At 36.5% G+C, this 72,089-nt stretch overlaps 1 protein-coding gene and 1 long non-coding RNA gene across 4 annotated transcripts; both read right to left on the bottom strand.

The window, feature by feature from the left end:
- Positions 1-27,572: 27,572 nt before the first annotated feature.
- LOC129870475 (uncharacterized) lies at positions 27,573-35,269 on the bottom strand. Of its 2 annotated transcripts, none has more exons than XM_055945278.1 (15): positions 35,177-35,269; positions 34,356-34,776; positions 34,029-34,122; positions 32,897-33,083; positions 32,553-32,808; positions 31,916-32,131; positions 31,744-31,830; positions 31,524-31,658; positions 30,480-30,599; positions 30,076-30,323; positions 29,854-29,934; positions 29,394-29,625; positions 29,025-29,123; positions 28,748-28,933; positions 27,573-28,185 (listed from the first exon to the last, which is right to left on the bottom strand). In XM_055945278.1, exons 1-15 carry the CDS (start codon positions 35,236-35,238, stop codon positions 28,084-28,086), a joined length of 2,526 nt encoding a protein of 841 aa, XP_055801253.1. In that variant the 5' UTR covers positions 35,239-35,269; the 3' UTR covers positions 27,573-28,083. The 2 variants fall into 2 exon arrangements, with proteins under 2 accessions (XP_055801253.1, XP_055801254.1); XM_055945279.1 differs by having other exon boundaries at positions 34,993-35,217.
- Positions 35,270-44,616: 9,347 nt separating this feature from the next.
- On the bottom strand, positions 44,617-46,627 carry LOC129871288 (uncharacterized). 2 transcript variants are annotated; one of them, XR_008762229.1, is made up of 2 exons: positions 46,611-46,627; positions 44,617-44,991 (listed from the first exon to the last, which is right to left on the bottom strand). It is a non-coding gene; the product is annotated as an uncharacterized LOC129871288 (long non-coding RNA). The 2 variants fall into 2 exon arrangements; XR_008762228.1 differs by lacking the exon at positions 46,611-46,627 and adding an exon at positions 45,096-45,303.
- Between the last annotated feature and the right edge of the window lie 25,462 nt (positions 46,628-72,089).

Raw genomic sequence — 72,089 nt, 5'->3', positions numbered from 1 at the left:
TTGGTAGCCTTCCTTAAATATATGTGGAGTGCATCACATTGAGAAGGACTCTACTAGACTCGACTTTATAGACATCCTAGGACTTTTGAACTCTGAGCTCTGATACTAAATTTGTCACGCCCTGAGACTACACCCTAGGTGTGTTCGACACTTAGAAACCATTGCTAGTTCCTAAGTTTGAGACCTAGGAAATTTGGAAACTTTTAAAAAGAGGAACAAAGAATGAAACTACATAAAATTGGCACCAGGTGTCGACCATAGAGGTCCATCACGGGCAATGGTACAAACCAAGCTCCATGGTGAGCCACCATGGTGGAGATTTAGAGGCTCAGACCTATAGGAAAGGGACCACGGACCGTGATGAGCACCATGGTTGTGAATCCCTCCATGGTGACCCCTCCCCAAACCCCTCAAGAAACTTCCCAAGGCAAGGACAATAGTCGACCAACATGGATCGTGGAACCTTCCACGGACCGTGGTGTGCTCCCATGGTGGTCATTTTGTATACCTCCTATAGGACCTGTACCACGGCCACGTTTCATGGGCCGTGATGTTCTTCACAGACCATAAAGGTCTCCATGAATAAAGTTCAGAGACTTACCCTACAAACTTCCAAAAATAATTAAAGTTTAGAGACTTACCCTGCAAACTTCCAAAACTAATTTCCCAAGTCCTTTACCACGGGATCCCACCATGGGCCATGGTGAGCACCACGGATCATGAAAGTTCCCCGTGAAGCCAGTTTCAGCCAGTTTTTAAAATGGATATTTAGGTTTTTTCCTGCGTTTTAATTTAAAATAAGGTCTTTTTGAAGGCAGAATTCGCCCATATAAAGACCTAAAACCCTCATTTCTTCAAACCAATATCCTAAACAAAAATCCCTCTCTCTCAAGGTCTCCTCCATTTTCAAGAAAGGTTCTAGGGTTTCACTCCAAGAAGAACAAGCCACCATTTCTTTTTAAGTTTTGCATTAAGGGTTTTATTCCCCTCTAATCTATGGGTTCTTCCACCCATGGATTCTAAATATGTTTCCAACGTAATATTTCAATTTTAAATGATAAAATCATATGGGTATTTACATGATGATTCTAAATGCATAGATTATTGTCTATTTAAACTTTACTTACATATGTTGATATATGTTGACTCTCAATTTCATGAAATGAATGATTTATCAAAGTTCTTATATGAAGGCATCAAAGTAGCTTTAAAGTATTTTGGTAAGTTGTTTTAAGATATTTCAATTGATGCATTTTCATCACTCTCATTTATGCTAGAATTGTTTTAAAATGTATTTGAAGATTGAATGAAGTTAGACCACCTATTTTCATTTTGTTGAAATAAAGTTGAAATGAAAGATTTGACTCCAAATGAAGGTTTTATGAAAGTAAATATTTATGAATAAAGGAAGTCTTATGAAACGAAAGACTAATTTAAAGATCATGAAGGGCTTCTTAGACAAAGGATGTATTCTATATGGAAGGGAAATTCTCACATATTTCAATCAAATGAAAGGTTTTAATGAGATATTCTACCGAATAACGATTTGCTGTCTAAAGTTATATAAATGTTTGTGTTATTATGATCTTTAAATGTTATTCTGTGGGATTGACCTAGCACCTAATGTAGCATATAGATAGGAAATCGACCTAAGGGTTCCTTATGTAAAGTCTTATGTTTCATTAATTATGTGCCAACGTAGGGGCCCCTGTAGGCTAATTAGGCTAATGTATCCATAATTAGTCCTTAAAGTTAAAGTTAAACAAATGATTAAAGTTGACAGAGTTTTTCCTAGCAAGTAGTCTCCCTATGCCAATGTAGGGGGTTATATTGGACTCCATGTAATATCTCGCATGGTCTTAAATGTTGTTTATGGTAATCTTCCCATAAAATAAATTTTTCAAATGCTATGCATATGATTTATTACTCATCCATTGCATTATGTTCCATATTACTTAAATGTTCTCATGTTTCCTAATGTCCATGCATGACTACATACTTAGTTTATTCAAAGTACTAATGCATACTCTTTTGTCTACATGATATCACCATGTAGGGACCGGCATTGCTCCACACTCCCCTCCACTTGTCTAGTTGATTACGTTGAAGGCTACAAAGTTGGTGAGTTCCCATGATTCGGGAATAACATCCCCTTTCCTTTTCTTGCTTATGACTTGTATGGACTTATGGTCATCTTTTGGTACTTTGACATTACATTTGAGGGTGAGCAAGAGACATGTCTTGGCCATCGTCAAGTCTAAAAAAAATAGAGGTATTGTTGGACGAATAGACAATATGTGATATTTAAGTTTCATTTTTTATTTCTATCTCAAATGCTTATTTCCCTATAGTCCCATTATCCCTTTTCTTCTCTTGCTTATTGAATGTCCTTACTTATAAAAACCTAAATGAATGCTAAGATGCTTGGTCCTTTTATTCCAACATACCGCATACAATAGAGTCGTGTTCATGGTTGTGAAGCATGCTACAACTATGAATAGGAAATAATGGGACATTTAGGAAAGTTTTCACTTCTTTCTAATTAGGAAAGGGTTAACCCATGTGGAATTTAATAATATCATCACATTATTTGCTCAAGCCGTATCCAACCAAGGGAATCAAGGTGTTCTTCCTCCTTCTCAAGTGCAAAATCTGGCTTATAGCATTTGGGATTTCAAAAGGATGAAGCTTGATTTTGATGGTTCTAAATATATAAGGACCCTATGGAGTTCATTGATAGAATAACCAGATTGTGGCTATCATGGGTGTGCCTCAAAATGAGAAGGTCGAGCTAGTGTCCTATCAACTCAAAGGTGTGGCAAGAATTTGGTGTGAATAATGGATTGTTGAGAGGGATGAAGAAATAGGGATGATAGAATAGAAAGACTTCAAAAGTGCCTTCCTAGACCACTTCTTCCCTTTGGAGCTAAGGTAGGCCAAGATCTAAGAGTTCATCAACCTTCGTTAAGGGAGTATGAGCGTGAGAGAGTATATCCTAAAGTTTACTAAATTGTCTAAGTATACTCCTTTCATGGTCTCTAACCCAAGGGTAAGGATGAGCAAGTTCATTTTCGGTGTCTCAAGCTTGATGTCCAAAGAATGCAAAATGGCCATGTTGGTCAAAGAGATGGACATCTACCGACTAATGACATATGCAGAACAAATTGTAGAAGAGAAGTTCAGGGAGAGTTCAAGAGGGTTTCAGAAGTCTAGTGTGGATGGTGGAGGGGTATTAGTGGAACCTTAGAGGAGGGTTACTAGTTTTCCAATTTCTGTCTTGCATAAATTTGTTCCTTATGATCTCATAGAGCATGACATGATGGACTTTGATGTTATTCTTGGGATGGATTTGGTTACATGCATCCTATGCCTCTATGGATTGTAGGACTCATCAATTCAAGTTTTAATTCTCAAATGAGTCTATTCTTGAATGGAAGGGTCATGATTCGATAGTGAATGGTAAGTTCATTTCTTGGCTTAAGGATCGAAAGTTGATTTCTAAGGGTTGCATTTACCATATTATGAGGGTCAGGGATGTCGAAGCCAAAGGCCCTTCCATTGAGTCTTTTCTCAATGTCTTTCTCAATGACCTTCCCGGTATCCCTCCCGAAAGAAATGTTGATTTTGGTATCAATTTCCTCCCCGATACTCAACCTATCTCTATTTCTCCCAGAACGATGGAACTAAAGGATTTGAAGGAATAATTGGAATACTTGATAGAAAAAAGGTTCATAAGGCCAAGTATTTCACCATGGGGTGCTCCCGTGTTATTTGTAAGAAAGAAGGATGGGTCGCTTCGGATGTGCATAGATTACTGTCAATTGAACAAGGTGACTATTAAAAACAAGTACCCAATTCTTAGGATAGATCATTTGTTTGATCAATTGCAAGGGGCAAGTCATTTCTCCAAGATAAATCTTCAGTCCGATTATCACTAACTAAGGGTGAGGGAGTGTGACATTCCCAAGACGCCATTTCGAATAAGGTATGGTAACTTTTAGTTTGTAGTGATGTCTTTTTGGTTGACGAATGCATCGGCGGTGTTCATGGACTTAATGAATAGGGTGTTAAAACCCTACCTTAATACTGTCTTTGTGTTCTTCATTGATGACATCTTGATTTACTCTTGAGGTGAGAAAGAACATAAGAATCATTTGAGGGTTGTGCTCCGAACCTTAAGGGATAAACAATTATTTGCAAAATTTAGCAAATGTGAGTTTTGGTTGAAAGAGGTTGAGTTTCCTGACCACATAGTGTCCTGTGATGGAATCAAGGTTGACCCTAAGAAAATGGAGGCGGTCAAGAATTGGCCTAGACCATTGTCTCCTTCGGACATAAGAAGTTGTTTGGGTCTAGCCGGGTATTATAGAAAATTTATTGAAGGGTTCTCTTCCATCTCATCTCGTATGATGAAGTTGACTAAAAAGAAGGCAAAGTTCATATGGGCGGATGAGTGTGAAAAGAGTTTCAAAACCTTGAAGGATCGACTTAACTCCGCTTCTATTTTGACTTTACTAGAAGGCTTAGATGGGTTTATAGTCTATTGCGATGTTCAAATATTGGTTTGGGTTGTGTCTTGATACAAAATGGCAAAGTTATAGCCTATGCTTCTAGACAATTGAAAGTGCATGAGTGTAACTACCCTACCCATGATCTTGAATTAGCGGCCTTTGTATTTTCTATAAATATTTGGGTACATTATCTCTATGGAGTACATATGGATGTGTTCACTGACCAAAAAAGTCTACAATATGTGTTCACTCAAAAGGACTCAATCTAAGGCAAAGAAGGTGGCTAGAACTCATTAAAGATTATGTCATGAGTGTGCATTATCAGTTGGGTAAAGTCAATTGGTTGTCGATGCACTTAGTAGAGTGTCTATGGGGAGTGTAGCCTATATTGATGAAGGAAAGAGAAAGTTGGTGAGGGAGGTTCACCAGTTGGCTAGATTAGGGGTAAAATTGAGTAGTACCGATTATGGTGGTATGGTTGTTCATAATGGGTCCGAATCATCTTAGGTGGTAGATGTTAAGTAAAAAAAGACCTTGACTCAACATTAGTGGAGTTAAAGAAGTTGGTAAAGGAAAATAAGATAGAGGTCTCACAATGGGTAGATGGGGTAATACCACTACTAAGGTCGGTTATATATTCCGGATGTTGATGGCCTAAGGAGTTTTATTTTGAATAATACTCATAATTCTTCATACCAACAAATGAAGGCCGAACATTAAAGACCGGGAGGCCTAGCCCAAGATATTGAAATCCACACTTAGAAGTGGAAAGACATGAATATGGATTTTGTAGTGGCTTTACCTCAAACTCGGAAGCATCATGATTTGATTTGGGTGATTGTTTATAGAATGACTAACTCAGCTTACTTCCTACCAGTCAAGACATCCTATAGTGTCGAAGACTATGCTAAGTTGTATATTCGGGAGTTGGTGAGGTTGCATGGTGTGCTATTGTCAATTATTTCGGATCGTGGTACCCAATTCACTTCTCACTTTTGGAAATCATTTCAAAGGGGTCTTGGTCCTAAAGTAAAGTTAAGCACTGCATTCCATCCTCAAACCGATGGGTAAGCCGAAAAGACAATTCAAACACTAGAGGAATGTTAAAGGCTTGTGTGTTAGAGTTCAAAGGGAGTTAGGATGATCATCTACCGCTCATTGAGTTTACCTATAATAATAGCTACCACTTAAGTATTGAGATGGCACTATTTAAGGATTTGTATGGGAGGTGATGTAGGTCTCTGGTTGGTTGGTTCGAAGTAGGTGAGATGAGCTTGTTGGGCCTCAATTTGGTGCTTGATGCTTTGGAGAAGGTTAGAGTCATTAAAGAAAGATTGAAGATGGTTCAAAGTCATCAAAAGTCCTATTATGATACTAGGAGAATGGATCTTGAGTTTAATGTGGATAATTGGGTATATTTAAAGATTTCAACCATGAAGGGTATGGTTTGGTTCGATAAGAAAGGGAAATTGGTCCTAGGTATGTGAGGACTTATAGAATCTTAAAACGTGTAGGCAAGGTGTCTTACAAGTTGGAGTTGCCTTTGGAAATGCCTATGGTTCATTCAGTGTTTCATGTGTCAATGTTAAGAAAATGTGTGGGTGATCAAAATTCCATTGTGCCTCTAGAAGAAGAGAATGTTGAAGAAAACTTGACTTATGAATAGGTCCCGGTTGAAATTTTAGACTAACAAGTTGAGATATTAAGGAACAAAGAAGTTGCATCAATTAAAGTCCTTTAGAAGAATCAACAAGTTAAAAGTGCTACATGGAAAGAGAAAGCAGATATGATGAAATGATACCCTCATCTCTTTCATTATACTCAAGCCTAAGGTAATAAGTTATTCATGCTCAAATGTTTAAGACTCCTATGTTTCAGTTTTTCTAAGTCTTCATAGGCATGCACTCATGTTCATGAAGTTGAATTTTAAAGTCATGTTTATTTTTAAGCTTAAAGATCTCATGTTTTATGCATTTCAAGTGTCATTTAATTCATGTCAGGTTGCTAGTCCCTGTACCATGTCCCATTTCTATGCTAATGATTCTTATTCGAGGATGAATGTATGAAAGAGAGAGATATTGTGAGACCCCAAAAATTTGGAAAGTTCTAAAATGAGGAACAAAAAATAAAAATGTAGAAAACTAGCACCAGGTGTCGACTGCGGAGGTCCATCACGGGCCATGGTATGAACCACGCTCCATGGTGAGCCACTGTGGTGGTGATTTAGAGGCTCAAGCCTGCAGGGAAAGAGGGGGACCACGGACCGTAGTGAGCACCACAGGCCGTGAAGCCCTCCATGGTGACCCCTCTCTGAAGCACTCAAGAAACTTCCCAAGGCAAGGGCCACAGACAACCACCACGGATCGTGGAGCATTCCAAAGACCATGGTGTGTTCCCATGGTGGTCACTCTACAGGTCTCCTGTAAAACTTGCACCACATCCATGTTTCACGGGCTGTGATGTCTTTATGGACCGTGAAGGTCTCCGTTAAGAAAGTTCAGAGACTCACCCAACAAACTTCCAAAAATAATTAACCAAGTCCTTTACCACAAGACCCCACCAAAGGCTGTGGTGAGCACCACGGACCGTGAAAGCTCCCCGTGAAGCTAGCTTTGGACAATTTTTAAAAGGGACATTTAGGTCTTTTCCTGCGTTTTAATTCAAAATAAGGTCATTTTGAGGGAAGAATTCACCCATCTAAAGACCCTAAACCCTCCCAAAGCCCTTATTTCTTCATACCAACTTCCCAAAGAAAAATCCCTCTTTCTCAAGGTCTCCTCTATCTTCAAGAAAGGTTCTAGAGTTTCACTCCAAGAAGATCAAGCCTCCATTTCTTTTTAAGTTTTGCATTAAGGGTTTTATTCCCCAATGGATGTGAGTCTCATCCATGGGTTATTCCACTCATGGAGCTCAAATATTTTCCCAACCTAATATTTCAATTTTAAATGATGAAATCTTATGGGTTTTTACATGATGATTCTGAATGCATAGATTATTGTCTATTTGAACTTTACTTACATATGTTGATATATATTGACTCTCAAGTTCAGGAAATGAATGATTTATCAAATTTCTTATATGAAGGCATGAAAGTAGCTTTAAAGTATTTTAGTGGGTTGTTTTCAGATATTTCAATTGATGCATTTCCATCACTCTCATGCATTCTAGTATTGTTTTAAAATGTATTTGAAGATTGAATGAAGTGAACCCACCTAGTTTCATTTTGTTGAAATGAAGCTGAAATGAAAGCTTTGACTACAAATGAAGATTTTATAAAACCAAATATTTATGATTAAAGGGAGTCTTATAAAATGATAGAATGATTTAAAGATGATGAAAGGCTTCTTAGATAAAGAATGAACAATTCTCACATATTTGAATCAAATGAAAGGTTTTAATGAGCTATTCTACCGAATGATGATTTGATGTCCAAAGTTATGTGAATGCTTATGTTATTATGATCTTTAAATGTTATTCTGTGGGATTGGTCTAGCACTAAATGTAGCATGTAGATGGGGACTCGACCTAAGGTTTCCTTAAGTAAAGTCCCATATTGCATTAACTATGTGCCAACATAAGGGACCTTGTAGGCTAATTAGGCTAGTGGATCCACAATTAGCCCTTAAAGTTAAAGTTAAAGAAATGATTAAAGTTGATAGAGTTCTATCTGGAAAGTAGTCTCCTTGTGCCAACGTAGGGTGTTATGTTGGATTCCATGCAATAGCTCTTAAATGTCGGTTACAGTCATCTTCCCACAAAATGAATGTTTCAAATGCTATGTATATGATTGATTACTCATGCATTGCATTATGTTCCATACTACTTTAATTTTATCATGTTTCTTAATGTCCATGCATGCCTACATACTTAGCACATTCAAAGTACTAATGCACACTCTTTTGCCTACATGATATCACTAAGTAGGGACTAGTGTAGATCCACACTCTCCTACACGTGGCTAGTTTATTACATTGAAGGCTACATAGTTGGGGAGTTCCCACAATTCGGGAACAACATTCCCTTTCCTTTTCTGGATTATGACTTGTGTAGACTTATGCTCAGCTTTTGGTACTTTGACATTACATTTGAGGGTGAGCTAGGGACATGTCATAGCCCCCGTCAAGTCTAAAGAAAATAGAGGTATTGTTGGATGAATAGACAATGTGTGATGTTTAAGTTTTGATTTTTGATTTCTATCTCAAATGCTTATTTCGCCTTAGTCCCATTATCCCTTTTCTTTCGCTTGCTTATTGAATGTCCTTACCTATGAAAAGCTAAATGAATGCTAAGAGGCTTAGGTGAGGTACCTCTGGGTGTCTCATTCGCCCTGTCACGTCTAGGTCCTAGGCTTAGATCGTGATACCAAGAGAACCTTTGGCCTAGCTAACTCACTAAGAGGAAGACTTACTCATAAGAAGCATACTCAGATGGGCATAATAAGTGTAAATAAACTCAACTATCCAAGTTTAAAATGCAATTTTTAATATATATATATATATATATATATATATATAAATGAAATTGAATACGTCAAACTTTGTCTGACTATTCTATAAAGCCTTTAAAACTGACTCTGAAATAGGTATCGGTACAGGCCCACGGCTACCTCAAAACTAATAAGAAAAGGCTAAAAAGTAAAGGTTCAGGAGCGCTTGTGAATGCAAAGAGGTATCACCACAATGCTGAATGGAAGTATGATCTTCAACAGTATGCTTGTTGAGGATCTCAATCACCTGTGCGTGCATCATAAAATAATGCAGTGCCAAATGGAGTCAGTACATGGAATGTAAAATATGTAAGATAGCTGAAAAGAAACTTACTCACAGATGCTCAACTCAGGATACTCAAGGTACATACTCATCATATTCACTCAACTCAATAACGCATGCCATATAAAAAATATAGACAATGCTTTAAAAGATATGAATTCATAAATACAACTTAGTGTGAAATTAATATAATACTACTCTTGGGAGTTTCTCTTAACTGACAACTATCACTTATGAGCTACGTGATGATACAATGAACTGTTGTCGTTGTCACAAGCTTCCAATACCTTGCCAGGATAAGGGACGCAAACTCATCTCTGCATCCAATAAAAATTCCTCTTTTTTGGGATTATGAGGAGTTATCCGAATTAATGTTACAACCCTATCCTACGCTGGTTATATATTATATGGGATTAGAGTTGTTCTTTACCCTTATCCAAATCGGTGCTCAATACTACTCTCAAAATATAATTTACTATGCTCATAACTCAAATGAGTGCAGTTACTCAATTTACTCATTTAGTCTCTTTTGGACTTAGCTAAAAACTCAAATCTTCTCTACTCATCTCTTTTCTTTAAAATATATGTAACATCATCTCAATGAATGCATTTAAAATCATAATTTAACTCCTTAACTCAATCTCATAAATAGATGTTTAAATGTATTTGTACTCATGCTCAAAATAGATATAAAGAGACTTTTCAACTCAACTCATGATCAAAATGAAAATTAAGAGACTTCTCGAACTCAACTCATGCTCAAACTCTTTCTCAATTAAATGGTAAAAATAATCATTCTTTAACTCAAAATAATACCCGGACTAGGGCCTAGCTGTAACACGGTAATAAGAATCTCGAGGTACCCCAATCAAGCCTCTTAGCATATCATTCATGAGAATACATAAGGTAAATAGATCAAATAAATCTTAAATGAAGATATGGAAGCATACTCTCAATAAAAGAGGCATAAGCTCAAAATGAGCAAAAGCTAGAACATAGACTCCATGAATATCTAACATGCCTCTACTAACTCGATGTGGGCATAAGACAAGCTCCTATCTCACTCGTGACAACAAAAAAGTAATGAAGTAGTTAAAATACAACATGAAAACAAAATGTCACATCCTCGAAACATGAGGAATCACCACCAAAGAAAAACTATAACAAGTTCTATCCACGAACGTGTAAGACCCCAGAAATGTGAAAGGTCCTAAACCAAACATCAAGCTATGAATTTTTTAGAAAGAGCAGAAAATTGGCACCAGGGGATGACCACAGAAGCCATCATAGGCCATGGTAAGCACCACAGACTGTGGTGAGCAGCCGTGGTAAAGATTCAGAGACACAGACTTGCAGGGGATGAACCACGATGGAGGTCCACGGACCGTGGTGAGCACCATATATTGTGAAGCCATCTGTGGTGACCCCTCCCCAAGACTCTCAAGAATTTTCCCAAGGCAAGGTCCACAGACGACCACCAAGGATCGTGGAACCCTCCATGGACCGTGGTGTATCCCTGTGGTTGTCACTCTGTAGGCTTCCTGCAAGACGTGCACCATGACCACTTTTCATGGACCTTCAGGTCCTTCACGGGTCGTGAAGGTATTACATGGTGAATTCCCATATCACGGGACCTCACCACGGGCCGTAGTGAGTACCAATGACCGTGAAGAGTCCCCATGAAGTCCTTTCCAACTAGCTTTCAAAATGAGAATTTTAGTCTTTTTTTGTGTTTTATTTTGAAATGGTGTCATTTTGGAGGATGAGTTCTTCTATCTAAAGACCCTAAAACCTCTAAAACACTCATTCTCCATACTTAGACTCAATATACAAAATTCTCCTCCTCTCAAGCTCTCCCAAGAACTTCAAGGCAAAGCTAGAGTTTCTATTCAAGGCAATTCAAGTCTCCCTTCCTCTTCAAGTTTTCGTAGGGATTTTGTGTCCCCAAGGTATTTAAGTTTCCATCCATGGGTACTTACACCCATGGAGCCCAAAATTTCTTCTCAACTTGATATTTCAATTCTAATGATGAAACTTTATGGGCTTTTATATAATGACACTAAATGCATAGATTATTATGTATTTTAGGTTTATTCACATATATTGATGTATATTGACTCTTAATTTTATCAAATGAATGATTTTCTAATGTGCCTATATGAATGCTTGAAAAGGGTTTTAAGGCATATATGGTGGGTTATTTTAAGAGGTGTATTTTGATGCATTTCTGTCACTCTTATGCATGCTTGCATTGTCTAAATGGATTTGAAGGTTGAATGTAATGAACCCACCTAGTTTTCCTCATGATTTAAGTAAAGTTGAAAATAAAGTTTTGGGACTCCAAATGAATGATATGAGGCAAATGTTTATAAAAAGGGATTCTTATGAAATTATTGATTGATGAAAGGGCTTCTTAGCCAAAGTAAGTCTTAATGTGAAAGGACAATTCTCGCATTGAATCAAATGAAAGGTTTTAATGAGCTATTCCACCGAATGTTGATTTAATGTCGAAGTTATATAAATGCTTATGTTGGTATGATGTTTAAACGATATTCCGTGGGATTGACCTAGCACCGAATGTAGCATGTAGATGGAAACTCGACCAAAGGAATACTTATGTAAAGTCTCATATTGCATTAACTATGTGCCACCATAGGGGCCATTGTCAGTTATTTTAGGCTAGTGGATCCACAAATAGCCCTTAAAGTTAAAGTTAAAGAATGAAGGAAATATTTAATGGAGTATGGCCTGGTAAGGTAACCTCCCATGTCTCAATGTAGGATTAATCAGTCTGCCCCGATGCAGTATTTATCAGATTTCATGTAATAGCTTCCATGGTCTTAAATATCGGTTATGGTCACTTCCCCACAAAATAAAATTTTTAAAGTTTCATATGATGTTTCTCATGCATGCATTCACTTATGCATATTGTTTATATATGACTAGATGCTCTTCATTTTAGCATGCTCACACACTTAGTACATTCAAAGTACTAACGCATACTTTTTCCTATATGATATCATCATGTAGGAACCAGCGTCATTCCACACTCTCTTCCCCATGGCTAAGTTGATCGTTGAAGGCTACCACTTTTGGTGAGTTCCTATGTTCCGGGAACAACACTCCTAACCTATCTAGCTTTTATGTTTAGACTTTTAATATACATTTTGGTGTTTTGGCCTAATCTTGAAGGTGAGCTAGGGAGATGTCTTAGCCCCCAGTAAGTCTTAATGTAGAAGGTATTGTTGGACATAGTAAAGGATGATATGTTGAATTTGACTCTTATTGAATGTAAAATCCCTTAGTCTCGATTTCCCCTATGTTTTGGCTTGTTATAGTTTATCATTACCAATGAAATGCTCAATGAATGCTAAGAGGCTTGGATGGGGTACCTTTGAGTGCTTTATTCATCGTGTCATGTCTAGGCTAGGTTTGGGTCATGACAAACTTGGTATCATAGCCCAAGGTTTTGAAATGGTCCTTGGAGTCCAACATACCGCATCAAATAGGGTCTTGTTTATGGTTGAGAAGTGTGCCACAACTATGAATAGGAGACTATGGGACGTTTAGAAAAGGTTTCACTTCTTTCAAATTCATGTTATGCCTTAGAGTGTCCTAAGTCTTCCTCTAACTAACGACCCATTTTTTGTTCTCTATATAATGCCTCAAGGAAGAGCACCCCCAAGAGCAAGGGTCGATGATGAGGACCAAGCTCCTTCGGTTCTCGATGCCCCACATCATGAGGAAGGTATAACCCATGCCGAGTTGCACAATATCATTACATTATTAAGTCAAGTCATAGCCAACCCAGGGAATAAAAGTGTTCCTCCTCCTTAAATGTAAAATCCGTCCTTTAGGATTTTGTATTTCCAAAGAATGAATCTTTCCAAGCTTGATGGTTCCAAGAGAGATAAGGAACCAATGGAGTTCATTGATGAGATATACCAGGTTGTGGGTATCATAGGTGTGACACCGAATGAGAAGGTTGATCTAGTGGCTTATAAACTCAAAGGTATGTCTCGAGTGTGGTACAAACAATGGTTTATTGAGAAGGATGAAGAAATGGGGACGATAGGACTGGAAGAGTTCAAAAGTGCCTTCCTAGACTGCCTATTTCCATTGAAGCTAAGGGAGGCCAAAATCTAAGAGTTCATCATCCTTTGTCAGGAGAGTATGAGTGTGAGAGAGTATTCCCTCAAATTCACTAAGTTGTCTAAGTATACTCCCTTCATGGTCTTCGACCACCGAAAAAGGATGAGCAAGTTTATTTCCGATGTCTCAAGCTTGGAGTCCAAGAAGTGCAAAACGGCCATATTGGTCAAGGAGATGGATATCTCCCAGTTAATGACTTATGCAAAACAAATCAAAGAACATAAGTTGAGGAAGAAGTCTATAGGGTTCAATAAAGCTAGAGTGGATGGTGGAGGGTTCAACCCTCAGAGGTCCGGTTATGGTAAAAATGGCAAAGGCTAAGGTGAGCAGCGATTTGTAGGACAAAGGTCCACCAATACTCCTCCTCCAAATTTCAACAAGGACAAGGTTCCTAATCAAATAGTCCAAATAGATAATGTTGGTTCCTAAGTTGTTCCCCCATGTAATAAGTGTGGGAGGACCCACAAGGGGGAGTGCTTGGCGGGCTCAAATGTGTGCTTCTAATGCGGCAAACCGAGTCATCATGCTAAGGATGGTAGAGGTGGTGGTGGTGGTAGGCCTCAAGGCAAAGTTGCTCATGGAAAACAAGTTCACAGAGGTGGTCAACGCACAAACCGCTTCTATGCCTTGCATGGGAGACAAGAGGTTGAGGAAGCCCCAAATGTAGTTACCGGTATGTTAAAGATATTTACTTTTGATGTATATGCATTATTGGATCCAGGTGCAAACTTTTCATTTGTTACTCCATTCTTAACTAATAGGCTTTATATATTTGCCAAAATGTTAGTAGAGCCTTATTTGGTGTTTACTCCCATTGGTGAGTCGGTTGTGGCTATAAAGGTCTATAAGGGTTGTCATGTGTCCATCCTACATAAAGTTGTTCCTTGTGATCTCATAGAGCTTGTCATTGTAGATTTCGATGTTATACTTGGGATGGATTGGTTATATTCATCTTATGCTTCCATCGATTATAGGACTCATCAAGTTTTGAATTTCCTAATGAGTTCGTTCTTGAATGGGAGGGTCATGATTCGGTAATGAAGGGTAAGTTCATTTCTTGTCTTAAGGCTCAGAAATTGATTTCTAAGGGTTGGATCTATCATATAATGAGGGTTAGGGATGTCGACTCTGAAAGTCCTACTATTGAGTTGGTCCCCATAGTCAATGAGTTCCCTGATGTCTTTCCCGATGACCTTCCCGGTATTCCTCCCAAAAGGGAAGTCAATTTTGGTATAGATCTCCTCCCTGATACCCAATCTATCTATATTCCTCCTTATGAAATGGCTTCGGTGGAATTGAAGGAGTTGAAGGAACAATTAAGGAATTGTTAGAAAAGGGGTTCATAAGACCAAGTCTTTTTCCATGGGGTGCTCTCGAGCTATTTGTAAGAAAAAAGAATGGGTCGCTTCGAATATGCATAGACTATCAGCAATTGAATAAGGTGACTATTAAGAAGAAGTACTCAATCGCTAGGATAGATGATTTATTTGATCAATTGCTTGGGGCAAGTCACTTCTCTAAGATAGACCTTCGGTCCAGCTATCACCAACTAAGGGTGAGGGAGTACGACATTCCCAAGACGGCTATTCGAACAAGGTATGGACACTTGAGTTTGTAGTGATAAGTTTTGGATTGACGAATGCACCAGCGGTGTTTATGGACCTAATGAATCCCTACCTTGGTGCTTTTATTGTGGTCTTCATTAATGATATTTTAATCTAATCTCGGGGTGAGGAAGAACATAAGAATCACTTAAGGGTTGTGCTCCAAACATTGAAGGATAGGCAATTATTTGAAAAATTTAGAAAGTGTGAATTTTGGTTGAAGGAGGTGGCATTTCTGGGTCATATAGTGTCTGGTGATGGGACCAAGATTGACCCTAGAAGACGAAGGAGTTCAAGAATTTGCCTGGACCATTGTCTCCTTCGAACTTTAGGAGCTTCTTGGGTCTAGACGGATTTTATAGAAGGTTTGTTGAAGGATTTTCTACCATCTCATCTCCTATGACAAAATTGACCAAAAAGAATGCAAAGTTCATATGGACGGACAAATGTGAAAAGAGTTTCCAAACTTTGAAAGATTGACTTACCTCCGCTCCTATTTTGACTCTACCGAAAGAATTGGAAGGGTTTGTGGTTTATTGCGATTCTTCAAAAATTGGTTTGGGTTGTGTCTTGATGCAAAACGGTAAAGTTATAGTATATGCTTCTAGGAAATTGAAATTGAATGAGCATAACTAGCCTACCCATGATCTTGAGTTGGCGGACGTTGTTTTTGCTTTGAAAATTTGGCGACACTACCTCTATAGAGTACATGTCGATATGTATACCAATCATAAAAGTCTCCAATATGTGTTCCTCAATCTAAGACAAGGGAGGTGTCTAGAACTCCTCAAAGATTATAACAGGAGTGTGTATTATCATCCGGGTAAAGCAAATGTGGTTGCCAATGCACTTAGTAGAGTGTCTATGGGAAGTGTGGCTCATTTAGATGAAGGCAAGAGAGTGTTGTTGAAAGATGTTCAATGGTTGGCTAAATTAGGGGTGAAGTTGAGAGGCACCGATGGTGGTGGTATGGTTTTTCATAATGGGTCTGAATCCTCTTTGGTGGTAGACGTCAAATCAAAACAAAACCTTGACCTAAAAATTGTTGAACTAAAGAGGTTGGTGAAGGAAAACAAGGTAGAGGTATTTTTACAAGGGGGAGATGGGGTACTATATTACCAAGGTCGGTTATGTGTTCCGAATGTGGATGTACTAAGGAGTTTGATCTTGATGGAGACTCATAATTCTTTATACTCTATTCATCCTGGTTTAATGAAAATGTACCGAAACTTAAAGGAGTTCTACTGGTGGGATGGCATGAAAAAGGACATAGCAAGATTCGTGTTCGAATGTTTGAATTGCCAACAAGTGAAGACCGAACATCAAAGGCTAGGTGGCCTATCCTAATACATTGAAATCCCTACTTGGAAATGGAAAGATATGAATATAAATTTTGTAGTGGGTTTACCTCACACTCGGAAGAGTCATGATTCGATTTGGGTAATTGTTGATAAAATGACTAAGTAAACTCACTTTCTACTGGTTATGACCTCTTATAGTGCTGAAGATTATGCTAAGTTGTATATTCAAGAGTTGGTAAGGTTGCACGGTGTGCCGTTGTCAATTATTTTGTATCGTAGTACCCAATTCACTTCTCACTTTTGGAGGTCATTTCAAAGGGGACTCGGTACTAGGGTAAAGTTAAGCACCATATTCCATCCCCAAACTGATGGGCAAGCCGAAAGGATGATTCAAACAATAGAGGATATGTTAAGGGCTTGTGTGTTAGAGTTTATAGGGAGTTGGGATGATCATCTATTGTTCATCGAGTTTGCCTATAATAATAGCTACCACTCAAGCATTAAGATGGCATCGTTTGAGGCTTTGTATGGGAGATGATGTAGATCTCCGGTTGGTTGGTTTGAGATAGGTAAGATGACTTTGTTGGGACCTGATTTGGTACGTTATGCTTTTGAAAAGGTGAAGATCATTAGAAAAAGGTTGAAGATGGCTCAAAGTCGTGAAAGGTCATATTCCGATACTAGGAGAAAGGAACTTGAGTTTAATGTGGATGATTGGGTGTATTTGAAGGTTTCACCCATGAAGGGTGTGTTTCGATTTGGTAAGAAAGGAAAATTGAGCCCTAGGTATATAGGACCTTATATAATCTTAAAGAAGGTTGGAAAAGTTGCTTACAAGTTGGAATTACCTTCGGAAATGGCCATGGTTCATACGGTGTTCCATGTGTCTATGTTGAGGAAATGTGTGGGAGATCCTAGTTACATAGTGCCCTTAGAGATAGTGAACGTTGAAGAGAATTTTACCTATGAAGAGATTCTGGTTGAAATTCTAGACTGACAAGTAAAAAGATTAAGGAACAAAGAATTTGCATCTGTTAAAGTCTTTTGGAGGAATCAACAAGTTGAAAGTGCTACAAAGGAAGCAGAAGCGGATATGATGAAATGTTAACCTCATCTTTTTCATTCTACTCAAGCCTAAGGTAATAAGTCATTCATTCTCAAGTATTTAAAACTCTTATGTTTCCGTTTTCCAAGACTTCATATGCATGCATGTTCATGAAGTTGAATTTTAAAGTTATGTTTTATGCTAAAGTTTAAAGATCTCATGTTTGATGCATTTCAAAGGTCATTATAAACATGTTGGGTTTCTAGTCCTCATGCCATGTCCTCTTCTATGTTAATGATTCTTATTCGAGGACGAATGTCCCTAAGGGGGAGATATTGTAAGACCCAGAAATATGGAAGGTCCTACACCAAAGATCAAGAGATGAATTTTTTAGAAAGTGCAGAAAATTGGCACCAGGGGCTGACCCCAGAAGCCATCACGGGCCGTGGTAAGCACCAAGGACCATGGTGAGCAAGCGTGGTAGAGATTCAGGGACTCATACTTGCAGGGAAAGAACCAGGATGGAGGACCACGGACCGTGATGAGAACCACAGACCGTGAATCCCTCCGGGGTGATCCCTCCCCAAGACCCTCAGGAATTTTCCAAAGGCAAGGTCCATGGATGACCACCACGGATCGTGGAACCCTCCATGAACCATGGTGTGACTCCATGGTGGTCACTCTTCAAGCTTCCTACAGGACCTGCACCACGACCACCTTTCATGACCCGTCGAGTCCTTCACGGACCGTGAAGGTGTTCCGTGGTGAAACTTTAGAGACTTTTCCTACAGGGTTTTCAAAAATATTTTCCAAGTCCCTTATCACGAGACCTTACCATGGGCCATGGTGAGAATCACATACCGTGAAGGGTCCTAGTAAAGTCCTTTCCGATCAGATTTTAAAAGGGGCATTTTAGTCTTTTTCTATATTTTATTCTGAAATGGTGTCATTTTGAAGGCTGAATTATTCTATCTAAAGATTATAAAAACTCTAAAACCCTCATTTTTCATACTTAGACTCAATATACTAAATTCCCCTCCTCTCAAGCTCTCTCAAGAACTTCAAGGCAAAGCTAGAGTTTCTATTCAAGGCATTTCAAGTTTCCTTTCCTTTTCAAGTTTTCGTAGGGATTTTGTGTCCCCAAGGTATGTGAGTTTCCATCCATGTGTCCTTCCACCCATAGATCCCAAATGTTCTTCTCAACTTGATATTTCAATTCTAAGGACGAAACTTCATGGGCTTTTATATAATGACTCTAAATGCATAAATTATGATGTATTTTAGGTTTATTCATATATATTGATGTAGATTGACTCTTAATTTCATCAAATGAATGATTTTCTAATGTGCCTATATGAATTCTTGAAAAGGGTTTTAAGGCATATATTGTGGGTTGTTTTCAGAGGTGTATTTTGATGCATTTTCGTCACTCTCATGCACGCTTCCATTGTCTAAATGGATTTGAAGGTTGAATGGAATGAACCCACCTAGTTTTCCTCATGATTTAAGTAAAGTTGAAAATGAAGTTTTGGGACTCCAAATGAATGATATGAGGCAAATGTTTATAAAAAATAATTCTTATGAAATGATTGATTGATGAAAGGGCTTTTTAGCCAAAGTAAGATTCCAATGTGAAAGGACAATTCTCACATTGAATCAAATGAAATGTCTTAATGAACTATTCCACCGAATGATGATTTAATGTCAAAGTTATATAAATTCTAATGAAATTATGATGTTTAAACGATATTATATGGGATTGACCTATCACCGAATGTAGCATATAGATGGGGACTCAACTGAATAGGTCCTTAAGTAAAGTATCATGTTGCATTAACTATGTGCCACAATAGGGGCCCTTGTCGGCTTTTTTAGGCTAGTGGATCCACAAATAGCCTTTAAAGTTAAAGTTAAAGAATGAAGGAAAGATTTAATGGAGTGTGCCCTTGAAAGGGAACCTCCCCTGTCTCGATGCAGGAGTCATAGGCCTCCCCCGATGCACGAGTCATCGGATTTCATATAATACCTCGTATGGTCTTAAATGTCAGTTTTGGTCACTTCCCCACAAAATAATTTTTTTAAAGTTTCATATAATGTTTCTCATGCATGTATTCACTTATGCATATTGTTTATATATGACTAGATGCTCTTCATTTTAGCATTCTCATATACTTAGTACATTCAAAGTACTAACGCATATTTTTGCTTGATATCACCATGTAGGAACCGGCGTCGCTTCACACTCTCCTCCCCGTGGCTAAATTGATCGTCGAAGGCTACCACTTTTGGTGAGTTCCCATGTTCTGGGAACAACACTCCTAACCTATCTAACTTATGTTATGTTTAGAATTTTAAGATACATTTTGGTGTTTTGACCTAATCTTGAGGGTGAGCTAGGGACATGTCTTAGCCCACGCTAAGTCTTAATGTAGAAGGTATTGTTGGACATAGTAAAGGATGGTATGTTTGACTCTTGTTGAATGTAAAATCCCTTAGACCCGATTTCCCCTATGTTTTGGATTGTTGTTGTTTATCATTACCAATGAAATGCTTGATGAATGCTAACAGGCTTAGGTGGGGTACCTCTGGGTGCTTTATTCGTCGTATCACGTCTAGGCCCTAGGTTTGGGTCATGACAGAATGGGAGGAGGATGAACGTGATAGTCGGACCCAATATTATGATACAATGTAGGTAAAAAGTATGATTTAGTATATGGAATTTACTAAGTATGTGAGAAGATGCATGAACAATAAACATAGGACATAATCAATATGAATCATGGATGCAAGACCAATATTAGAACCTTGAAAACAGTTAAAACATTTATGTCATTAGTCAATGCATCAAAATCTCATAATCATCATAAGAACTCATAACTTTACTTTAATTGGTGTGGGATAGGACATTTAACTAACATATAACATCATGCGAGCTAATACATGGAATCTGATGACTTCCACATCGAGACGGGGGAGGCTACCTTGACAGGCCATTAGTACCACTTTTAACTTTGCTATGCGGATTCACTAGCTTCTCCATATTGGCATCTTTGAACCTACGTAGGCAATGTAGTTTGGGACTAAAGGTTGCTACTAGAATTCTCATGGGTAGCTACAATGGTATACCGGGGCCGAACCCCACCTTAAAGTCCTCTTGGTGCTTAGTCACTATCCCAACAGAACTTTCATGAAAACATACTTTTTAATATCTTTAGGAAAGAGAATAATAGATATCAATCCATCGTTTTAAAATATAACATAACAGTAGCTCATCTATCAACTTCATCATAAATATGTGAGGAATTTGCCATCACAACCTTTAACTTTTTTAATTTAATTGTACAAGAATTGTCCTTATTGAACTATAACTTTTGCATATTGCATCATTGAAACATCATTCATAACATGTTGCTTAAAAGAATCTTTGAAACATCATTGATAAAACTTTCATAGAAATAACTTGAAAATCATGATCATAACTCATAAATCATGCTTGAAACTAACATATAGCATATGTCTTTGAAATTCATCTTAAAAACGAGCAATGTAATGTGAATTATGCATAATTAGGCTAATAGCATTGAAATATATCATAATTAAGAAGACACAATGCAAATCATGAAATTAGGAATTTTAGAAGAAGGAATCATAAGAGAATTTGAGAAGAAATCTTTGGGATTCCATGGGTGAAAGGGCCCAAGGATGAATTCTCACATACCTTGGTAATTCAAATCTCTAAGCGTAAGATTCTAGTAATGCAGACTTTATCTTGACCTCGGAACCTTAACTTGACTTGAGGGAGAATAAAGATCTTTGGAGAGAAATTCTTAGAGAGATGATTTTTGTGGTAGGTATTTGAAAGAGAATGAAAGGTTAAAGAAGGTTTTGGGTATTTATAGGTTATGCGGAAGGGCCTTAAAATGTCCAAATATTATTATAAAAGAGTGGGTAAAGACTAAAACATACCTAAGTAAATAACTGAACCGACCCCTGGACGGAGGAGCCACCACGGACAGTGAACCCCACTACGACCCGTAGTGGGGGTGGAGGTGGTGAAGGCTCAATTCTAGGATGGGGTGACTTCCACGGAGGCCACTACGGACCGTGGTGCCCAAAAAGGTCGTGCTCCCTCCCTTGGCCCTTACCCATGTTCAAATATCACACCCGGCTGGACCACAGATCCCTTTCACGGTCAGTGAAGGGCAATTGTGAACAGATCCTAACAGGACTTCACTAAAATGGCTATAACTTTTTACTCTGAACTCCAAATGAAGAAAAGTCGGTGGCATTGGAAAGAAAACTCAGATATCTGTAATTTGACACCGTGGTCTATATAATTCTTTATATTTTAGGAGATATGTTCGATTGAAGTTTATCCATGTAAAATCTTATATCGAAACTCAAACGGTAACGAAGCTTTCATCTTAACTTTGTGCTAAAGTATTCTTGTGACCTTAAAACATCTTCAAATTGATTTCCACACTAAAGAATTGACTCTAACACGTATGCACAATTAAGAATCACCACGTTCGACCTATAGGTATAAGTAGAATGGTTCGAGTTATAGCTTCGAAATTTTTAGGGTGTTACGAATAATTTATGTGAAACTCAACACTAGTTCATGCGAATGCAACCATGAAAAATAATTTCAAGAATTCAACTCATGCGAAACTCAACTAGGGTTCATGTGAATGAAACTCATGAACAATAATTTCAAGTCACACTTCATTAAGAACATAGTAAAACTAGGTGGGTCCTATTCAATTCAACTTTCAAATCGTTAAAATCAATGCTAGCATGCATGAGAGTATTGGAATGCACCAATTAAAACATATTTAAGACAATCCACCAATTCACTTTAAAACCCTTTCATGCCTTCATATAAGGACCTTTGATACATCAACAATTTTATGCAATTAAGAGACAATATAAGCTAAGATAGGTAAATAAACTATAAATACTCAATATTCTATACATTTGGAATCATAATATGAAAACCCATAAAATTCACCATTTGAAATTGAACTACTAAGTTAGAAAATACTTGGCCTCCATGGGTGAAAGAACCCATGAATAAAGACACACATACCTTGGGAAATAAAGCCCTAATGAAAACTTGAAAATGGAGACTTGAAGACCTTGGGATGAAACCCTGGCTTTAGAAGATGAAACCCTTGAGAGAAACATTCTTGCCTTAGGGAAAAGTTAGAGTGAAAGAGAATGGGGGATTTGGGAAGGCTTAGGGTCCTTAGATAGGGTAGATTTCAGTCTCAAAATGACCACACTTCGATAATAAAACATGGAAAAAGAACTAAATACCCCTCTTTAAAAATCTAGCTGGAAGACCCTATGAACCATCCTTTCGATTCGTAGAAGGGTTGACGAGATGTAGAAATGACTCATCCTGCAAGGTTTGGGAAAACCCTAAGAACTGCCCCTCGGTACTTTTACTATGACTTGTCTCTACAAGTCGTAGACTCTTCTACGATTCGTAGAAGGGACTCGTCATGCAGGGTCTAAGAAACCCTGAGGACTGAGTAACTGAACTTTCTCTAAGAGTCACTTCTACGAATAGTAATACTTCCTATGAGTAATAACTTGGTTCGTAGATTAACTTCCTCCATTATTCAAACTACCAACCTCAAAATTACCTCTATGAATCAGTCCTACGACTCGTAGAAGCACCTACGACTCATAGGTTGAGTCGTAGAGGCTAATGCAGCCCATTTTCTTGAAATTCTTTCTTCTTTTTGACTTTCGTAGGGTCTTACATTAATGGACTTTCTGGAAATTGCAAAGGGGGTCTACAACCATATTTCTACGGGTCATAGACCCTAAGACGGATCGTCGAAGGCTACGCATGGAACTTGACTGGGAAAAGGCTTAGGGTCTACAGACCCCTTTCTAAAGTTCATGCTATTTCTTATGGGTCATAAAACACACTCGTGGAAACTTGTGCACATTCCAGTATACTGGAATGTAACACCCAAGTCTACGATTGATTCCTATAGGTCGTAGGACATATTAGGGTTTGTAACTATAGTTCATAGGGACTCACCTTGAGACTAAAAATCTTCTTAATTGATTAGGGGTCCTATGAGTTATCCCTATGACTTGTAAGAACTCCTATGGGCGGGAGACCCTCGTGGCCCACTGACAGTCCACTTCTTAGCTTTTTTCTCTTGGCTCTCAAACTAGATCTAGGCTAGAACAGTGTGGGGTGTTACACCTCGAGAAGTATGACACCCATCCCAACACATTAAATACACAACATACAAGCTATTGGAAGGGAAAAAATAAGAAATAAACATGAAAGCAAGAAAATGACCATGACGGTCATCACAAGAATGATTTTTGTGGTTATTGTCCTTCCAAGATCATAATTTCTTGGATATATTAAGAAATTAAGGTATATAAGGCTATCATAATGAGGAACACAGTTCTTTCTCATGTCCTACATCTATAGTTTCAATTAGTAAGATCAAAGCTAGATCTTTACCTCAAAGTCTATGATTTTGAATTCTCTATATTTTAAATTATTTATTGTTGATCATATTATTGAAAGTATTGTACTTTAGATCATTGATGATCTTTGATTTATGGTTCATTCTTATTCTACCACATGGACCCTTCTTAGTCAAAGTTATTTGAAAACCTTGTCATAGTATTTCATATGAATTATTTTCATAAGTAAAGAATATTACGAGTTTTAAAGAAGTATTTCAAGGAAGAGATTGAAAGTATATTTATCCTCAAGGGCATATTTATGAATGAAAGCATAGTCGGTTTGTAAAGAAAATATATTCTCTTGAAGTTTCTGTATTTCACAGATTATGTTTTAAAGAAAGTCCAGTCACTTGAAAGATTCCTCACAAAAGTTTATAAATTTTCTTATGAACATAGATATGATTTTCGAAGAAAGTTATATTTTATCATGAAAACTCAAAATATTAGTATGTTTTAGCTAGTTGTGAACTTAGACTCACCAGTATTACATTTTTACAGATTTTGAGCAAAGACTCACAATTTGATTTCAGTTACAATTATCATGATATATTGTGAGCAAATAGTAATACAGCTTTGGAAGAACTATTTAGCACCGAGTGTATGTGGGTTCCAAATAACCCAGGTTACAAAACTACGTTGCCACCGTAGGATAATGGTCTTTCTCCAGTTGAGGTTGAAACCTTTAGCCCAAAGGGATCAGTTATTGCATCCACATGAGACATGTTCTATACCCTTGGCAAGGTATAGGGCACCCTCTCAATTGGGGTTGTATGTTGAACTCCATATTTTTCACATGGCTTAATGTCAATTAGAGAAATTCTCCAAGAAAATTAAAGTTATATTATTTTTCAGTATGTGCTATTATTACATATTTCCAGTTGTAAAATGTTGTTGTAAAAGTACACATGCATGCTTTACTACTTAGTTGACTTTCTTATAGTCCATCTTCAGAGTTATTCATTCAGTTTAGTATGTTCAGTTTTAGCCAGTTGTTTCATTCAACTATTTTGTATATTGTACATTCCATGTACTTAAGTCATTCGTCACTGTATCATTTTATGAAGCAGATTCAGATATTCTGGATCGACAATAGATGCAACACTAGTATTTCACTCTCATACAGCTTTGGTGAGACCTCCTTGCTTTTGGAGGGATCCAGTCTATCTAGAGTATAGTAGTTAGTATATGTTGTTAGCATAGTATTCAAGTAGCTTAGGGTCTTGTCTCAATAACCTATCTTCAATATATTAGAGGCTTCATAGATGATTCAATCAAGTTATAACTTTCAGCATTGTTTTACAAACATATATATTATTCAGGATTCAAATTTGTAGATAAAGTTGAGTTTGTTTTTTTGAATTTATTGCGTGTTCATCTTTTAAAATGCTTCCACATATGTGTTATAGCATTCAATATAGTAATAAACTAGGCCAAGAATTTGCTTGTGGCCAGCAATGATATTGAGTGCCAACCATGCCCTAAATGTAGGCTCAGGGTGTGACATGATCCTTATTCAGATTGTTCGGTACTCATTTGCACTACAACATTGCCTATAATCCCCTAAGTGAAGGGAAAACTAAGAGGGTGAATAGGAGTCTAGGGAACTACCTAAGGTACATGATTGTTAATAGGCAGGCCTGCACAGTAGAAGCAAGGGTTATCTATATTTACATGGTAATACAACAAAAATTTCCACACTAGTGTGAAATGCACCCTTTTGAGGATGTATATGGTTGTTCTCAACCTCACATGTCCTTAAGGCCCTTTCTTGAAACCATGGATTCAAGTACTGAGGATATTGTTATGAGAAGACAAGAGCTACACCAACTCTTATAAGATAACTTGAGAGAGGCTTCAAAGAGGATAAAATTATATGTTGATAAGAAGAGGACTGTTGGAGAATTTTAAGTTGGATACATGGTGTATCTCAAACTTCAACCTTATAGATAGACTTTTATTGCCTCCCAAAGTTGAGCTCTAAATACTATGGTCCCTTTAAAGTGTTTGCTGGAATTGGAAATGCGGCCTAACGATTGGACTTACCTGTTCAAACTAAGGTGCACCCTATGTTCCATGTCTCCCTATTAAAGAAGAAGTGGACTGCATGGTAGTTTTCCAAACTATGTTGCCTAGCAGCGGTGATGTCAGCCAATTTCAAGTCAAACAAATAGTTATCCTATAATGACAGATGGTGGGAAAGAACAATGCAGTGGTGTCAAAGTGTTGATACAATGGTCTAACCTTTCTCCTGAAGATGCTACTTGGGAGGACTACAACTTCATCAAGGCCAAATTTCTAGAGTTCAACTCTTAATCCAGGTCAATGATATTTTCAAGGAGGAAGGAATGGTGTGCCTTGAATTAATTAGTTAATTGATGTAGGAAGTGAGATTCGAAGTCAAATAAAGGAAAGAGAGAAGAATAACTAATGTCGATCAACAATCGATATCACAAATAATTGAATGAGTTAGGGTTGTGATATTGCTACAACGACCGAAGGTGGTTACTAAATTTGTAATTACCAACACTAACATGTGAGACAAGAAAAAATTGAATGTATATCTTTCTCACCTCTATTTGCTCTCTTCTTCTTTTTCTCCCTATTCTAAATTTCTCTTGTTGTGTACTACAGGTCTAACTCATCAATGGAGGCTCAGTAGTTTATATCAAATATGTTTCTTAGTTTTCCATGTAATAGGATTTTCATTACTTAATACAAATCGAGAAAATGTCCCAAAAAAATTGAGTCAATTAATTCAGTTTTTATTTTAATTGTTACTCAATCAGATCTTGACAGAATCCCGATATTGGAATATGGGTTTGGGAAGGTAATAAAATATCCAACTATCTAAGCCATGTTTATAGTAGTAATACTTGTTTTAGAAATTTAATGTTACTCTGTGATTCACTGTCTTCCTTTCTCAATGTTATGTACCCTAGACTTGTCAAAAGTGTGTACTATTAGTTAAATATAATAAAACTCCTAATTACCAAAAGAATGATGGGTTTTTCCTCTATTTTAATTTTGAATAGTCAAATTATTATCTCCACATGAATAGACAAAGTTGTCCCTCTAGTCCAAGTGAGTGAATGAGATAAAACTCAAGGAAGGTTACTAATTTGAATCCCAAAATCGTGGAATTTCAATCCAACACTTTTAGATAGGAATGTCAAATGAACGATCTTAAATGAAATTGAACAAGTTAAAATGGACTGAATTAACAAATATGTTGGGCTAAAATCAACCCAAAAATTACTTGAACAGAAATAAGTGAGGCTAAAATGGACTGAAAAAAGAAATTTGTCATGACCCACCGAATTTGATCCAATTTTTTTCAAATTTTCCACCTTTCTCTACCCCACCTCTTACTCAGATCTGCCCCTCCTCTACCATCCATCATGACTTAAGCCTTCAAATCTAACTCACAATCACGAATCCCGCTTGATCCAACCCTAGTCCGAACTCAAGACCTTATCATGGCCCAATACTGACTCAAAACCCAAGATGCAAGTCTCAACCCTCAACTTCATCCCAACACTTGTAACACTAGACTCGAGACTTGACCGTAACTCGAGATCTAAGACCTAGCCATGTCTAGGGACCCAAGACCATAGACCCAACCCCGACTCAAAACCAGACCCAACAGTCCTACCTTTGGATTTAACTAACATTAGCTCTTTGTTGAATCTAAATAAATTGAAGATAGGATAATATTTGAAAATTTACAAGGTACAAGGTTCATTTACACAAACACCACTTGAAATTTATTGGATACAGAACCAATCTTCTACTTCTTTGACAACATAATGACCTAAAAATTTCACATCAATCTCATCATACAACTTCCATTTACTAACTATTTTCTCCTTTGTGAATCGATCAGATATATGACTTCCCTATAAACATGAAACAAAGGGTAAGACATGTACCCTAATTTTGATCTTGTACAAAATATAGTTCCTAGAGAAGCTAACTCATTTACATGTATAAAATATGGCCTGAATAAGAACAACAGAACACATGCTTTTGCCTTAAGTTGTCCCTCCACAGAAAATACTGACGCAAAATTGGTATACTGACCAAAATTTTTGCCTTACTGCAGCTGCATACACTCTCAATTTCCAATGCATTTAATCAACAGCAAAACCCTCCATGTGATGAATCCTGTTTCAGGTCCAAGTATAAAGTAGTTTCTCACTTTGTTCGAATCAAGCATTCTTTAGGTAATCCAAATTCCTTTTTCTGCAGAAGAAGTTGTCGTCTCCAAGGATCATTATGCAACTTGTAATGCAAAACCTAAGGATATAAAGGAAACACCGTTCAATAGCATTCCCAAACAAAAGACGCATGCTTGAAGCTAACAAAGTTCTTTTCAATCAAAAACGTACTGTGAGAATGGTCAAAGGGTTTAGTCAAACTCAAATTGGCAAAGGAAAAAACTCAATAGAATCCCTCAGTTAAAAAGACCTTACTGGAATATAAAAAGATGTTAGGGCTTTGAGGGGACGCTAATAATGGTGAGATGAGTATATTAAGACTAAGATAGTATATTCACTCGGTCTCAATATTATTTTACTTTTGGTAGTACTCAAACTTCTTTACTACTTCCAAATGATTCTTTCTTGATGAATTACTTTCAGATCATAAGTTGTGTCTCTGCTTCATATCCAACAGATCAAACTGGAAAGGAATTAACATTTATGCCCCTTGTCTGAAGTTGTCAGATATCTCTCAGCATCATTTGCAGAAGAACAAACTCAGATCTAATTATGCAATTAATCAGATAATTAAGATTCAAAATTCTATTATTTTAACACATCTATAGACACAAAACCATTAGAGAAAACACGACATATACCTGTATGAATGTGGCAAAGACATCATCTTCCTCTAGCTGCGAAAACACTAGGCCCCAGTCCTCAACACTCCCACGCACTGCCTTTTGCCTCTCAGCTTCAAGCACAACTGAATCGCGATACAAAAATCTCTGCCAGATTTTCTTCACATTTGCCAATTTGAATTCAATTTCTGTCTCATTAAAACTCTACAAGAAGTAAATTTACTATTTAGCAATCCTAGCTAACCATGAATGAAGTAAAGACTTCTACATTGAACTGAAGATAACATAGAGTTACCCGAAGAATGTTTAATAGATTGGGTATTTCATCTTCACGTATCCTAACTGCAAAACTTTCATAGTTGAGAAAATTCTCATATGGTAGGTATATCCCATCCTGAACATAGAGAAATGGAAGTCAGTGACGCAAACCATAGGAAAAGAATCCAAAAGCATAGATTGAAAAAGATTCTAATGAATTAAAAGTACGTTCCACAAGCTTTGAAATTATTTTTTTATCAGAAAAATGAATCACTATTAAAGGGCACAAGTATGCAAGAGCTTCAAAAGGCCATAAGTCAAAAGCAACACATAGCATCCACGAAGCTTCATATGAAAGCACTTGTCTTGACAATCCTCCGGAATAAAGCATTACATAATAAAGTACCTGAATCACCACAGGAATGCATCCTTGCAAAACACTATCTTCCATTCGTCCGCTCCAACCATCCCCAGGCATAACCCCACAAAAGACAGAACTTGCCAATTCCTCATGGTAGTTCCCAGCACGTAGTGGTGTCACTATCACATCTTCTGCATGCTGCTTGCCAAGCTTACCTTCCTTGTTAAGGGTTGATCCAAATTCTTCAGCCACTTTTTGCCTTATGCCCATACTATACCTGCAGATTTCACCAACAGCCTAATTAATGTTAACTTTGCTAAACAAGCTGTGTGCTAACTGCTAAGGATGATTTGTAAACAGACAATCCAAATGGCCAACATGCTCTCTTCTACCAATAATGGTTGATGAGTGAGCTGTCAGAGATTCAGAGGTTAGGTTCTCGAACATAGAGTGCTTCATGTCTTGCAGTAGAAATCGAAATCTTATTAGCTTTCAGATCACTTACGTAGCTTCTGGTCTTCCATTTTCATAAGCTGGTCCAAGATTTCCATTAAAATAGAAGAATGTTTTCCTCTTCTCACGAGGTCTGCACACATATTTTTCCAACACATTTGGTCTTGGTCAATATAAAATAAAATCTGAACTACTGCTGCATTTCAAAATAACTATAGCTTGATAGAGACCTAATATATGTGTTTCATGGATGACAATTGAAAAGCAAAACTACCTGGACCAATGTTTAGCATTTAGAGAACCTTCATCGGGTCGTTTCCAAGAAGGAAGTACGAGATCTTTATCTGGGTCAAAACAGGGGTGGTTTCCTCTTCTATCCGAGGAAATTGGATCCCAATTATCACCCCAATATGCTGTTGTTGAATGGTTATGCTTTGAGTTTGTATTACCCCAATGGACCAACATAATGCTGTTCCATATCTCTTTAGGAGCATAGCAAGCACCTTCATCCCATGAGAAGAACTGCCTTCAGAAAAAAGATGAGTCCGGTGAAATTAATACCATAAAAGTACTACAACTTCTTTTCTTGTACACTGTTTTATCTCTTTATGGAAGTTTAAGCATCTCTAATTACTGTTCTCTAATATTAATATGTGGACATCTTCATAGAAAACATACCCAGATGTGATCCTTTCCAGATGAGTGGCTCCAATAAGGATACTGTGTGATAATATGATTGTAAGCCTTTTTATAGAATTCAAGTGTCAGAGAACTTCTCAACCCACCATAGATTTGTTCCTGAAATTGATCATAAGAAAAGTGTAACCTAAATACATTTTCAAGCCATTATATAGGCATTTATATTGTGATAAGAAACACAAGTAGTTTCATGAAATGTATGGTATTAGGATCCAGAAACCACAGCATTCTAAGATTCTACATATGTATACAGATATATATAAGATGAAGATAAGATCTTGCAATCAATAGAAAAGTATCCGAGACTGAGAGCTAGCTCTATTCTCTAAAGTAGAAGTAGACTCCATTGGTATATGTTAAAGAAAAAGACAGTGGGCCTAACTCAACCCTCAAAGCTAGCTCATGAGGAGAGGATTGTCCAAGACCATTTAACAAGTCCATGTAACCTAAAGCCCACCGATGTGGAACTCAACACCCCCACCCCGCATGCCCAGGGCTTAACATCTAGAGCGTGGACAATATAAGATAGGGGGCTTAACATTGGATGAAACCATAAATTAGGCTGGACCTAGCTTTGATACTATGTTAAATAAATGGACCTCATGCCTAACTCAACCCTAAAAGCTAGCTTATGAGCAGAGGATTGTCCAAGACCATATAAGATGTCCATGCACCCTAAAGCCCACTGATGTTGGGACTCAACAGTATATGTCAGACTGCAAGTCTTATTGTAGTCAAAAAGCACCCAACTTCAAGCAGGAGAAGGTTGACAAAAGATTCAAAATGGTAGGAATCGATAATCATACAGAGGTGTTTCTTGGTAAAAAAAAAGGCATTTTGGTACCCAAAATGGAAATCATGGTTTAGCTTGATGTCGGCACACAATGTGAACGTGCCAACAACCAGACAACTCTACTTATTGCATGGGTTCTCAACTGTTGAATTACTCCAACAAAACAAGATTTATATCCTAGTGGTGATTTGTTTGACCAAACAATACAGAAAAATAATATGCATCAATACCTCCATGCTCAAGTGTGGAGCATCATCAGCACGAGTTATAATACATGAATCGAGAACTGGAACAAAGAAAAAGTCTGCTTCCTCTCCATTCAATGTCCGATGAGGACTAGCTAACATACTTTCATAGAGTGCCATCTACAAAAAAAATATAAGGATAGTTAATCAAGGTCTGCCCAAACATTCAATTTCTTAGTTGGAGTCACTTATAGTCAAATGATACCTGTGCACCATACAGCTGGTCAGTCCATACTGTAGCATTTCTTGGATCATAGATTCTGTTTATGCATTCTAGTTTAAAATGACGTCCCTATAATACCCAGGAAACTATTACGAATTAGAATTTTACTCTCCAAGTGAATGGATAGGATGTGGCAGGAAGAAATTGTTCTAACCTCCAGAAGAAGACTGTTGAAGTCTGGGGGCAAGTCATAAACATATATAAGGGGCCTTTTCTTCTCCGTAATAGCATCTAGATTGACAAGATTTCCTTTGCTGTTCACATTCTCTGGAACATTAACCTGCGCTGGTCGTAGCCAGAGAGGCCACTCTCTAATGGGTGACAAAACGGAGGGTGCACTGCAATCTGCTCCAAACCAACCGCTGTCACACTGCAATATGTAAATAAAAAGAACTTGTGATATAATTAACCATGTCAAAGCTCTGTTACTCTCAACTTACTTTTCGGAGAAGATAAAGTTATCAGAAGGAAACTAGATATTTGTGTGTGTATGAAGAAGGGACGTACTTCATAGTTTGACGCAGAGATTATGACAAGATGATCTATAGGGGAAGCATCTACTAGACAACTTTCAGAAAAAACAACCAAAACAAAAGGCAGGTAATGCTAGAACATTATTTACAGAGAATAGTCTGTGTTTGTTATTGAATGATACAGTGCTTCTGTACTTTGTGAATCCTTTTAGCATTGGTGAAAATGGGAGGATGAATGATTACAGCTAAATTCTGCAATCAACCTCTAAATATTAATGAAATACTCTGCGCAGGAAAGGCAATGAGAACTGACTTTACCTGACAAAATCCACCGCGACACAACCCGTGGCCCGAGCATTGATTTATACAAGTGCTTAGCACAGACACCTCACAGAATCGACCCCAAAGACCGTCATACTTGCAATCACACTCCTCCTTGAAAAGCACCTTGGAGGCATATGCTTCTGCCGGATCCACATTACACCATCCTCGTTTGCTACCATTTGTTGTAAAGACGTCGAGATCAGCTTTTGTGAAGTCAGTCACAGGAGCACCACCAGGTTTGGATGGAGGACTGAATCACATACACAAGCAATTACTGCCAGGGTTCTTGTGATGGAAGAGATGCAAATAAAGGTTAAATGAGAAATATGTTGGCTTACTTGATTGTAAAGCCACATGCCTCAGCAACAGGACGATTTGGGTATTTTGTGCCTTCCCCACAAAAGCACATTGCTCTAGTTGTGTCACAATAAGCAGGACAAATTGAGACAACCCAATGCCCAAAAGGTTGCTCCTTTGATCCAGGATAGTTGCATCTCAACTCCTGCCTCTCTGCACATTCTTCACCTGAAAAGATATAGCATGTTAGTAATGAAGAAAATCAGATGAGAGATTTCAATTATTGCCTAATTTGAGATAAGTTTGATTGTGTTTCACCCAAGAAAAAAAAGTTTCCAGCTGACATTCATACTGTCAGAACTTGTTAGAAATCCTCCTCTCCCCACAGATAACAAAATGGCAAGGTACCTATTTATGTTTGTAATGACAATTCATTGACAGATCAAACAGGAGGTACAATAGCCTGGAATTTTGTGATCTGTATACATGCATTTGTGAAACCGCAACCTAGTAAGTGCTTAACTACAGGTGCAACCACATCAGACTCCTATAGTAAGAAAGAAAAAACGACTTTAAGAAACATGCCACAAAGTAAATACAGAACACCTTTAATTTGCATATTTCTTTGTATGAAAGATATCAGTACATGTCACATGCCAAAAGTGCTTTCATATTTCGTTTTAGGAAATAACATTGTATCTCCCCCCTTGCAAGAATGGAAAGGAGATCGAACCATTACAACCATCAACATGAATCAAAATGACCAAGTATTTGAAAGTTAGTTGTTGGTTAATCAATGCACAAAATAAAAACCAATTTGTATTCAATCTCTTGAGAATATAAGACACATTTATGCCTAAGATGCAACTTGAAAGAAAAGTCGGATGGGTTTTGTTGGAGAATTGTATCTCTGAATCTTGTAAAACCAATGTTCAAATCAAAGACACAACAGTCGATCCCTAACATTTCACGGCACGAATATCTTACAGTGAACTTGTTAATGAGCCATTACATTTATAAACCCAATTTCGTAAGAAATATGTTTGTTCATTTCCACTGTATGCCATGTGCGACACTCTTTAACAAAGCTTTACATTCCATTTCATGGGCACACTAATAGGAATTACGTTTCCAAGATAAATGTTGACATAAGGAGAGTGAAGGTTTACCAACCAGTGAAACCATGAAAGCAGCGGCATTGACCCAATTCGCGATTGCAGATGCCTTGACCACTGCAATCATTCCTGCAGGTCTTGCCACCAATTTGCTGATACCAGTACACTTATAATGAGCTAAATCATCTCAAGAAAGAGGATTAATAGAAAGTAAGAGCAACATGATTTACAGATTTGTTGGATTAGATATTAAATGCAGATTTTACCCATTGATGAATTTGTTAGAAAAAAGAGTGTAACTTACAAAAAGCAGCAACAGGAAGAAGCTTTAGATAAGTATTCGAAAGAAAGCAGGTCACAGTTTCCTACTTTCCTATGTATGTACCTCAACGACTTTAACTGCAGAAGTATTTGAATCGCAACCAGCTAACCACCGACCAACCTCTTCCTTCCATGGAGCACCGCGATATATCACAGCATTGTGTAAATCAACAGGAAATTTGGCATTTAGATCAATGATTGGCGTGGGGCTTGTACCAAGATTGATTTTACTTCCTTCAGTTGATATAATGTTGTTGTGGCTACTGGAGTTAGATGTATTGATAGGGATACAAGAGTTCTGAAACTGCCGAAGGTAATCAAAGGAGGGCACAATCGGGTAGAGGAATAAATGAACAACTGAAACCAATGTGACAATTGAAGCAACTACTGCCACAGTGGACCATGAACACATCCGTTTCTGGTTAGAGGAGGACATGATCTTCTCTTCAAATCTTGATTTAATTATTGCAGTCAAAGCAAAAGACCTGTTGTGTCAAAGGAAGTATGAAAAATCTAACTTCGACAGAAAAAGAGGAGCAAACACGCCCTCATTAGATTCTTGATACAAAAGAACAAGGGCAAGACAATAACATAAATTTTGAGTTGAAGAGAAGAGATTTTTAACCAAGAAACATGTCCAAATAGCAATAAAGTATTCACCCAATTACAAGAGAATGCAAGAGAAATGGTGAACAGCTAACCAGTTTGGGATCTGGGATCAAGAAGCTAACACATGAATAAGCAAAAACCCAAATTATATCAAAACATATTTATATGAAGCTTAAAGTCAACCCCAGAGGTGAGAGATGATTATGAATAGAATAGAATATGAAGCTTAATTCTCAGCTTCTGACTAGACAGCAGCAGTAAACCACAAAAGTTTACCCTTTTTTGGCAGAATGAAGATGAATGGCCCGATGGGTGAAACATTTACAAAGTTCCTCCATAGAAGCTGTTGTTGTCACATAAATAAATAATAGTAACAAGTTAACAAAGTTGCCTCTCCTAGTGTTAATTGTTTAGGCCCCCATTCTGGGTAACTTTGAAAATTGTTAAAACTCGAAAACAAAAAATTTCCTCCCATCTGCCAAATAGTTTGCTTTATTTTACTTGCCAGATTAAAAATAATTTTGAATAAAATTTGTATTTTTCATTTTCACGCGAGTGTCACATTTAATATGGTGTAAAAGAATATCTCCAGGTCATCTAAAATATAATATAAAATAATGAGCAATTGGTCATACTAAAAAAGATGAAAAAATCAACTGCAATTTTTATTAAAATAATTATGAGTATATATAAATTAAAACCTTTTAATGTAAAATAAAAGTACTCCAAACTTTTAAATACAATAACAAATGTGTCTCCATAATACAATAGTTAAGTTGGATACATGAATCTGCTGAGATTCATTAGGTTATATTTTTGCCAAATTATATTTACGATTTAACTATTTATCTTTTAGAATATATTCAAAAACCTTTAACATCTATCAATTTATTATTATAGAAGCTTTGAGTAGTCTACGCTGTAATCATTTACAATTTATTAAATATAAATTTGTAGAATGGTTCAATTTATATTAAATTCAAGATATATTAGTCCAAATAAATATTTTGGATTAATAAAATTGGGTCGATTATTTAAGCCCAATAAATGTGGATTTAATTAAAAACCTAAATCCATTGATTTGGGCTATAAAGATGACTCCACTTTGTTAAGCCCAATATCATCTCATCCTAAAGGCCCAAAATCATGCCACATGTCAAAGTTAGGTGGCAATCCAAGTCAAATTAAATAAGCCACTAGAATTATGTCATGTGCCAAAGTTAGGTGGCAATCCAAGTCAAATTAAATAAGCCACTAAAATCATGTCACATGTCAAAGTTAGGTGGCAATCCAGGTCAAATTAAATAAGCCACTAAAATCATGCCACATGTCAGAGTTATGTGGCAATCTAAGTCAAATTAAATGAGCCACTAAAATAATGCCACGTGTCCATGTGACATGTTCTGACCAATCAAATTAAAACTCTTCAACAAAGAAATCTGATTGGTCAGTTCAAACCAACCAATCAAATCACACCCTCATACCACTCCCTACAACTATAAATAGGGGTCCTCATTATTCTGAGAGGGGGAGGTTTTTGGGAAGAACAAAAAGCAAGAAGAGAGCTCGTGGATCAAAGACCGCAAATTCTCTACAAAGCTACAAAGTTCAAGCAATCAAATTCAAGTTCAAGATCAAGAACGAAGAAGAAGATCAAGATCAAGTTACTTGTTCATCTTTACTGTTCGTCATAACCATACAAGTGTTCGTGACGAATATTTCAAATCCAAATTCGAAGACGAAGATTCAAGATCAAGCTATTCAAGCCCTTGACTCTAAATCAAAAACAAATTCAAGTTCAACGTGTTTCATATTACTTGAAGAATCAGAGGATTATTATAGAGATTGTAACCGCATTACATTTTGAAATCAAATACTACACCTTGTTACTCCAATTTTCCGGTCTTGATTATTTATTTTTCTCGGCTCGAAAATTTGTTGTTTACAAATTTTGGCACGCCCAGTGGGACCATCTCTACCTCTCATCTCTTCACATCAATCATCAAACTTCAAGAACACTTAAATGGCATCTAAGAAGTTTGACTCCAGGACTATTATTGCTAAGGCTACTGATTCCAAGTTTTCCTCTGAGGTGGAAAACATACTGGATGCTACTATGGGAAGTTTGGGACCCATCACTAGGAACAAAGCAAACTTGCTAGGACAACAAGCACTTCAAGTGCCGTCCGCATCAGGTCCTATTTTTGATCTTCCATCTTCAAAGGGGGCAAGATTCTTTCCGAATGAATTGGAAGAAGGAGAGAATATAGCTGATATTGTTGAAAAGACGTTGGCTCGACTTAGTCCTTTTAACACGAGGAATTGCACTATTCAAGATGAAGATGATGTCTTGATCACTAGATCTTCCTCAGTCACTCCACGTAACTTGTTTCAGACAGATTTCAGTTTGAGGGAAAATCCATGCTTTGCTCCATCATCCATAACAGCCATCCAAGCGATGATGACTAACACCTCAACTGTTGAAGAACAACTGGCGAGTTTGACGAAGGCAATTGAAGGTCTAACAAAATATGTGCAAGATCAGGATAATCGAATTGTCAAGTTGACGGACAGAGTTGAGAATGTCATGGAGGGGGACTCAAGTCATGCACCTGGAAAACGTCCGATGATACAAGAAAAGGGAGATTCAGTTATAAAGCAAATAAATTTGGGGGATGAGCTGCAAGTATCTCCTGAAGGAGGAATTCCCATTCATCAACTGAAGGACTTTATCATGGGAACTATCAAAGATAAGTATGACGTGTCTTCAAAGTCATCATTCACATATGCAAAGCCATACACTTCAAGAATCGATGTTTTGAAGATGCCTGCAGGTTATCAACCTCCAAAATTTCAATAATTTGATGGAAAGGGAAATCCAAAACAACACATTGCCCATTTTGTTGAAACCTGCAATAACGCTGGAACATATGGAGATTATCTGGTCAAGCAGTTTGTGCGCTCCTTACAAGGAAATGCTTTTGACTGGTATACGGATCTCGAGGCAGGCTCTATTGATAGTTGGGAACAACTTGAGCATGAATTTCTTAATCGCTTCTATAGCACAAGGCGTACTGTGAGCATGGTTGAACTCACAAATACACGTCAATGGGAAGATGAACCCGTCATTGAGTTCATCAACCGATGGAGAAATGCAAGCCTCAATTGTAAGGATAGGCTTAGTGAAACTTCCGGAATAGAAATGTGTATTCAAGGAATGCGTTGGGGACTTCGTTATATCCTACAAGGTATTAAACCCAAATCGTTTGAGGAACTAGCCACACGTGCTCATGATATGGAGTTGAGCATGTCTGCAAGCGGGATTGAAGGACCAATTATTTATGGGCCTCGCAAGGGAAAAGACAAAATGGAGGTAAAGAAAGGGGGGAAATCGGCACCTAAGTTTGGAAACAAGGAGTCGATGAGTGTTAATGCCGTACCTTTGAAAGTGGCTACAAATCTAAGCAAGAATCAAAGGGTGAAGACCACAACTTTTCAGAATAACGCTGGTAGAAAGCTGACTTTGAAGGAAATGCAGGCAAAAGAGTATCCTTTCTTGGACTCAGATGTTCCAGCAATTTTCGAAGAGCTTCTGGCGTTAAAACTCTTTGAGCTACCTGAAATGAAGCGTCCAGATGAGGCTGGGAGGACTAATGATCCAAATTACTGCAAATATCACCGTTTGATGGGCCATCCTATTGAAAAGTGTTTTATCTTTAAGGAAAAGATTATGGACTTGGCCCGTGAAGGAAAGATATTGCTTGAAGATGAGAAGGAGAGTTCAAATCAAGTCTCTGTCACTTTTGGTTCACTTGACCCCATAGTTCTTTGCAACTTTGTCGAAATACATGATAGTGGTGATGACCTAGCCACATCACCATCAAAGATGATTAGATTTGGTGACTTCAAACCAATAAATGTTGACGTATCATCGCTTGTTCCTTTGATGAATAAAGTAATATGGGAAGATAAATCTCTAGAGGAAAACCAATCTTGCGGTGCTTATACTGATGATGAAGGATGGATTTTAGTGACACGACGAAGACGTCGTAAAATGAGCTTGCAAAGAGAACCAAATAAGCAAGTGACTAGAGCAAAGATAAGAACAAAGTGGTGTCATCCACCTACCCCTAAAACTCAAAGGGTAAAGAAGAATGTGAAGAAGTCAAGAGTCGAGGGAAATTACTATCAAAAGCAACGCCCTCCGGTAACATTAGAGGAATTCTTGCCAAGTTGGTTTCGTGAAAAGATTTCTCATCGTGACACCAAGGCCTCGTGTTGTAACATTGATAGAGAAGAGACGATGGTAGAAAGCTCATCACCATCATTACCTCCATCACATGAAGTCCCTATAAAGCCTCACTCTGAAGAAGTGGACACTTGTGATGCGAAGTTTACATTCACTAATGATGATCTTTTATTGGGTGAAGTGTTGCATAATCGTCCTTTATATATGGTAGGTTTTGTGCGTGGACATAAAGTGAATAGGATCATGGTGGATGATGGATCTGGGGTCAATATTCTCCCTATTCGTACTGTGAAAGAACTTGGAATACCGATAAATGAACTGTCTGAAAGTCGTCTGATGATTCAAGGTTTTAACCAAGGGGGGCAGAGAGCCATTGGTGCTGTCAAATTAGATATAACGATGGGGGATATGCGTTCGAGTGCATGGATGCATGTTATTGACTCAAAGACCTCGTATAACATCTTGTTAGGAAGACCATGGATACATGAGAACAAAGTAGTACCGTCCACCTACCATCAATGTTTCAAATACTTTGAAGATGGAGTTCAAAAGAAGGTAGTTGCTGATGATGAACCTTTCACCGAGACGGAAGCGCACTTCGCTGATGCAAAATTCTACTTAAAGAATTCAAAAGAAGTTACAGTTGATAACGTGATACCTGCTGATATCACAAAAAGGGTTGATGTAGCACCTGCTAATGCGAGGGTCATGATTGAAAAGGATAAAACGCTTTCAAATATGAGTAAAGTGCCTAAGATAAGTGAGGCATCATCAAGTAAGAAAATGATTCCTGTTTCTCACTATGTCCCAAAGACAAACAAAGTTAAGATCCCACCCTCTGAGTTGCAGAGTAGTAAGTTGACATTCCCTATCAAGCAAATTGATGCGATCAAATCACCTTCAAAAATGATACAGGGATTTGTCAGACCATCGAATCATGATTCACATGAATCACTCCCTAAAAATCGTACAAATGAGGGTTTTGACCCGAATGCATATAAGTTGTTGGTGAAAGCAGGATACAATCCCAATGAAGCTTCTAAAGTAGGGAAGCTTCCAAATGAAGTTATTGAAAGGGCAAATCATGGCCTAAATCCAACTCAAAGGATGATGATAGAGAAAGGGTATGATGTCAAGCAATCGCGCGAAGGCCTGGGTTACAAACAACCGTCACCAATCCGAATCTCTATAAAAAGGATGAGCATCAACTATATTACCCCTGTGGAAGAATCTGTGATGTTCAACAAAAAGCCTTCTGTATTTGATCGACTTAGTGGCATGACTCCTAAGATTTCTGCATCTGATCGACTAATAGAATCAACTCCAAAAATTTCAGTATTCGATCGATTGGGACCAATGAAGAAGAAATACAAGCGCCAAGGAGATTATAGAATAGTGGAAGAACGGGTATATGCCCGGGAGCATAATTCACCCAAGAATTGGCCCAGTTTGATCCCTTCTAGAATGAGGCGAGAAACAAAACTTGTAGTTTCATGTGGAGATGTCCTGAGAGCAAAAACTCATACCATAGTTCACACTAGGGAGCGAGATGAAGATGAAGAAAGTGTGGGATCATCAAATCACATCGCAATTTGTGACAAAGAAAGTACCCCACTATATGCAAAAATTGATGATGGATTTGTTAATATTCATGCATGCCATCACATATCTTTTAATGATGGTGATCCTCAAGAAGATGAGGATGCTGAAGATGCGCCACCTGAACTCGAGGAAGGGATAAAGAATACTGTTGATGCATTGAAGGAAGTAAATCTTGGAGTTGATGATGATATAAGGCCTACATATGTAAGTGCTTCGCTGGATGACGATGAAGAGAAGAAATATATTGAGTTGCTTATGGAATTTAGGGATGTATTTGCTTGGAGTTACAAAGAGATGCCAGGGTTAGACCCTAAAGTTGCAGTTCATCGTCTTGCTGTAAGACGAGGTACTCGTCCTATTAAACAAGCGCAACGTCGCTTTAGACCTGAATTGGTTCCTTTGATCGAAACTGAAGTTAACAAGCTCATTGAAGCAGGTTTTATTCGTGAAGTCAAATATCCTACATGGATTTCAAGCATTGTACCTGTAAGAAAGAAGAATGGCCAAATACGAGTTTGTGTTGACTTTAGAGATCTTAATAATGCATACCCTAAGGATGAATTTCCTCTTCCAATCCCTGAGCTTATGATTGATGCTACAACTGGATACGAGGCAATGTCCTTCATGGATGGTTCATCTGGATACAATCAAATTCGCATGGCACCAAAGGATGAAGAACTTACTGCATTTCGTTCTCCTAAAGGTATATATTGCTACAAAGTGATGCCTTTTGGTTTAAAAAATGCTGGAGCCACTTATCAACGAGCCATGCAGAATATTTTTGATGACATGCTTCATAAAAATGTCGAGTGCTATGTCGATGACTTGGTAGTAAAATCAAAGAAGAGTGATGACCACTTGAAAGATCTGAGAATGGTGTTTGAACGGCTTCGAAGATACCAACTCAAAATGAATCCTTTAAAATGTGCCTTTGGAGTTACTTCGGGAAAGTTTCTCGGTTTTATTGTTCGATATCGAGGAATCGAGATTGATCAAGATAAGATAGATGCTATTTTGAAGATGCCTGAGCCAAAAAATATTCATGAGTTGAAAAGCTTACAAGGAAAATTAGCATATCTTAGGAGGTTTATCTCAAATCTGGCTGGGAGGTGTCAACCATTCAGTCGCCTTATGAAGAAAGATGTTCCTTTTGAATGGGACCAAGCTTGTACCAATGCTTTTGAGAACATAAAGTCTTATCTGATGAAACCTCCAGTACTTGTAGCTCCTATACCTGGAAAACCATTGATTTTATACATTGCAGCACAAGAAAGGTCAGTAGGAGCACTTCTCGCACAAGAAAATGATGAAGGGAAAGAAAATGCCCTATATTACTTGAGTAGGATGATGACACAAAATGAGATCAAGTATTCACCTATTGAGAAGTTATGTCTGGCACTCGTGTTCTCAATTCAGAAGATGAAGCATTACTTCCAGGCTCATATTATACAACTTGTCTCTAAAGCGAATCCTATCAAGTTTGTCATGTCCAAGCCTGTCTTAAGTGATAGGCTAGCAAGGTGGTACCTCCAGTTTCAACAATTTGAGATTGTATATATATCTCAGAAGGCAGTGAAAGGACAAGTGCTAGCAGATTTCTTGGCCAATCATCCAATTCCGAATGATTGGGAGTTATCTGATGAATTACCTGATGAAGATGCAATGCTAGTAGAAATTCAGCCACCTTGGAAGATGTATTTTGATGGTGCTGCACATCGTGAAGGAGCCGGTGCTGGAGTGGTATTTGTCACTTCCCATGGAGAAGTTTTGCCATACTCCTTCACTCTAACACAAAACTGCTCCAATAATGTTGCTGAATATCAAGCACTCTTACTTGGGCTTGAGATGGCCATTGATATGAAACAATTGCAACTACAAGTTTTTGGGGATTCCAAGTTGGTGATCAATCAAGTCTTGGGTAATTATGAAGTAAAGAAGCCTGAGTTAATCCCATACTGCAATTACGCTCAAAAGATGATAGGATGGCTTGGAGAGGTGACTATTCAACATGTCCCAAGAAAGGAAAATAAAAAGGCTGATGCATTGGCAGCTTTAGCTTCTGCATTAGTATCTCCTGATGAAATACAAGTTGTGGTTTGTCAAAGATGGATAACTCCACCTCCAATTGAGCATAAAGAAGAATTTCAACAAGTTATCGCCACTTCGGAAGCTGATATTGACGATTGGCGACAACCAATAATAGATTACTTGTGTTATGGAATATTGCCAGAAAACCTTCGAAGAAGAACAGAAATCCGACGACGAGCTCCTCGGTTTCTTTATTATAAAAATACACTTTACAGGCGATCGTTCGATGGAGTTCTCTTACGATGTTTGGGGGCAGATGAATCTACTCAAGCTATGCAAGAAGCACATTCTGGAGTATGTGGAGCGCATCAGTCTGGACCAAAACTTCATTTTCACATAAAAAGGATGGGATATTACTGGCAAACCATGGTGAAAGATTGCTTGGATTACGTCCGAAGATGTAAAGCTTGCCAATTCCATGCAAATTTTATACATCAACCCCCAGAAGTATTGCACCCAACTATTGCCTCATGGCCATTTGAAGCTTGGGGTTTGGATGTTGTTGGACCATTGCCTAAGTCCTCGGGTGGACATCTGTATATCCTGGCTGCAACTGACTACTTCTCAAAATGGGCAGAAGCTGTTTCTCTTAGAGAAGTAAAGAAAGAGAATGTCGCCAACTTCATTCGAGTTAATATTATCTACCGTTTTAGTATTCCTCGATACATATTGACAGATAATGGCAAGCCATTTGATAACAAGTTAATGACGAAGATATGTGATCTTTTTGGCTTCAAGCAACGCAATTCCTCTATGTATTATGCAGCTGCTAATGGTCTCGCTGAAGCATTTAACAAGACACTCTGCAACTTGTTGAAAAAAGTTGTTTCCAAGTCTAAGAGAGATTGGCATGAAAGAATGGAAGAGGCTCTTTGGGCATATAGGACTACGTATCGCACGCCAACACAAGCGACTCCCTACTCTCTTGTTTATGGAGTTGAAGCAGTTCTTCCACTTGAACGTCAAATACCGTCATTGCGCCTCGCCATTCAAGAAGGGCTCACTGATGAAGAAAATGCTCGGTTGCGCCTTGAAGAATTGGAGGCTCTTAATGAGAAAAGACTAGAGGCCCAACAAAGTCTGCAATGTTATCAAGCTCGTCTAGCTCGATCTTTTAATAAGAAGGTTCGTCTTAGATGCTTCCAAGTGGGTGATCAAGTTCTTGTTGTAAGAAGGCCCATTATTACTTCTCGTCGGTCTGGAAGCAAGTTCTCCGCCAAATGGGATGGACCATATGTGGTACAAGAAGTATGCTCAAGTGGCGCTTACAAACTGGTTGACTCAGAAGGATTGCGCATTGGCCCCATTAACGGAAAGTTCATAAAGAGATACTATCCTTGAAGAAAAGAAAGTCACTCCTTAAGGTACGAGTATAAACTGCATGTTACTCCTGGCCCGCAAGAGTATAAACTGTGCACGGCACCCCATAAAAAATAAATGTCCGCTAGGTTGAAAATCTCGAAAGAGGCGGCCTAGGCAAAAGTTAGGACAAAAAAAAAAAAAAAAAAAAAAAAAACATCATCATTCTCTGAGAACTACGTTATGACTTGATCCTCTTCACTGAGGTACGTAGGCGCTTAGAATTACATTCTGAGTTCAGTCGCATGAGTATCCAAAGAACTCATAGTCTCTCTTGACCCTCTCCACCATAATCCATGAGTTACATTCTAAATTTTAGTCTCATAAGTTCAAACGAAATGGGGCACACTGTTATTTGAGCATCACAATGTTCTTGTATATTGTCATACATGACATATGAATTAAAGAGGGCTAATCAAGACATAATTTGAATTGACTTCAAAGAAATATTCGTACAAATCCATAAAGCTATTAGCTGTGATTATTGTACATGTTGTAGTTTTTTGGATTCTCTACACTAAGATACGAATATTTTCTTTTAATAAGAACATGCGAATGTGAATCTATCAGCTTTTCTGTATGTGAAATTCATTTTTGAAGATTGCTTAGAACTATCCTGCAAGACTTGAACTATAAATTTTGGATATGTTAAGAAGTTTGATTTCTGATAAATTGAAACTCTCCTGGATTTGGTGCTCATACAATGATATATCTCTTGTACTATCGAAACACAAAAGGTATCGCAACTTTGAAGAAGAGGAAGTCAAATCTCTAAGGTAAACCATGATTCAATCTGTAAAAAAAAAAAAAAAAAAAAAGCGTTTGCGCTTAAATTAGTAATTCAATAATCATGGTAATGAATCTCAATAATGAACTATTATATTCTTTGGGAAAAACCTATGTCTGACTCAGACGGTGTAAAGTCTTTGCCACAAATCATGTAAAGTCTTTGCCTCAGACGGTGTAAAGTCTTTAGCTCAGACTATGGAATGCCTTTTCCCACAAATCATGTAAAGTCTTTGCCTCAGACGGTGTAAAGTCTTTAGCTCGGACTATGTAATGCCTCTGACTCAGACGGTGTAAAGTCTTTGCCACATATCATGTAAAGTCTTTGCCTTAGACGGTGTAAAGTCTTTAGCTCAGACTATGGAATGCCTTTTCTTTGCCACAAATCATGTAAAGTCTTTGCCTTAGACGGTGTAAAGTCTTTAGCTCGGACTATGGAATGCCTCTGACTTAGACGGTGTAAAGTCTTTGCCACAAATCATGTAAAGTCTTTGCCTTAGACGGTGTAAAGTCTTTAGCTCGGACTATGGAATGCCTTTTCTTTGCCACAAATCATGTAAAGTCTTTGCCTCAGACGGTGTAAAGTCTTTAGCTTGGACTATGAAATGCCTCTGACTCAGACGGTGTAAAGCCTTTGCCATAAATCATGTAAAGTCTTTGCCTTAGACGGTGTAAAGTCTTTAGCTCGGACTATGGAATGCCTCTGACTCAGACGGTGTAAAGTCTTTGCCACAAATCATGTAAAGTCTTTGCCTTAGACGGTGTAAAGTCTTTAGCTCAGACTATGGAATGCCTTTTCTTTGCCACAAATTATGTAAAGTCTTTGCCTCAGACGGTGTAAAGTCTTTAGCTTGGACTATGGAATGCCTCTGACTCAGACGGTGTAAAGTCTTTGCCATAAATCATGTAAAGTCTTTGCCTTAGACGGTGTAAAGTCTTTAGCTCGGACTATGAATTGCCTTTTCCTTGCCACAAATTATGTAAAGTCTTTGTCTCAGACGGTGTAAAGTCTTTGACTTGGACCAATGTAAATGTACCTCATATGTTGATGAACTCAAGAGGATATGCAAAAAGGAGTATCAAAATTGTCAATACCAATGATGAAAATAAATAGAAGGAGAGAGTCTATTTATAGACAAATAGTGATGGTGAGAGATTCCTTCTTCCAAAGTAATTGTAATTACTTTTTTTTGGTAGAACTCTAGTAAAATGATACAAATTTATTCTCTCCAAATCCTAATTGGATGTGAAATTGTGAAAATTTGGGCTATCCATATTCTAAAAGAAGTGTGTCCTTTCAGAATTCTAATTGGATTTGGAAGACAGAATAAAGGGTAGGCATTTGCAAAAAAAAAAAAAAAAAAAAAAAAAAAAAAAAAAAAAAAAAAAAAAAAAAAACGTGAAAAAAAAAACGTGAAAAAAATAAATAAATCAATTATCTAGAACGGTCATGAAAGTATTAAATTCTCAATTTTGGATATGTTATAAATCGAGAAGTCTAGTTTCTAGAAAATCACACCGTTCATGATTCTTACGTATCTACAATAAGATATGAATTTTCTACGACAGACATGTCAAGATGAGGAAAAGGTTGTTGAAAATCAAAGAAAAGAAAGAAGAAAGTACCACGGCGCTGATCTTCAAGACACATTGCTGCAAAACAATGAATGGCAGACATCTATTTATAGAGGTTTATTAGCACCTATTATAATTAGATTCAAACTTGAATTAGGCTTCTACAAAATTGACTCCTAATCGGATTCCAATTAGTGGTGGAATCTTGCATGACAAGTAAACACCCCCCCCCCCAAAAAAAAAAAAAAAAAAAAAAAAAACAAACAAAAAAAAAAAAAAAAAAAAAAAAAAAAAAAAAAAAAAAAAAAAAAAAAAAAAAAAATCATTTTTTTTTCTTTCTTCTCTTTTCTACTCCTCATTGGATATAACTAATTTGCTACATTCCTACTCCAACAATGATGAAGATGTGCATCAATATAGTATGAATTCACGGTACATCTCAAAATAAATGGCATGTCATTATCCTACAAGTAATACTTCAAGCCTAGTCTTCAAAAGATAAAATATCTCGACAAGACTTGAAGCAGGGGGCATTTGTAATCATTTACAATTTATTAAATATAAATTTGTAGAATGGTTCAATTTATATTAAATTCAAGATATATTAGTCCAAATAAATATTTTGGATTAATAAAATTGGGTCGATTATTTAAGCCCAATAAATGTGGATTTAATTAAAAACCTAAATCCATTGATTTGGGCTATAAAGATGACTCCACTTTGTTAAGCCCAATATCATCTCATCCTAAAGGCCCAAAATCATGCCACATGTCAAAGTTAGATGGCAATCCAAGTCAAATTAAATAAGCCACTAGAATTATGTCATGTGCCAAAGTTAGGTGGCAATCCAAGTCAAATTAAATAAGCCACTAAAATCATGTCACATGTCAAAGTTAGGTGGCAATCCAGGTCAAATTAAATAAGCCACTAAAATCATGCCACATGTCAGAGTTATGTGGCAATCTAAGTCAAATTAAATGAGCCACTAAAATAATGCCACGTGTCCATGTGACATGTTCTGACCAATCAAATTAAAACTCTTCAACAAAGAAATCTGATTGGTCAGTTCAAACCAACCAATCAAATCACACCCTCATACCACTCCCTACAACTATAAATAGGGGTCCTCATTATTCTGAGAGGGGGAGGTTTTTGGGAAGAACAAAAAGCAAGAAGAGAGCTCGTGGATCAAAGACCTCAAATTCTCTACAAAGCTACAAAGTTCAAGCAATCAAATTCAAGTTCAAGATCAAGAACGAAGAAGAAGATCAAGATCAAGTTACTTGTTCATCTTTACTGTTCGTCATAACCATACAAGTGTTCGTGACGAATATTTCAAATCCAAATTCGAAGACGAAGATTCAAGATCAAGCTATTCAAGCCCTTGACTCTAAATCAAAAACAAATTCAAGTTCAACGTGTTTCATATTACTTGAAGAATCAGAGGATTATTATAGAGATTGTAACCGCATTACATTTTGAAATCAAATACTACACCTTGTTACTCCAATTTTCCGGTCTTGATTATTTATTTTTCTCGGCTCGAAAATTTGTTGTTTACATACGCAATTCCAACTTATTTAGAGCAAATCAAATCACTAAATGGAATGGTAAGCTATGTGATATCCGTCATTTTGAAATGATTTTGGAGTTAGATTAACTCAGTTTTGCAAAATGTTTGCGTTAAATGATTTAAATGTGAAATTATATACAAATAGCTGGTATGGTTTACTAGTTCAACTACGAAAAAGTAATCAATTATCCCAAAGTTTTTTCCTTTTTATTTGAAACCTCTTTTAATTTTTTTTCTTATTAATTGGTACTAATTCTTATTATTTTGCTGTTTTTATTAATTTGTTGTTGTTATTATTTTTCTTATAGATTTTACATTCTTTTTCTTTTTAGCCGTTATGTTTTCTCTATTCTTTTCTTCTTCTTTTACTTGGGTTCGATATACTTGAGTCGGGGGTCTTTCGGAAACAACTTCTCTCCCTCTATGAGTTAGTGATAAAATTTGCGTACATTCTACCCTACTCATACCCTACTTTATGAGATTTCACTTGATAAATTGTTATTGTTGGTACTAATTGTACATGCTTTGTCTTTCTTACAATATCTTTCTCCTATCAAATTAGAGTAAGGGTGTGTTTGGTACGAATTCGAAAAATATTTTTCTATTTTTTCATGTTTGGTTAGCTTAAATATTTTGGAAAATATTTTTTAAATTAACTTATTTTTTTCAAATTTAAGAAAAATGACTTCCCTCCAAAAATTAAAGAAAACATTTTCCAAAACTCTCATCCTACCTCAAATTACAATATTTTTTCCTTACCCTACCCACACCCCGATCCTACCGATCCAAAAAAAAATAAAAATTTTAATTTTTTTTAAAACAAAGAAGTTTGAAATTTTTTTACCCCCTACCCCGGTACCCCTACCCCCAACCAGCCCCCATCCCCACCACCCTCCAAAAAAATAAATTTTAAAAAAATTATTTTTAAAAAATACTTTAAATTTTAAAAAATTCAATTCCCTCACCCCTATGCTTGACCACCCCTACCAACATGACCCCACCCTCTCCACATACACAAAATAAATTAATTAAAAAAATAATTATTTTTGAAAAAAAACATTTTTTACCCCATCCTGTTGGAAAAAATGCAGACTAACATAAAAATATATATGGTCAAACTAGTAAAAATAAAATGGAAAAATAATGACACCTAGAATTTTACGTGGAAACTCTTTTAAATAAAGGAAAAACCACGGACCAAGAGGAGCAACTAATATCACTATAGTAAGAAATTTTACATTGGGTAGTACCAAGTATAATACTCAAAATGACTACCACACATTCAAAAGGAATAATACTCCTTTGGTTTTCACCTTTACTAAAATATCGCTCACACTCAATTTTTTTCTTCACAGACTATTTTCTTATATATAGTCTATGAAAACCTCACAGCTCTCTAAATATTTTTCTCTTTGTGTGTGAATTTGGTGTATTGAATGAGGAGTTGAAGAAATTCTTTTATAGGTGAAATTTTCATTTCACCGTTGACAATTTTTTCAACAAAATTGTGCTACTTTTCCATCGAAAAAACTACGCTGGACTTTGTTGACAATAATTGCAATTTGCAATTGCAAATTGCTGAAAAACATTTGCAGCCATTTTTGACTCATAAAAGTTTGTCTTTTATGACTTTGTAATGGGGACTGGACCCCACAAATCTCCACCTCCAGTCTCATTCACTGGAAAGAGGTATCTTCATATTCTTAGAGAGAGCTCATGCCAACAAGTTATTTGCACAATTCGAACTTGTCCCTTGTTACCACTTTGGTCAGCATATCTACAGGATTCTCATTTGTAAAAATCTTTTCAACCTGCATAAATTCGTCTTCTATCTTTTCTCGAATCTAGTGATATCTCATATCTATGTGTTTTGTCCTTGCGTGGTACATTGAGTTCTTTCTCAAGTATATTGCACTTTGAATGTCACAATAGACGACATATTTCTTCTGATACAAGTTAAGCTCTTGAAGGAATTGCTTGAGGCATATCATCTCCTTACCAGCTTCAGAAGGCACAATATACTCAGCTTCAGTTGTAGACGATTGTTATACCCCATATTTTTGAATGTTGGAATATTTTACGTTAATCGAGATAAGTTAAAGGACAAGATCATTTTGAGCTATGAGATAGAGACTTTTAATCCCTGATTTTTATTAAGTGTACGAATTGCTTATAAATTTTATTTGGTATAGAAATATTAATGGAGATTAAGGATTAATTAACCATGATTAGATTATTAAGTAGAGATTAGTAATTAATTATGATTAATTAACTTAATTAGATCATTAAGTGGGCCCCACCAAAACATATGGTAGAATCTGATTGGCGTGTGGGTATAGTGGGACACATGTCACTCCATAAGGCAACATACTTAAGCTAAGTTGATGACTAATGAAACCATTTCATCATTCTTCAATCAAAAAAAGAAAATAATTATAGAGATAGAGAGAGGAGCGCTCGGCCATGGCTGACCATGGAGAGCTCCAAACTTGGTGATTAAAATTAGTTTGCTTCAAGTATTCCAACCAATTGGAAGGTCTATAGTAACGTTCAATAGCCATTGGAGAAACCAAAAATATTTATTCTTTCAATTCACAAGTTTCAACCAAGTTGAGAAGCCAAGTTGTTAAGGTAAGGTTTGATCAATTTCTACACATTTTAGTAGGTACTTGGGACTTATTGCAATTTAGTAAATGTGAATTAAATATATGGAATTATGTACGTTTATGTTGAAGTGTTGTTGAAATCGTGTCGGGGCTGTTTTTATTTTAAAATGGTGAATCAATTTTAATTAACATTTTGGTTGTTGTTGTCATGGATTATATGATGAGAGTAAAGAAATATGATGGTTAGAGTTGAAATTATTTTTGTTTAATTAGTGGGCTGTTTTTGGTGTATTATTGTTCTTGTTGAATAGAGGGATTAAGAGTTAAAATTTGTATTGTGTTAATTGTAAATAATGGGCTACCTTAATCCAGAAATGATGGAATTAATCATTACTACTGTTGATGTTATTGTTGTGGCCGATTATATAATGAAAACGGAAGAATTTAATATTTCAAATTGGAGTTGTAATTGTTTTAAGGACTGGTTGTAATGTGTGGCTGTTTGTGCTGAATTGAAGGATTAAGTGTAGTTATGATTATGTATTGTATGGTTATAATTATTGGGATGTTGTAAATCATTTCAATAGAGTGTGGTGGTTGTGACCTATTAGGAGTAATTCGATAGCATCGTAGTCGTTATGTTGATGATTAACGAAAATCAAATGTTATGTGGGTTGTTCGGAATATTCTTGAATCTCGTCTTGGCTAGTCTTAAAATGGCATTTGAACGTGTGATTGCTGATGCTACTTGGTTGTTGTATGGATGGCTCGGATGTGAGGAGAGTGAATGATATAGGGGAGGTGCTGTCCAATTATTTAGAAATAACCTACTGACGATAAAATACGTTTTGTGCCTTTCCATAGCTTAACCATAGTGCTTAACGTCTTAATATAGGTTGAGACACTACGGGCAGCGTATACATATTGTGTTACGGATAAGCATTGAAGGTATGTAAAGCTATCCCTTCTTTCTTTTGGCATGTCTTAGATAAAAGTAATATATGATATGAGCTTTGGGGTAATTCCATTCATAGGTTTCGAGTATGATTCATGATTTTTATTTACTTCGGGATGTTAAAACTCTTAAAGTAGTTGAGATACTGCCCTTGAGTCTTATATACGTTGGACAATAATTGGTATGTGAAAGTCCCTATTCTTAAAGACTCTATATTGATTAATGTCCTTAACTTTTATAAGCTGTCTTGTGTTATTTTGATACGTGTCTATGATCCCTGAAGCTTTATTTAATATAGTTCATAATGGCATTCAAAGAGTACTGAACATGACTATCGCCTTGATACTCACGTATTTATTAGCCTACTTATCTATTGATTCTAAAATAATTATCTAAATACATATGGTTACTCACTACTCTACTCGTACATACTGTCATTACATCTTTCACCGAGTCCTGGGCCGAGTATGTTATCATACACAGTTTTGCTACATTATTCACCGAGTCTCATGATGGGTCAGGTATGATATACATGTACACGATTTTATTCATTGAGTCCCTTACTAAAGAGTCGGGTATGGTAAATGTATATGATGATATGATAATACGGTGATACGATTATGGCACCGAGTCCCATAATGGGCCTAGTAAGGTATATGATAATGATACTTCAGTCAATGAGCTCTGCAACACCACTACCTCTAGAGGAGATTAGAGCAACAGCTGCTGCAGATCAGGGGGTGGCTCTACCGCCAACTCCTGAGGCCCCAGTACTTGAGCCTCCAGCTCCCCAGCCAGGGCCAGAAGATAGGGCCATGAGAGACGCAGTTCAGTTACTGACCAGATTAGCGACAGGGCAGGCTTGCAGGAATGGATTAGGGATCGACTATGTGGATAGACATGATAGTTTAAGGGCTTGGGACTTCTTGACTTGTAATCCCCTAGAGTTCTACGGGTCAAAGCCCGTGGAGGATTCGTAAGAGTTTATTCAGCAAATGCAGCATACGTTGAGGATAATTAGAGCTTTTGAGACTGAGTCTATTGAGTTAGCTTCATATCGGTTGCATGATGTAGCTGGTAATTGGTATGAGTCCTGAAAGTTGTCTAGGGGCGAGGGTGCTCCTCCAGCGGTATGGGATGAGTTTGTGGAGGAGCAAAATGGCAGGAGTGTTCGAGATTATAATCTTGAGTTTGATTCGTTGGCTAGACATGCGCCTACTATTGTGGATGATATGGCTGATAGAGTGCATCATTATGTGATGGGGTTGGATTATTATTTGATTGATAGCTATATGGTAATGGCCTCTTATCTAGGTATGGATATTGCTCAGGTACAAGCATATGCACAAGGGGTAGAGGAGCGTTATAGAGGGCGTCATCCCAATAGGGATCATGATAGAGGCCAGCATAAAAGAGCTAGATCGGTTGGGTATTCTAGCGTGTTTCAAGGCGGGCAGCCTCAGTAGTACAATAATTATCATTCTCTTTCTCATTCAGCCTAGAGTGAACCTCCACAATTCACAAGTAGGAGATTCAATAGCACAGAGTATTAGGAGCCGGTTAGAGCTCTAAGGTTTCAGGTTCACAGATAAATAAGGGTTTGCACCCATTAAGGCCACTTTTGCCTCGGTGTTCTCATTGTGGTAGGCCTCATTTTGGGGAATTTCATTTTTCCATAGGTGTTTGTTTTACTTTTGGCCTTCAAGGCCATATCATGAGGGAGTGTCCATTCAGGGGTAATCTAAGTGGTGCATCTCAGCATACTAGGTCAGTTGCTGGTTTATCTTCTTCTGTGGCTATGCGCCCTATGGGGAAGGGAATTCAAACACCAATAGGTCATGGTAGAGGCCATGGTAGGGCTTCCAGCTCTAGCGATCCTTTGAACCGCATATATGCCTTGGCTAGTAGATAGGACCAGGAGGCGTCACCAAACGTGGTTATAGGTATATTATCTATTTTCTCTCGGGAGGTATATGCATTGATAGATCCAGGCTCCGCTTTATCATATATATATATATCTCCCTTTGTTGCTAGTAGAATCAGAATAAAACCTGAATTGATAGAACTATTTGAGGTGGCTACACCGGTAGCAGATTCTGTTATAGTCAAGCAAGTATATAGAGATTGTTCAGTGATTATATATAGTCTTCACACCAAGGCAGATTTGATAGAGTTAGATATGACAGAATTTGATGTTATTATGGGCATGGATTGGTTAGCTTCTTGTTATGCTAATGTTGATTATAGAGAAAAAGTAGTTCGGTTTTAGTTTCTAAGGGAGTCAATTATAAAATGGTTGGGGAATACGGCATCACCAAGGGGTAAGTTCATTTTATACCTCAAGGCAAGGAAGATGGTTATAAAGGGTTATATTTATCATCTGGTTCATATGCATAACTTGGAAGTAGAAGTACCAACTCTTCAGTCAGTTTCGATAGTTAATGAATTTCCAGATGAACTTCCAAGTCTTCCTCCTAAGCGGGAGATAGAGTTCACCATAGATGTATTGCCAGATACTCAGCCTATATCTATTCTTCCTTATAGAATAGCACCCGCAGAGCTGAAAGAGTTGAAAGAGCAACTGAGAGACTTGTTAGAAAAGGGCTTCATTAGGCCCAGAACATCACCTTAGGGAGCACTAGTACTATTTGTGAGAAAGAAAGATGGGTCGCTGCGAATGTGTATTGATTATAGATAGCTGAACAAGGTGACAATCAAGAATAGATATCCCCTCCCCAGTATTGATGATTTATTTGAGCAGTTGCAGGGTGCTAAGTGTTTTTTGAAGATAGATTTGCGGTCATGCTATCACCAAATATGGGTAAAAGAGGCAGATATTCCAAAGACTGTGTTCAGGACCCGATACGGGCATTATGAGTTTAGGGTGATGTCTTTTGGGATGACTAATGCTCCAGTAGTGTTTATGGATCTAATGAATCAAGTGTTCAAGACATTTCTAGACTTGTTCGTGATTGTATTTATTGATGATATTCTAATCTATTCACGATCGAAAGAAGAGCATGCAGATCATTTGAGGGAGATACTTGGGATGCTCCAGCACCAGAAGTTGTATGACAAGTTCTCTAAATGTGAATTCTAGTTGACTTCAGCAGCATTGTTGGGGCATATCATTGAAGCTGATGGTATTCGAGTAGATACACAGAAGATTAAGGTTGTAAAGACTTGGCCTAGACCTACGACATCTACTAAGGTATGTAGTTTTCTAGGGCTAACAGGATATTATAGGAGATTTGTAGAGAAGTTTGCTTCGATTTCAGCACCTTTAACAAGGATAACTCAGAAGGCAGCTAAGTTCCAGTAGATCAATGCTTGTGAACGAAGCTTTCAGTTGTTGAAAGATAAGTTGACTACGACCCCAATTCTAACTCTTTCTGAAGGACCAGATGGCTATGTCATTTATTGTGATGCTTCTGGTGTTGGGCTAGTTGTGTATTGATGCAACATAGTAAAGTTATAGCCTATGCCTCCCGGCAGCTCAGAAAGCATAAAAGAAATTATCCTACTCATGATCTAGAGTTAGCAGCAGTAATTCATGCTTTTAAAATATGGAGGCATTATTTATATGGCGTGCATGTTGATATTTATACGGATCACAAAAGTCTTCAATATATCTTCAAGCAGAAGGAGCTGAATTTGCGACAGAGAAGGTGGCTAGAGTTGCTAAAGGATTATGATGTTGACATTCTATACCACCCAAGAAAAGCAAATGTTGTAGCAGATGCACTCAGCCGTAAATCTATGGGTAGTTTGGAAAATGTACAACCAGGGCAGAAATAGATAGTCTGTGAGATTTACTAGTTAGCTAACCTTGGAGTTTGTTTGGTTGATTTCGATGATGGTGGAGTTTCTATTCGAGGAGTTGCTGAATTCTCTATCATGGAAAAGGTAAAGAGACACCAGTACGAGGACCCTATTTTGGCAAAGTATAGGGATGCGGCCCTTCAAAAGGAGAAGACCCCATTCAAAATCATTCCTGATGTAGTGCTAATATGTAAGGGTAGATTATGTGTGCATGAGATTGTAGGGCTACGACAGCAAATTATGGAATAGGCACATTATGCCCGTTATTCTGTTCATCTAGGTCAACAAAGATGTATCATAACCTCAGATATTTATATTGGTAGGATGGCCTGAAAAAGGACATAGCAGAGTTCGTAGCCTAGTGCTTGAGTTGTCAACAGGTTAGGATCGAGCATCAGAAGCCTGGTGGACTATTACAAGAGATAGAAATCCCGACTTAAAAATGGGAAGCAATTAATATGGACTTCATTACAGGCTTACCTCGCACTCCACGGAAGTATGATTCCATATGGGTTATTGTAGATTGGCTGACAAAATCAACCCATTTTCTTTTAGTTAGGACTACATATTCAGCTGAGGACTATGAGAAGTTATATATCAAGGAGATAGTAAGACTTTATGGGGTCCCCACATCTATTATGTTAGACAGAGGAGCTCAGTTTACAACTAACTTTTGGAGATCATTCCAAAAAGGATTGGGGACACAGGTGAGTCTTAGCACAGTATTTCACCCTCAAACTGACGGATAAGCCGAGCGTACTATTCAGACGCTAGAAGATATGTTACGGGCCTGTATTATTGACTTCAGAGGTAGCTAGGATGATCTTTTTCCATTTAAAAGCTACCATTCTAGTATCCAGATGGCACCGTACGAGGCTTTGTATGGAAGGAAGTGTAGGTCACCTATTGGTTGGTTTGATGTTGGTGAGACTAAACTAATAGGCCCAAACATGATTCAACAAGTTATTGATAAAGTGAAGCTCATTCAGGAGAGATTATTAGCAGCTCAGTCTCGACAGAAATCATATGCAGATAAGTAACGTCGACCCTTAGTGTTTCAGGTTGATGATTGGGTGTTATTGAAGGTGTCACCCATGAAGGGTGTAATGAGATTCAGCAAGAAAGGGAAGCTTAGCCCAAGGTACATTGACCCTTATCAGATTGTTCGTAGGGTAGGCAAGGTTGCCTATGAGTTGGACCTACCATCTGATTTGGAAGTAGTACATCCCGTCTTCCATGTATCGATGCTTCGTAAATGTATAGGCGACCCTTCTAGAGTATTTACCATGGATGACATCCAACCGATGGAAGAGTTTTACTATAGGGGGCAACCTATAGCTATACTTGATCGTCAAGTGAGAAAGTTGTGCACAAAGGACGTGGCTTCCATTAAGGTATTGTGGTGAAATAATAATCAGGAAAAAATGACCTAGGAAGCTGAAGAAGAGATGAAAAATAAATATCCGTACTTGTTCCCTAACCATACATGTAATCTAAACTCCTAAATTGATTACATGGATTGATAGATAAAATTATATGTTGTAGCAATAAAAGAGATTTCCTCGAAAACTTTATAAGATCTTATAGGATTTGTTTAACATTCACGGATAAATGTTCTAAAGGGGGGAAAGATGTTATACCCCATATTTTTGAACGTAGGAATATTTTACACTAATCGAGATAAGTTTAAGGACAAGATCATTTTGATTTATGAGATAAAGACTTTTAATTCCTGATTTTAATTAAGTGTACGAATTGCTTATAAATTTTATTTGGTATAAAAATATTATTAAATACTAGGGATTAATTAATCATGATTAGATTATTAAGTGGGTATTAGTGATTAATTATGATTAATTAACTTAATTAGACCACTAAGTGGGCCCCACCAAGACATGTGACAGAATCTAATTGGTGTGTGGGTATAGTGGGACACATGTCAATAATTGGACACATGTCACTCCATAAGGCAACATGCATAAGCTAAGTTGATGACTAATGAAACAATTTCATCACTCTTCAACCAAAAAAAGAAAATGATTATAGAGATAGAGAGAGGAGCGCTCGGCCATGGCTGACCATGGAGAGCTCCAAACTTGGTGATTAAAATTAGTTTTATTCAAGTATTCCAACCAATTGGAAGGTCTATAGTAACGTTAAGTAGCCATTGGAGAAACCAAAAATATTTATTCTTTCAATTCACAAGTTTCAACCAAGTTGAGAAGCCAAGTTGTTAAGGTAAGGTTTGATCAATTTCTACACATTTTATTAGGTATTTGAGAATTATTGCAATTTAGTAAATGTGAATTGAATATATGGAATTATGTATGTTGATGTTGAAGTATTTTTGAAGCCGTGTAGGGGATGTTTTTATTTAGAAATGGTGAATCAATTTTAATTAATATTTTGGTTGTTGTTGTCATGGATTATATGATGAGAGTAAAAAATATGATGGTTAGAGTTGAAATTATTTTTGCTTAATTAGTGGGCTGTTTTTGGTGTATTATTGTTCTTGTTGAATGGAGGGATTAAGAGTTAAAATTTGTATTGTGTTAATTGTAAATAATGGGCTGCCTTAATCCATAAATGATGGAATTAATCATAACTACTGTTGATGTTATTGTTGTGGCTGATTATATAATGAAAATTAAAGAATTTAATATTTTAAGTTGGAGTTGTAATTATTTTAAGGACTAGTTGTAAAGTGTGGCTGTTTGTGCTGAATTGAAGGATTAAGTGTAGTTATGATTATGCATTGTATGGTTATAATTATTGGGATGTTGTAAATTATTTCAATAGAGTGTGGTGGATGTGACCTATTAGAAGCAATTCAATAGCATCATAGTCGTTATGTTGATGATTAACAAAAGTCAAATGTTATGTGGGTTATTCGGAATATTCTTGAATCTCGTCTTGGCTAGTCTTAACATGGCATTTGACCGTGTGATTGTTGATGCTACTTGGTTGTTGTATGGCTGGATCGGATGTGAGGAGAGTGAATGATATAGGGGAGGTGCTGTCCAATTATTTAGAAATAACCTACTAACGATAAAATACGTTTTGTGCCTTTCCATAGCTTAACCATAGTGCTTAACATCTTAATATAGGTTGAGACACTACGGGCAGCGTATACATATTGTGTTACGGATAAGCATTTAAGGTATGTAAAGCTATCCCTTCTTTCTTTTGGCATGTCTTAGATAAAAGTAATATATGATATGAGCTTTGGGGTAATTCCATTCATAGGTTTCGAGTATGATTCATGATTTTTATTTACTTCGGGATGTTAAAACTCTTAAAGTAGTTGAGATACTGCCCTTGAGTCTTATATACGTTGGACAATAATTGGTATGTGAAAGTCCCTATTCTTAAAGACTCTATATTGATTAATGTCCTTAACTTTTATAAGTTGTCTTGTGTTATTTTGATACGTGTCATGATCCCTGAAGCTTTATTTAATATAGTTCATAATGGCATTCAAAGAGTACTGAACATGACTATCGCCTTGATACTCACGTATTTATTAGCCTACTTATCTATTGATTCTATAATAATTATCTAAATACATATGGTTACTCACTACTCTACTCGTACATACTGTCATTACATCTTTCACCGAGTCCTGGGCCGAGTATGTTATCATACACAGTTTTTCTACATTATTCACCGAGTCTCATGATGGGTCAGGTACGATATACGTGTACACGATTTTATTCATTGAGTCCCTTACTAAAGAGTCGGGTACGGTAAATGTATATGATGATATGATAATACGGTGATACGATTATGGCACCGAGTCCCATAATGGGCCTAGTACGGTATATGATAATGATATGCATGATTTGTTTCGTAAGGCACAGGTAGAGTGAGTTCTTGATTATCATATGTTTCTCCTAGACTCTCTACTTTAGTTATGATCTTTCTTACTGTATTTTTTGTTTTATATATTTAGTATATTTCTTGTACTGACCCCCTTCCTTCGGGGGGGCTACGTTTCATGCTCATAGATACAGATACTTATTTTGGGGATCCGTCATCTTAGGATTTCCATTCAGCTATTTTGGAGTGCTCCATTGTCTCGGAGCCTAGACTTTTGGTACAGATTCTTTTGATGTATATATTTGTTAATCCATGGGTACGGAGGGACCCTGTCCCATCATATGCTACTGTTAATACTCTTAGAGATCTATAGACATATGTGTGGGTTATGTATGAATATTGTTCGGTTGTGTTAGCATGACTTATTTTGGGACGTTCTCGTACGTAGTGAAAGCCTTGCCATCTTGCGTATATATATGTAGTGGAACATTCCCATATGCTATGGCAGCATTGTCGGCTTATGTACTGTGTTATCCATTGATAGTTGTGACTTCTTTGGAGACAGGTTGCCTGATATATATATATATATATATATATATATGCGGCAGTTCTAAGACTAGGTTTTGGATCTTTATAGGTTCCACATTATGTTTAGTTGTGGATTGATCATATAGCTAATAGGTGTATATACGAGTGTCCAGCTCGGGCACTAGTCATGGCCTATGGAGTTGGATCGTGACAACGGTGTGACACATTTCTTCAACTTTGACTGCCATGATATAGCTCCCCCCGAAAAAAGTAAATAAATATCCAGTAGTGAATTTTATTTTATCAAGGTCACCTGCCATATTAGCATCTGTATAGCCCTTCAAGATTGGATTTTATCCTCCAAAACACAAATATTTATCTGAGTTCCTGTCAGATACTTGAGTATCCACTTTACAGCTTCCCAATATTGTTTTCCTAGATGGTCAAGAAAACTACTAACAACACCAACTGAGCAATATTAGGTCTAGTGCATACCATTGCATACATTAAACTCCCGACAATGGAGGAATATGGAACTTTGATCATACTCTATTTTTCCTCTCTACTTGTAGGACACATCTTCTTGCTCAACATCATATGACCAGCAAGAGGTCTGCTAACAGGCTTAGCATTCTTCATGTTTAAGTGCTCCAGTACACGTTCAATGTACTTCTCTTGTGACAAATAAATCTTCCTTTCATTCCTGAGACTAGTAATTCTCATGCCCAAACTTTGCTTGGCATGACCCAAGTCTTTCATAGAAAAATACTTACACAACTCTTTCTTTAACTCATCAATCTTGGAAGTATTCTTGTCCACAATCAATATATCATCCATATATAACAAGAGGATGATAAAATCATTGTCAGAATTTTTTTGTACAAATACACAATGATTTAAAGAAGTCTTCTTGTCACGACCTGACCTAAGGCCTAGTTGTAATACGGTGATTGAAACCCCGAAGGGCTCCAACCAAGCCTCTTGCAAGTATCATACACATACATAAGGTAAAGCAAAAAAGAAGACATTATAAGAGAGTCTAAATTATGAATAGAAATTTAAGAATGTCATACGACGACATAAACTCAAAATATTTGTCTAACTAGATGCCTTTACTCATGAATATGGGTGGGGGATAAGACATGTCCCTAACTCACCCTCAATATGAAATATAATAAAATTCCATGAAAATAGTAAACAACTTGATGACTAGTCCCCGATGAATGCATACTCACCTCAAACACCGCCGGATAGAAAAGCTTACTAGTTACATGGACAAATATGATCTTCAACCTCAACCCCTACATTATAAGACAATGTAGATAAAAAGTATGTGTTAATACATTGGAATGTAATAAGTATGTGGGCGTGACATGCAACGTAAATCATGTAATGCAATGGTCAAACAAATTACATCATAAGATGAGGTAAGTGAAGTCATAAGAGAATCATATTGACCAAAGCCTTTAAAAAGCATAATTTAAAATCATAGCATACATACGAGACCATACATATGTGGGATAGGAACCATAACCGACAATAAGATCATGCGAGCTATAACATAGAATCCCGTTGTCTTCTCATAATACGAAGAAACAGGGGAATCAACTTACCAAGGTAGACTCTACCCCGCTAGGCGGGTCATACATACGCTATATGTGGATCCACTAGCTAGACCATGAAGACAACCTACGGTGGCATGTAGTTTACGAGGCATGAGGTTACTGCTAGGGATTTTGGTAGTCCTCCTACTTCAAGTCCACTCGGTGCTAAGTCAAATCCCACGGAATACATACATAGCATAAAAATCATAATTTCATATATCATAGTCATGATCATAGGTTTGAAATCATAGAGTAGCTCATTTTTATAAAATACTTGTAATGTGAGAATTGTCCTTTCATCATTACAAATCATAGATACGTAGTTCATATCATTAGGTCTTAAGGCACCATATTGGGCCCTAAGTCACCCTTTCCATAATTTGCATGAAAATCATCATTTGAAACATACTTATAGTCCATGATCATAATTGAAATACATAATCATAATTCATACTTAGAAATTCATGATCATAGTTTATACTTGAAATTAGGGTAAGACATGAATGATGATCAATTGATTTGAAAATCATGAAATAGACTTGAAAATATGCATGATCATAAACTTTATATCAACTCGTACATAATTCATATAGATAATATCATTAGGAAGTATAATTGAAAATACTCATATTTTCCATCATTATTCCTAGAAATTAAAATAGGAGAATTCATGGAAAAACTCTTCAATTCAATGCAATAACCATAAATTTATATCAAAATAGACTCATGATCATACTTTGAATCAAAATTCATGCAATAGGAATAGAGATCATAAAACCCATAAAATACCAAACTTTAATTTGATAGAAAAACCTTGAGAAATTGATTGGGCTTCATGGATGAAAGAATCTATGAATCAATACCCCATACCTTAAGTGAAAACACCCAATAATTTGAAAGAACTTGAGAGTTTTGATGGAGATCTTGAGTGAAATTACTTGAAATCTTCAATGGAGTCCTTGAGAGTCTTTTGTAGAGAGAGACATATTTGAGTAGGTGAATTATAGAAGAATGAATAAAATTAGAGGTTCAGGTTAATTTATAGAGTTGAATTAGGTCCTAAATACGTCTAGGTTCATTAACTAATAATTTGAGAAAAGTCTAAAATGCCCTTACTAAAAATACAACTTGGCCAAAAAACCCTTGCCAGGTCCGCGATGCGGACTTGTCACGGACTTTTTTATTTTGTACAATTTCTTGTAAAATCTATCTTTCGATCTACGGATCCTAAAAATCCACCAAAAGTATTTTTCTATAGGTTTTGACCCCCTGATAGATATTCCGAATTCGGATTTTTCAAAAAAATTAAGGAAAATGTATTATTTGAGTGGCATATTCCCAAGGTATTCTTAAGGAACTTGTGAGCATTTTGAGGGTTGTTACAATATCTCCTCCTTGGGAACATTCGTCCTCGTTTGAGATTCAACTAATATAGGAAGGACATGGAAAAAGGGCTAGCAACCCAACATGAATATGAGGACACTTTGAAAGATGAATAGAACATGTAATCTTCATACTTAACATAAGACATAGTCCTTGAGAAAAAATCATTTTCATGAATCATGTATGCATATGAATGACATATGGAAATGGAAAGTAGGAGTTTAATCGATTTGATCATGAATAACTTAGTACCATTAGGCTTGAGTGGAAGTAAAGAGATATGGATAACGCTTCATCATGTCCGATTCTGCTTCCCATGTAGCACTCTCTATTTGTTGATTCCTCCATAACACTTTGATGGATACAACGTCTTTATTCCTTAACCTCTTCACTTGCCGGTCTAAAATCTCAATCGGGATTTCCTCATAGGTTAAATTATCTTCAATACTTACATTCTCCATTCGCATAATAGAATTTGGATCACCCACAAACTTCCTCAACATTGACATGTGAAATACCGGATGAACCAAATCCAACTCAAGTGGAAAGTCTAACTCATATGCTACTTTGCCAATGCGCTTTAATATCTTATAAGGTCCTATATATCTAGGGCTCAACTTTCCTTTCTTACCAAACTGCATTACCCCTTTCATAGGTGAAATTTTCAAATACACCATATCATCCATATCAAATTCAAGCTCTCTCTTTCTAGTGTCTAAATAGGACTTTTGATGACATTGAGCCATTTTCAATCTTCCTCTTATGAGCCTTACTTTATCCATTACATCTATTATCAAATATGGACCAATCAATAACATCTCACCTACTTCAAACGACCCCACTGGAAACCTACATCTTCTTCTGTACAAGGCTTCAAAAGGAGCCATTTGAATGTTAGAGTGATAACTATTATTGTAGGAAAACTCAATCAATGGAAAATGATCATACCAACTTCCTCTAAGATCAATCACACATGCCCTCAACATGTCCTTCAAGGTTTGAATTGTTTTTTCGGCTTGCTCATCAGTTTGAGGATGGAAAGCGGTACTTAGCTTGACTTTAGTGCCAAGACCTTTTTGAAATGACTTCCAAAAATATGAACTAAATTGAGTATCTCTATCCGATATAATCGACAAAGGAACACCATAAAGTTTCACAAGTTCACGAATGTACAACTTAGCATAGTATTCGGCACCATAAGAAGTTTAGACCGATAGAAAATACGCCGATTTGGTCATTCGATCCACAATGACCCAAATAGAATTGTGTTGTCTTCTAGTACGAGGTAAACCCGTGATAAAGTCCATGTTCACATCTTTCCACTTTCATGTAGGAATTTTGATTTCTTGAGCTAAACCTTTCGGCCTTTGATGTTCAACTTTCACTTGTTGGCAATTAGGACACTTAGCTACGAACTCCGCTATGTAATTCTTTATGCCATTCCACCAATACACTTTCCTCAAGTCCCGATACATCTTAGTGGATCTTGGATGAATTGAATACCGAAAATTATGGGCCTCATTCAATATCAACTCTCTTATTCCATCAACATTTGGAACACACAACCGACCTTGGTAACATAGTACCCCATCTTTTCCTAGGGAGTAAGCCTCAACGGATTTTTCGGCAACCGACTTCTTCAACCTCAACCCCTACATTATAAGACAATGTAGATAAAAAGTATGCGTTAATACATTGGAATGTAATAAGTATGTGGGCGTGACATGAAACGTAAATCATGGAATGCAATGGTCAAACAAATTACATCGTAAGATGAGGTAAGTGAAGTCATAAGAGAATCATATTGACCAAAGCCTTTAAAAAGCATAATTTAAAATCATAGCATACATACGGGACCATACATATGTGGGATAGGAACCATAACCGACAATAAGATCATGCGAGCTATAACATAGAATCCCGTTGTCTTCCCATAATACGAAGAAACAGGGGAATCTACTTGTCAAGGTAGACTCTACCCTGCTAGGCGGGTCATACATACGCTATATGTGGATCCACTAGCTAGACCATGAAGACAACCTACGGTGGCATGTAGTTTATGAGGCATGAGGTTACTGCTGGGGCTTTTGGTAGTCCTCCTACTTCAAGTCCACTCAGTGCTAAGTCAAATCCCACGGAATACATATATAGCATAAAAATCATAATTTCATATATTATAGTCATGATCATAGGTTTGAAATCATAGAGTAGCTCATTTTTATAAAATACTTGTAATGTGAGAATTGTCCTTTCATCATTACAAATCATAGATACGTAGTTCATATTATTAGGTCTTAAGGCACCATATTGGGCCCTAAGTCACCCTTTCCATAATTTGCATGAAAATCATCATTTGAAACATATTATTAGGTCTTAAGGCACCATATTGGGCCCTAAGTCACCCTTTCCATAATTTGCATGAAAATCATCATTTGAAACATACTTATAGTCCATGATCATAATTGAAATACATAATCATAATTCATACTTGGAAATTCATGATCATAGTTTATACTTGAAATTAGGGTAAGACATGAATGCATGATCAATTGATTTGAAAATCATGAAATAGACTTGAAAATATGCATGATCATAAACTTTATATTAGCTCGTACATAATTCATATAGATAATATCATTAGGAAGTATAATTGAAAATACTCATATTTTCGATCATTATTCCTAGAAATTAAAATAGGAGAATTCATGGAAAAACTCTTCAATTCAATGCAATAACCATAAATTTATATCAAAATAGACTCATGATCATACTTTGAATCAAAATTCATGCAATAGGAATAGAGATCATAAAACCCATAAAATACCAAACTTTAATTTGATAGAAAAACCTTGAGAAATTGATTGGGCTTCATGGATGAAAGAATCTATGAATCAATACCCCATACCTTAAGCGAAAACACCAAATAATTTGAAAGAACTTGAGAGTTTTGATGGAGATCTTGAGTGAAATTACTTGAAATCTTCAATGGAGTCCTTGAGAGTCTTTTGTAGAGAGAGACATATTTGAGTAGGTGAATTATAGAAGAATGAATAAAATTAGAGGTTCAGGTTAATTTATAGAGTTGAATTAGGTCCTAAATACGTCTAGGTTCATTAACTAATAATTTGAGAAAAGTCTAAAATGCCCTTACTAAAAATACAACTTGGCCAAAAAACCCTTGCCAGGTCCGCGACGCGGACTTGTCGCGGACTTTTTTATTTTGTACAATTTCTTGTAAAATCTATCTTTCGATCTACGGATCCTAAAAATCCACCAAAAGTATTTTTCTATAGGTTTTGACCCCCTGATAGATATTCCGAATTCAGATTTTTCAAAAAAATTAAGGATAATGCATTACTTGAGCGGCCTATTCCCAAGGTATTCTTAAGGCACTTGTGAGCATTTTGAGGGTTGTTACACTTCTTGTAGCCTTTCTCCCCATAACAAATTCAAACTTCTTGTACTACTATCTAGGAGCTTGATTTGGCCCGTAGAGATTCTTTTTGAGTTTGCACACAAAATTTTCTTTACCATTTACTTTGAAGCCCTCATGTTGTTCCATATAAATCTCCTCTTCTAGGTCATCTTGAAGAAAAGTCATCTTCACATCCATGCTCAATCTCTAAATTAAGACTAGCAACCAAACTAAGGATTGTACGAATGAAGGACATTTTCACGATAGGAGAAAATATTTCGTCAAAGTCAATACCCTTCCTTTGACAAAATCCTTTAACAACCAATTTAGCTCTGTACCTAGGCTTCAAGTTGTGTTCTTCAACTTTAACTTTGAACACCCACTTGTTCTTCAAAGCTCTCATGCCCTTAGGCAATTTCACCAACTCATAAGTGTGATTCTCATGCAAAGAATTCATCTCATATTCCATGGATTCAATCCATTTATCATTATGCTCATCTTTCATGGCCTCCTCATAACATTCAGATTCCCCCCTTCTCCCCCGTCAGTGAGTAGCATATACTTATTAGATGAATAACGAGAGGAGGGAATACATTGTCCTGTGGACCTCCTATAAAAAATATTTGATTCTTCCACAACTTCACGAGCAGAAACATCATTAATAATAACATCATTATTATCATCAACATCAATATGTTGATCTGGTACTTGATTCTGAGCATTGCTATGATCATCAATCCTACCAACGTCATACACACTTGTATGATGATAACTTGAAGATTCCAGCTTCTCTGCTTTGTCAAATCTTCAATGGTTTGATTCTCCATGAAGATGATATTGCGGCTTCTCACAACCTTCTTCTCAATTGGATCATATAGCCTATAACCAAACAAAAAAGATGCACTATCTTATCTTGGCATCTTACTTTGACCTCTCGTCTTTCGGCACATGTACAAAAGCTTTGCAACCAAATACTCTCAAATGGTCATAGAAAACATCCTTTTCATAACAAATTCTATTTGGAACATCACTTTGCAAAGCAATAGTAGGAGATAAGTTAATAGCATGTGCAACTATCAATAAGGCTTCACCCTAAAAGGAGTTCAACAATTTTGCTTTAGAAATTAAATATCTAACTTTTTCCATCAAGGTCCTGCTCATCCTCTTAGCCAACCCATTAAGCTGAGGAGTCTTAGGGTTAGTCTTTTGGTGTCTAATACCTAGATGCTTACAATATTCGTCAAATAGTCCACAATATTCACTACATTATCAGTACGAATACATTTCAGTTTCTCTTTCAATTAAAGCTTGAAACTACTTAAAGACACCTAACACTTGGTCTTTAGTCTTCAAGACATAGACCCAAAGCTTTCTTGAGCAGTTATCAATAAAAGTGAAAAAGTAGAGTGTACCACCCAGAGTCCTTGTCTTCATTGGACCGCATAAATCAGAGTTCACCAACTCAAGCAGCTCTGTCTTTCTTGAAGGAGGGTTAGACTTAAAGGAAACTCTATTTTGTTTTCTAGCAAAATAGTGCTTACACTTTTCTAATTTAGCACTTTGAAAATCTGACAATAATTTCTTTTTGACTAGAACATTAAGTCCTTTATCACTAATGTGGCTAAGCCTCTTGTGCCATAACGTTGAGGAGTTATCGCTCCCAACTGCATTCACCATATTGACACAAGTAGAAGTCGTAGTCCAATATAGACCACAACGTTTGTTACCATGAGCCACAATCAAGGAACCCTTAATAAGTTTTCATTTTCTACCACCATTGGTACTAACATATCCTTGATCATCTAGAACACCATCAAAAATTAGGTGCACACGAACATCAGGTGCATGTTTTACATTGTTCAAAACTAGTTTAGTTCCAATACTAGTTTCCAAATAAATTGTACCAACATTAACAACCTAAATACAATCCCATTACTCATACTCAAAGTTCCAAAGTCACCAAGAGTATATAAAAAGAAAAAATCTTTCCTTGATGTCACGTGAGATGCGGCACCAGTGTACATAATCTAGCTTGACTCATCACAAGCAATATTTATCAGATCCGCATCAAGGATTGTAACAAGATCTTCGGTGGAGAAGGTGGATAGGCAATTTTCATTGTCATATTCCTTCTTGTATTCATTCTCCCTCTTCAACTTTCAATAAAACTTATTTGTATGTCCTTTCATGCCAAAATGATAACACTCAATATCCTTAAGTCTGTCTCTGGATTTATTCCTTTTATGTTCTCTATTCTGAGAATCATGACTCTTGTTTCTCCCCCTAGAAGAACCTTAAGATTTTCTTCTCATCTCTTCGTTCAAGACACCACTCTTGGCGAAATCCATAGAGATCACACCATCCGGAGCAGAATTTGACAATGAAGTTCTAAATGTTTTCCAAGAGTCTGGTATGGAACTAAGTAGAAGCAATTCTTGAATTTCTTCGTCAAAATTAATGCCCACAGCAGATAACTGGTTCATGATTCTCTGAAAATTATTCAGGTGATTTATCATCGGAGAACCATCATGATATTTTAAGCTTAACATCTGCTTTATTAAGAACATTTTATTGTTCATAATCTTCCAAGCATACAAGCTTTCAAGATGATCCTATAAGATACGAGCATGTGTATTCCCAGAAATATAATTCAACACATTATTGTCAACCCATTGCCTAATAAATCCATAAATCTATCTGTGCAACAGATTCCACTCTTCATCTGTTTTATTATCAGGCTTTACAGTGGTAAAGACTGATTGATAAAAAATTTTGACATAAAGAAAATCTTTCATTTCCCCTTCCAAATGACATAGTTAACACAATTCAAAATAACCATTCTACTATTGTTGGCTTCCATCATTTCCCCCCAAAAATATATATTATTGCAAATCAAAGTAAATCTTTTTTGATTTGAAAGTTCAGACTATGCTGCAACCAGAGAGCATACTCAGATAAAATCTTGTTCTAATATCAGTTTATTGGAGAAAATGCAGACTAACACAAAAACATATATGATCAAAAAGTGAAAAGAAAATGGAAAAATAATGACACCAAGAGTTTTACGTGAAAACCCTTTTAAATAAGGAAAAAAACACTGGCCAAGAGGAGCAACTGATATCACTATAATAAGAAATTTTACACTGGGTAGTATCAAGTACAATACTCAAAAATGACTACTACACACTGAAAAGGAATAATACTCATTTGGTTTCCACCTTACTAAAATATCGCTCACACTTTATTTTTTCTTCACAGACTATTTTCTTATATATAGTCTATGAAAACTTTACAACTCTTTAAATATTTTTCTACCTATCTATGAATTTGGTATATTAAATGATGAGATGAAGAGCTTCTTTTATTGATGAAATTTTTATTTCACCGTTCACATTGTGCTACTTTTCCACCGAAAAAACTGTGCTACACTTTGTTGACAATTGTAAATTGCTGACAACATTTGTAGTCATTTTTGACTTATAAAAATTTATCTTTTATGACTTTGTAATGGGGACAGGACCCCACACACCCCTACCCCGAATCTCATACCAGCCCCATACCCCCTCTCCTACAAAAAAATTTAAAGGTTTATTTTTGAAATATATTTTGAATTTTGAAAATTTTATTTTTTTACTCCATTTCTATCTCAACCTCCCTACCAACTTACCCCCACCTCACCCCCTATCCCCACCCCCACCCCCACCCCAAAAAAATTAAAAAGTTTATTTTTAAAAAATATATCAAATTTGGAATTTTTTTTTTACTCAAACCTCTATTCTAACCCCCCATACCACCCCACCCCCATCCCACAAAAAAAAATTAAAAGTAACATGAGAAAATAAGTTAGAGACCAACTTTTTTTCCAAAAAAACATTTTTCATGAAAAACATTTTCCTTCATATCAAACACACACTAAATATCTGAAAAGTTCATTCAACTTTGAGGAATTGTCTTGTAAATTCATTCAGTTTTATTTTTTATTAATAAAATCACTAGTTTTAGTGAGCCCAGATTTGCATTAAAATAAATCTACATGGAAAAAGAAAATAATTTTTTATATCACGTAGACATGGACATCACAAATAATAAAATTAAAGAAGATTCATATTTTACACCCAACTCACTCACAATATCATACTTATTGATTTTTACTAGTGAAGAAAATCTATAGGATTTTACAGTACTCTTCAAATTCATATTTTCGAAAAAAGGAAAGAAAAAAAAAGAAATCGACCTCCAAATGTCAGTTTGCACTTCTTGATTTTTTTCGCTAAAGATATCGACCTTTCAATGTTAATTTCATTTTTTTAAAAAAAAAATATTAAAAACATGTGTATAGAAACTTTATTTTTTTAAAAAAATAATAATTAAATAAACTATAGTTTTCCTCTGTTCAAATAAAAGAAATCATTAAACAATAAATAAAGAAACTAAATGCAAAAAAGGCGGGAACTGAATTGCTTTTTAATTTGTTTATTTCCTGTTGAATTTTTGTCTTCAAAATTTTTCTTTTATTGATTTTTCTCTCCTTTTTTTATCTCTTTCATTTTCTATCCCAGTTCTTAATCCCAAAATAAACTATAATTCTTCCCAATTCTGGAAATGCATTATTTTCCCTCAAATCTCAATCCTTTATACGTTTTTCTTCTTTTTTCTTTTACTATTTCTTTTCTACGATTATTCCAAAAAAAAAAACACTTCCTTTTTAAATAATTACAAATATATGTCGGTGAGATGGGTGTAAGATATGAGCCTTTTCAAATTATCTTTTATTTGTAGGATTCATATGTATATGGCATAAAATTGAATTTATTTTTTCTTATAAAAAATAATATGACAAATTTGGTTGAATGATATTATAAGATAAAAATTCTAAGTTGAGTGGTTTTTATAAATACTAAACAAAATTGAATGACTTTACAAGATAATTTTAGTAATTGAGTGACAGTTTTGAGATATTTATCTGAAAAATTCCAACTATTATCATATATAATTTTTTGGATGTCTACTATCTCCTACTCGCATAGACATTTAATAATTTTATTGACTAAGAATTAGACGGGAAACATTTGTAGTAATTCTAAATAAGAGCGGATCAAATATTCAACTTTAGTTATAAATAATAGCTATCCTTTAAACCCCCAAAAAATAACTTTATTGACTAAGAATTAGAAAAAAAAAGCATTTATAGTAAAGTCTAAACAAGAGTGGACCAAATACTCAACCTAGTTATGAATAATAGCTATTCCTTTAAACCAAAAGAAATAATTTTATTGACTAAGAATTAGATAGAAAACGTTTATAGTAATTCTAAACAAGAGTGGATCAAACACTTGCCGTAGTTATAAATAATAGCTATTGTTTGACGATTTTTTTTTATTGACTACGAATTAAAACGTTTATAGTAAATTCTAAACAAGAACGGATCAAATACTCAACATTAGTTATAAAAAATAGTTATCCTTTAAACCAAAAAGAATCACCTTATTGAGTAAGAATTAGATAGAAAACGTTTATAACAATTTTAAACCAGAGCTTATCAAATACTCAACCTTGGTTATAAATAATACTCCCTCTAAGTTCATATTAAGTGAATTTGTAAGGCAATGCAGACCTATTTAGAAAAAAATTTAGTATATAAATTGAACACAACTTTTCACTTTTCCTTTTAGTTATTGTCAAATTATTCTTGAAAATAGAAATAATTCAAAATAAAATCAGAGCAATTAATTCTCTTGAATTTATCACCTAAAAATGTAAATGAATGGCAAAAATGAAAAAAGTTCAAACATTTATTTTAAACTTTGAACAATTTACTTATTTTG

Source organism: Solanum dulcamara, chromosome 10 (assembly GCF_947179165.1).
Source record: "Solanum dulcamara chromosome 10, daSolDulc1.2, whole genome shotgun sequence".
In the NCBI taxonomy this organism is placed as follows: domain Eukaryota; kingdom Viridiplantae; phylum Streptophyta; class Magnoliopsida; order Solanales; family Solanaceae; genus Solanum; species Solanum dulcamara.
Note: the sequence above shows the minus strand (reverse complement) of the source record. Positions and strands in the feature narration are given on the sequence as shown.

Excerpts from the sequence above, each read along its gene's own strand:
- LOC129870475 (XM_055945278.1), bottom strand. The coding sequence starts at position 35,238 with ATGGAGGAACTTTGTAAATGTTTCACCCATCGGGCCATTCATCTTCAT. Across the intron at positions 29,124-29,393 it reads GCATTCCTGTGGTGATTCAG|GATGGGATATACCTACCATA; the intron begins GTACTTTATTAT and ends CTCTATGTTCAG. Across the intron at positions 28,186-28,747 it reads TCTTTGCCACATTCATACAG|GTTTTGCATTACAAGTTGCA; the intron begins GTATATGTCGTG and ends TTATATCCTTAG.